Below are 72,089 nucleotides of genomic sequence, written 5' to 3'. Positions count from 1 at the left end.
ATAAGCTAGAAGAAGATGTAAAATGGTGTTCTATTAACATTGAATTTCACTGTATTTTAGAGTGTGATACTAATCCCCAACAACCAGGGTAGAAAGGAATTAGTGATTCTTTTTATAGTGAACAAACTTCATAAAAAAACAAAAACAAAACAAAAAAAAAAACCTCTGGGGCACCTGGGTTGCTCAGCCATTAAGTGTCTTCCTTCGGCTCAGGTCATGATCCCTGGGTCCTGAGATCGAGCCCTGCATTGGGCTCCCTCCTCTGCGGAAGCCTGCTTCTCCCTCTCCCACTCCCCCTGCTTGTGTTTCCTCTCTCACTGCGTCTCTCTCTGTCAAATAAAATCTTTAAAAAAAAAAAAACCCTATGTGAATATTCTCTGGAGACCCCAAAGACAGAGAGAAATCAAATAAAAATAAATCAGCCTGGAAATCCATTAAGGTTTGCGCAAAATATCAGGAAATCAGCACTTGGGAAACAAACGCATTCAATTATTATTACTACTTTGTAGCAAGATAGTTATTTAATTGTGTCACCAATGAGAAGAAAGTGGTATATTTTTCAGTTTGGTATTTTCAGAACTGTTGGTGATTAGCTAAATAAATAAATATTAAGAAAATTATTTTTATCTCTTCCTGGTATAGCTAAAGTAGCTGGTCAATTATCTTCAATAGATTCTATTTACAAAAGCCACACGTAAGAGACGAAGGTCAACAGATGAAAAGGACCCAGTCTCCTGGCTTGGATTTCAAGAGCTTGGTGGCAATATTCCAAACATCCTCAAGCCTGATGACCAGGATATTTAATAGTGCAGTACCACCGTGAGGCTGAGAACTCTTAGTTCTGAATCACAATTGCATTGCACATTGTCCGCGGAAAGAATACAAAAGCTCAACTCTTTTGTCCGGCATATGGCTAGCAAGATTCCAAAACTATATCACTGGTTTGCATTCCAATAAAAAAATAAAATAATTTTTGGTGAAATACAACATAGCTAGAAAGGTAAGGTAAGGTTGAAGAGATAGAACAGTGTGCCTGTATTTGGAATTAGCCTTGGATTCTGCTGATCAATGGACTGAGAAGCAGATAATCAAGAAGAAGTAACTATACAAAGGGCTTTAGCAGATACACTGATGTTGTGCTAAAGGCAAGGTAGGAATCTGGGGTTACCACAGCTGTAGCTGAGTAGTGTTGGCCATGCTGTGAGTCATCCAGTTGACCTCTGCCTTTTGTCATGCAATACCACAGCTTGAACTAAACTACTGTCTCATCTTTTGGAGTGGTTCTCATGAAACATGCTTGTTGGTAAATGGGCATAGCTTGGCCTGCTCCTATTGTATCGCCGTCTCTAAGAAATCAAGATGAAAGCCATCAGATTCTGATTTGCATAGCCATGAAGTATCTTCCCATGTTGGTCCATATTGTTTCCCTATATTGACCAGTGTCCTCGTGGTGACCAACTGGTAGCTGTGCTGTTTGCCGTATTGAATGTTCCAGCCTTCCAGCTGCTAGAGTACTCCAGTGATATCTGCCTAATTTCTTTGAAGCCTACCTCAAACACATCAAGAAAATTAACAGTGGGCCCAAGACCTGACTCAACCTCTAGAAGAAGTTGGATCTGGGTTCCGATTCTGCCTCCCCACCTAGCAACACTGTATTCTTGCTCATGTTACCTCCTCATTCAGCTGGAAGAGGGCAACATATTAGCTTATGTTTACTGAGTGCCTGCAACGTGACAAGTTCTGTTCCTGTCAAATGCAGTGTCATCTAATTGTCATAATAACAACCCTACAAGGCAGGTGCCGCTGCCACGCCATTCTACAGATAAGGAAATCTGTTCCATGTCAATCGAGTCTAATTCAGAGGCTGGACATGGAACAGATTCCAGGGCCCAGGTGTACCCAGGCAGAGCAGGTGTTGGTGTTCTCACACGTGTCTTATACCGCCTAATTTCCAGACCACTGTGCTTCTCACCAGAGAACTCGTCTGGCTCATTCAGCATCTGCATCACAGTATTGCTCTGAGGAGGAAATGAGTCAGTACACAGGGCACACAGCAAAGGAATCCACACATGTACTCATTCATCAGTTCAAGCAATGTTGACTGAAGGCTCCTTATGTGTCAGGCACTGATCTAGGTCCTGAGTGTACAAGATGATAAGAGTTCCTTCCTTCCTAGAGCTTATAGCCTAGAAAGGAAAGAAACCTCAGCCAAATCAATGTATCTAATCTATCTTCAATAATACATCACTAGTGCCTTAGAGAGAGATAAAGCAGGAGATTGAGAGTGACAGCTTTACTAGGTGATGGAAGGGCATGGGTGGAGGGTGGTGGGGAGGATGCTTCAGATAGAGGGAAGAGCTCTGTGAGGAAGCCACCTTTGAGCCAAGCCCTGACTCACAGGTAGCAGAAGCCCTGAAGATCTGGAGAACATTAATATTGCTTTTTAAGTAACATTATGTGCTAATTTCTTAGCTTAACCAAAGAGAGTTCTCGTCACCAATGCCAAACAAAGCATAATTTCTTACCCTTTTCTCAATCTTCTCACAACCAAAGAATAAAACTGAAAATGCAGATGGAAAAGCAAAAGCTATTCTGAAGACCAGAGAGAGCCCGGTTCACACAAACTCTGAAGGTATCATGAATGGAGAGAGCATTCCTATCTCCCTGCCTGTTGATAATTCACAAAGTCTCCCAAAGACAAAACCACAGTTGGCCACAGTTTCGTTGGTTTCACTTAATTCTCTGACCCTGACTCCTGTGTGGCTAAAAGCATATCATAATCACAGTAAATTCTACCTCTCTTCATTCCATTAAAGGAAACCCAGGCCATTTCAAACACCATCTTCCCATCCGACCTTGATTTTACAATGCTTTTCACTGAAGATTAGAGTTAATGCTTTTCTGAGAGGTTTGTCACAAAGAGGAGCTTAATTGGGGCTCATTTTCTCCATCCACACATTTGTTCAAAAGCTTTACTTTTAGAAAGTGTGTTTGTCATGAATGATTCATGCTCTATGGGTATAGATTATGAATTTGGAGAACCAGGTCACTCAGAGAAGAAAAAGCTACCTTGGCTTTCTGGGGATATAACCATATCATTCAGTGGAGTGGGTTGAATAGTGTCCCCCAAAAAGACGTGTTCATGTTCTAACTCTACCCATGAATGTGACCTTATTTGGAAATATGGCCTTTGCAGATGTCATTAAGGATCTCAAGAGCAGATCATTCTGGATTAGGATGAGCCCTAAATCCAATAACAAGTGTCCTTTCAAGACAGAAAAGAGGGATATTTGAGAGACAGGGACATGGAGGGAAAGGCCACATGAAGACAGAGACAGAGACTGAGACTTTCAGTCTCAAGCCAAGGAACACCAAGAGTGCCAGCCACCAAGAGAAGGCCAAAAAGAGGCATGGAACAGATTCCTCCTTGGAGCCAACTTGCTGACATCTTGACTTCTGACCTCCAAAACTGTGAGACAGTACAATTCTGTTGTTTTCAGCCAACAAGTTTGTAGTGTTTGTTAAGGCAGCGCGAGGAATCTCACATACTTGGTGTCAATCTTTGACATTGGACAAAGACTAATTGTTGAGTCATTGAGTTCCTTGGAACAATGGAAGACGTGCTCCAGTGTTCAGGTCAGAATGTAGGTTTTATATAGATTTTACTAGGAGTGCAAAATACTGTGGTGACTACTGTTTGTGTCTACCTGATATCCATCTGCATCATACCCACCCCCTATCCCACGGGAGAGACCGTGGCCACAGTCACAGAGGGAGGCAAACCCAAACTGAGCCAATCATAGCGTCCAACCCTGCAGCCGTACTGACTGGCAAAAGGGACGGAGGGAGAAGGGATAATTGACTTCGTTTGGAGTTCTTCCTTGGAACTTTTTTACTGGAGTAAAAGGGGGAGTTCTTTTCCAGCCTCTGAATTAGACTTGATGTCTGAATCTAGAGCTCACCACCATATTCTTCCTGCAGGCAGATACACAATGGGAAGCTGAGATCAGAACCAAAACTACATGTGCTCAGTGGGGGCACTATTAGCCCCTTGGATCTACAATTCCTTGTGATGCGGACACATCTTGTGTATTGCAGGGCCATTAGCACCCCTGGTCCTGCTGCTAAAACACCGGTAAATGCTGCCCTCTCTTCCCCATCATTGTCACAAATCAAAACACACCCACATATTCCCAGTTGTTCCCTAGAGAGAGCTGAATTGCCCCCTGGCTGAGAGCACTGACAGATGAACCTCAAAGTTCTTATCTCTAGGCTAGGATGGACTGATTCATTCATGAACCCAATAGAAATACTCTTGCTGATGTCAAAACTGGAACATTTGAAAGTCCATTGGCTATGAGTCAGTTTACCTCTAGAAACCTCTTTTTATCTATATGTTTTAATTAAAAATGGCCACCTTACTTCTTAGCATATTGCTACATTGAGTCATTTCACAAGTGAAACTCACTAGCTAGTGACCCAGTCCATTGTTTTAGGGTGACTTGGAAGATTCCTGGCTTCATCCTTGATTTTTGTTTTATAGCCTAACTCCCAGAGCGTGGCCTTACTTCTAATTCCTCAAGGATACTTAATTCTTCTAGGACGAGAGAGGAGGTGAGAGTAAAACATAGCCAACACTCACAGAACACTTCTAGGGGCTGTCCCTTACATGGGTGACCATGGGGACCCAGAGAAAGATGCTCCTCGGAGATGACACGACCAGGTTTATGTGGCCACGAGGAGATGGGGTTGACGTTGATAAAACCTGCCAGGGAGTGAGAGGTAGTTGGGGGGACCTTTGAGAACTGACTGAGGACAGGACCAAGGCAGTGGCAGCAAGAACCAAGAGAAGAAACAAGATTCAAAGGATCATAAAAAGTTAGCACTGAAGACATGAAGTCCAGCTGGGTGTAGAGAACAAAAGAGGGATGGAATGAAGGACACCTCACTAAACTGAATTTTCAAGATCACTTAAGTTGGAATAGAGCCAAATTCCTTTGATGTTTTGAGAGGTTTCTTCTATACATTTTGGGTGTGTTTAAAGAACACAACTATGAGATAATATCCCAGGCCATGATGGGGATTAAGCAACTCAGGAATTTGCAGGTTCCAACAATCAAATACTTTAGGATACTAGCTAAGAAGGAGTGCATTCTGGAAGTTTCCTGTTCTATCATACCCCTTCCCTCCAGGAGCAAACTTTTTAAAGAAATTATGTAAACAAATCTCAGCATTCTTTTCTAAGGCAGTTGTTAAAAAAAACTCTACATAAGAAGTGTGAAGACTTCAGGCAGCTGAGAAGCTTCACCAACTACATTACAAGCGTGCCTCCTGGAAGATCAAAATGAGCAAAACCACAGAAGGCACAATGCTCATTGCTGCAGTTGTGGATAATTCACAGAGAGAAGGGATGGTGGGAAGGAAGATGAGCACAAAAACAGCCTGCTAGTGAAATGACTGCACGGGGGGCCTCATTTTACTGTGCACACACTGAAATGTGTAAAATGCAGAAAGGACAGTGAGGGGAACAGGGAAGTGTCTGCTTCCTCCCTACAAAGAGTTTAGGAGGAAAGAGCAGTACGGAACCCACAGATCTTGCCTTCTGCATAAATGCTTCTGGAGTCTTAGAACATAAAAGTTAGAACAAATCTCAGTGCTTTCAAAGTTTTAAACGTTTCTGTATTTACAAGGCAGGTGGTTGCTGATTCGGGGGAAAAGCTCTTGAAAGTAATATAAAGTGGTTTTTGGTTATGCAAAGATAAAGAAAAGGCCCTGGTAAGATACAGATATTTGAAGATTTAGTTCCAAGAAGCTGAAAAATAGGTCTTCAGGGAGATAACTTGGGGGTGCAGGGGGAAACTCAGGGGATGCAGCAGGGTCTGGGTCCTCAGCTGGTACAGCGTTCCTACTCTGGACCACTGAGCTAGATTCAGCTGCTGAGGTGTTTTGTTTTACCCTCCAGTATTAAAACATATTAGATAATTTTTCAACACTTAAGAATATAGATATTTCACACAGAGCTAGAGAGTTTAGGCTCCTTTTGACAAATCTGAAGGTCTGGCAACACCCGACCCTCATTCCCACCAGTCAACAATCACAGGTGTGGAGGAGGAAAGGTAACCTCTCCAGCTGGCCTCTGCCCCACCTCTCTGCCACCTTCAGGCCTGGTCTGGTTCATATTTGGCTTTGGGACCCGTGTGTTAAGAGAAAAGTGGAGCCCCTAAGGGACAGTCTCTGCGTGAGAGCAGACTGGGGGTCACCTCCGTGTCCACATGTAGAATGCTCTTGGGGAGGAGACTGTTTTTCCTACGCAGAATGGACTCCAGTGTGGAATCCAGCATGGATCAGGTGCTCTGAGCATTATAGATTTGGAAGCTTCTGGAAGCAGTACTTTAGAAATAAGGACTGCCAACTCATAATGGGTGCATGAAATGGAGGCAGAGTAAGCCTCTCAAAGTGGTGTCGTGGGGATGATGCCGCCACATGGTAGCCAGATGGAGAGAAGAGCAGGGCAGAGGGTTCACGTGGGGAGAACAGAAAATGCTCCACATATATTGGGAATAGTGGGAATCTGACAACTACCATGTAGGCAGAATCTAAAGTTATTGACATAGATATTAAAGAGAATGCCTGAACATACCAGATGACTATTTTTTTTAATTTTATTATGTTATGTTAATCACCGTACGTTACATCATTAGTTTTTTTTTTTTTGATGTAGTGTTCCATGATTCATTGTTTGCGTATAACACCCAGTGCTCCATGCAGTACGTGCCCTCTTTAATACCCATCACCAGGCTAACCCATCCCCCATCCCCCTCCCCTCTAGAGCCCTCAGTTTGTTTCTCAGAGTCCATAGTCTCTCATGGTTCATCTCCCCCTTCGATTTCTCCCCCTTCATTTTTCCCTTCCTGCTATCTTCTTTTTTTTTTTTTTAACATATAATGTATTATTTGTTTCAGAGGTACAGGTCTGTGATTCAACAGTCTTGCACAATTCACAGCGCTCACCATAGCACATACCCTCCCCAATGTCTATCTCCCAGCCACCCTTATCCCTCCCACCCCCCTCCACTCCAGCAACCCTCAGTTTGTTTCCTGAGATTAAGAATTCCTCATATCAGTGAGGTCATATGATACATGTCTTTCTCCATACCAGATGACTATTAAAAGCATTCTAAACTGTCTATATCTTCCAACTAGTTCTATTTTTTGCATTTTTAGCCTAAAACAATCCATAAATGTGTACAAAGATTTCATTAAAATGATTGTTATTTAATATAACTTATAGTGACAAAGAACTGGTAACAATTTTAAAAACCTGCAACAGTGCAACATGGGAAAATAAATTGTAATGGACAATAAATTCCAAGTAGCCATTAAAATTTTCTACAAGAAGTTATGTAGGATATTTAAATGCATGTTACAAAAATAATATGCATGGTATAATGGTATAATACCATTTTTATTAAAAATATAAACAGACAATGGGAATATGTTCAAGTTTATACATGATATTAGTTTCCTATGGCTGCTGTAACCAATTACTACAAGCAGGGTGGCTTAAAAAAACAGAAATTTATTCTCTCACAGTTCCAGAGGCCAGAAGTCCAACTCGGTGGCTAAATCAAGGGCAAAAATCAAGGTGTGGGCAGAGCTGGGCTCTGTCCAGAGGCTCCCGAAGAGATCCTTCTTTGCCTCTTCCAGCTTCTGGTAGCTGCTGGCTTCCTTGGCTGTGGCCACATGGCTCCAACCTCTGCCATGCATCACATCTTCATTTCTGTGTGTCTGATCTCCTTCAGCCTCTCTCTCATTAGGACCCTTGGGATTGGATTTAGGCCCCCCCCTCCAGATAAGCTAAAATAATCTCTCTCTGTCAAAATCATTAAGCTCATCTGTAAAGTCCCTTTTTCCTTGTAAGGTAACATTTTCACATTACAGGGAGTAGGACCTGATATCAGTGTGGGGAGAGACATTGTTTCATCTGCTGTCCTCCCAAATATTAAAAGGTATTTTCTTTCCTCATGACTTTTCTGCTTTTTCTTAGAGTCAGTATCTGATCATGTCAACAAGGGCAACTTATTTCAATTAGATTCAAATAAACAAAATATTTATGAATTCTGACTTCATATATAACCTTGTATTTTTGCCTAGGAGCCAAAAGAAAAAAAGAAGCAAACAAACAAAAAAATACTAACATAAAATCCATCTTTGTCCTTTAGGGTATTAAAAACTTTATTCAATATTTAGGACTTAAGATATATGTAAAAATAGAGACATACTAATTTTTGATTTCTCAAATATGAGATTAGATGGTATAGAAAGTATATACAGTGTAGATATTATAGAAAAATAATGAAATTTGGAAAAATTCAAGAGGGGGGATGGACTTAAGTAATTAGGATGAGCTCCTTGGGAAATGTGATTCAACACAGGCATTAAATATTAATAGAGATTAGGATTTATCATAATGGCAGAAACAAAGGCAGGGCTGTCATGACTAAGAAGAATGTCCGGCAGGTGCTACTAACTTCAAAAAAGGAGTTGAAAAAATATATATCTATATAAAGAGAGAGAGAGAAAAAATAACTATCTGATGGGTGGAGTGTGGGCCCAAATTCTGAAAGACCTCTACTACTAGGGAAAAGATTTGGCCCCCACACTAACACATACTATTACAAACAGGAATGACAGTATTATGCTCAGTTCTGAAAGGTGAGCGGTGAAGTGGCCAATTCAGATTCCTTTCAGATGAGGAATCTGGTTACATTTCCAAGAAGAGAAGGCGGAAAAACAGAGAAAGGTAACAGAGAGAGCCCCCACCTGTGGCCATATTTTTGTATCAGTTTCTGAGTTAAACCTAGGAGGAGATACACACGCATTTTAAATAGGCTTCTGGTCCTCAGTAAGAGTAATGAATAAACAGTATTGATGAAAATCATTGTGTAACCAATGTTAGGAGAGACAAATCAATGCCTCCAGAAATAGAGGTGGGAGAACCTGACCTTGAGGGACAGAGCATACAAGGTTCAGGAGGCTGTGTGGAGAAGATGGAATGTGAGTGACAGGTGTTTGAAAATTTGGAAGCAATGGAGATAGAAAAATGATAATGGTGATAGCTAACATTTATGTCATCCAATGCCAAACACAGGGCCAATATTTTTTTTTTTAATTAATTGTTGGGGAGAAAAATCTTTTTGTCTACGCTCTTAGGTTCAGTACCTAGGGGTATGTGAATTAAACTAACAAAAGATGGATGAACAAGAGAAAGGGCACACAATTTTTACTAATACTTATGTGTATGGGAGTTCAACAACAACAACAAAAAGGAGTGAAACTCAAGTAAATGGTTAGACTTGGGGGCTTATATACCCTTTCAACAAAAGAAAGAGGGCTTGGGTTTGAAGGGTTGATAAATTGTGGGGAAGTGGCTAGGAAATATATGGGTGAACCAATGGAAGATAAGGGCTATTTTCATAAGGTCTGTTTATGCAAACTCATCTTAGTGTTGACTCCTTGTTCAATGATAAGAGTTGCCTTTTCTTCCTAGAAGAGGTGGGGGGGCACCTTTCTCAAAGGGAAATTTATGTCCTGCTTTTAGGCAGATAAAGGCAGGGCAGAGAACTCTTTCTACATCAGTTGATTCTCAATTGCCTTTGTTTCCAAATAATCCTTAGGCCAAAGTGGCAAAAATTTGGTTGGCATATTCTGATCTTCTTCATAATAAATATGTGTAATCTTGATACCACTATGATGTAGGCACAATTTTTGCCTCTTTACGGGGGGGGAAACTGAGGAACAGAGAGATTATGTTCTAACAAGCATGTCTGAGAGAAAAGTAGGGATTCATTTTGACTGGAGGGTAAAGCAAGTGGTATAGATATCACTTGGGCAATTCCTTCCTTCCTTCCTTCCTTCCTTCCTTCCTTCCTTCCTTCCTACTTTTCTTCCTTCCTAAGTCCTCCCCCTGCCTGGGCAATTTCAATAAGACAGAAAAGCTTCTGAATGCACTGCCCTCATTTACTTCATTTTTCTGAAGAACTAGATGGCTCTGCCATTCTTTAACTGGTTCCTTTCCCTCCCAAGTTGAAATCCATTCAAGGAACATTTTAATAAATCAATAAAGCAAATAGAACAGGTGAGGAACAGCAAGAAACAAAACTCAAGAGGATTATAATGATAAGAGGAAATTAGAGAAAGTCCATTCTTGTGCTTTCATGTACTGTACTCAGAAAAAGAGAAAAACATAAAGTTGTATAAAAATAAAACAGCAGTATAATAATAGCCCAAACTATAGTTTCTTCTTCTGTTTAAATTTTGAAAAACACAATCCAATAGCCTAAGAAGAAAGAGAAGAAAATGTGTTTGCCTAAAGAAAACACACACACACACACACACTCACTCACCCCCCCATTTGCTGAACTCCATAGAACTGAAAAGTCATTAGCAAGAAAGTGTAGACCAGCAGAAATCTTATCAGATTAGAAATCTGATTGACGTTCTGTCACTGACACCAGCTGACCAGGACAGATCACAAAGAGTCCAAGTTCAAGGACCTGGTTCCCCAAGTCATCCAGCTGGTTTTGCAGTCTATGATCAAAGGTGATTCTTGAAAACACTGGCCTTGTTACCAGCACCTCCTATCAGTCCTGATTGAGTCCTGGTGATATAATGTGCTTCCAGAGAAGTTTATATCCATCCTGCTTTAGGAAAACCATGGGACGCCTTCACCTGTCTCATTCAAGACAAATTTATTATTTCACTACCTAGAAGCCACTATGTTGACTCTGGGAAGATATGACTTTGGATGTCATAGCTCTTGCCTTTAGGAACTTTGTACTAGTTTTCTATTGCTCTATAACAACCTTCTACAAACTTAGCAGCTTTAACCCGTACTCAGTTATTAGCTTATAGTTTTATAGGGTGGTCTATGCCTGGGTCCTCTGCTCTGGGTCTTAAGACTGAAATTAAAAGGTTGGCCGGCTATGTTCTCATTTGGAAACTCTAGAGGAAATTTCTGCTTCCACACGTATTCAGTTTTTTTGTCAGAATTCACTCTTCTGAAGTTGTAAGACCAAGCTCCCTATTTCCTTTCTGGCCGTTAGCTGGGGGCCCACACTTAGCACCTAGAGGCCACTCCCATTCCTATTATGTGAGCCGTTCCACTTTCAAAGCCAGTGATGAGGAATCTCCCTCACATGGAATCCCTCTCCCTCTTATATCTCTCACCAGGAAGAGACCAGTCTCGCTTCAAGGTTCTCCTGATTAGGTCATGCCCACCAAGGATAATTTCCCTTTCTTAAAGCCAACTGATTTTTGGACCTTAATTGCATCTGCAAAATCCCTTCACAGCTCACCTAGATTAGTGCTTGACTATACACCAGCAGGTAGAAATCTCCGGGGTCATCTTAGATTCTGCTCACCACAAGTATCTGAAAAATATTTATTGAATGTTGAATGAATGAGAAAACAAATGAAAAAAAAAATCTGGTACTTCAATGGAATTATCCATCAGTGAAAGGCAGTATAGCTTTTTCATAATCTCATCCCATAGCTGCTTAGTGTTTCACTGTTTACAAAGAGCCTACACTCACATTAATTATTTGTTTGCTGCTAATAGCAACTCTGTAACACAAGCCCACATGGCAAGGCATATTATTCCTCTTCCCCAGAGCTGTGTTCTCCTAACTCCCGGTCCAGTGCTTCTCTCACCAGAAGAAATGACAGGTTCTTTAGGACTGATCGCAGACAAACTCTTTGCTGTTGTTGTCACAATATGGAGGAGAGAGACAGGAGAACATGGAACCCAGGAGAAGACCCATGAGCAGGTTGGGGCTGGGGGACACTGGCTTGCTGGGATTCTTCACAAAGCAGGGCCAGCAGAGCTTGGAGGTGGGTCATCTGTAGCTTTACAAGAAAAACAAAGCAGAAACTAAGAGAGGAGTCCTAGCAAAATTGACCAGGGCCCTTTAGATGGATCTCCCTGCCCCAGAAAAACTGTCTTCATGCTTTTTGGGCATTCTGTTGCCCCTGGAAGAAGAGCCCGTTCTATCTCAATTGTAATAGGATAGAGAAAAGAGAAATAGATCAGATGGAGAAAAGAACACCAGCCAGCAGCCCATTTATCCAGGTTCCTGTCTGGGTGTCTCTTCTACTAACCAGCTATGTGCTCTTGGCTCAGGCACTTAATATGATGTGCCTGATTTTCCTCATCGTGTCATGCTGGTGGTTGAGTTCTGTGATTTACATAATCCCTCTGGCTACAAATTCTGCATCTTATGAAGACTTGATTGGTTATCTGGACCATATTAAAGCACTTATCTCTGGGATTAATAACAATACATGGCAGCCTTTTCACATTCCTTCCCTTTTATACAGTTACTGCCCAATCAGCACTATAAAGCAACCAAATCTTAAAAAATAATTTGCTGAATGTGTCTTTTTTTAGCACCAGTTGGAACAAATGTCTATACGTCAGTGGTTAATTGCCTGCATGTGGAGCAACAGCTATGTGCACATGGAAGTCAGCTACAGCATGTTATTTTAATAGGATGCTATTCACCCAAACACACTTGATTTGAAATCTGGCACCAAACTTGCAATCTGGCTCATTCAAAAATCTTCCACAATCACCTTGCGCAATTTGACCCATATAAATGAAAACCTCCCAGAAAAGTTCATGAAATAATCAACACGGGAAGACCGAAAGTTAGGGTTATAAACTGTATTCTGTTTGAGGTGTCCAACAGATCACAGTTAATTGTGAATTCCTTAGGAAACAAGTATTTGCCCTATCATTTGAGAAGAGCGTTACGGCTTATTCACAGAGCCACAGTTTGCTGTGATCTGAGCTTAATGAGTGGCATTTTTTTTTTTTTTCAGTTTAATCAGGCCAAAAATCTTGGAGTTATCCTAGACTATTTTCTTCAGCTCACTGCAGTCTTCTTGGATCTCCCAGCAGAAGATATCCAAAATCCAACCACCTCTCACCATCTTCTAGTATTTCCGTATTCTGAGCCAACAGTGTCTCTCCTTCATGACCCTTTCAGCCCTCCTACAGACCTCCCACCTTCCAGCTTTGCTCCCCATGGCCTCTTCCCAACACTTCAGCTAGAACAGTTATCTCCCCGGGCAGCTCATGTTCCTATCCTACCCAGACCCTTCGGTGGTTCCCCATTTCATGAAAGAAGTATAGCCAAAGTTTGTAGATGGTCCCTCACTGCCTCTACGATCTCCTCTCTTGCTGCTCTCCTCCTTCACCCATCAGCACCAACCACAATTAGTCCTACGTTAATCCCGCGCCCACCAGCCACCTCCCCAAGGTAGGGGTGTTTCCTCTACTGGAATGTTCTTCTCTCAGACATCTTCTTAGCCAACTACCTCTTCCCCTTCAGATTTTGTTAAGATTTCCTCAGTGAGGCTTAACCTGGCCTATGTAACCCTGCGACTTGTCCCCAAACCCCAACTATCCTCACCCTCCTTACCTTGACCTGCTTTTTCTTCATGGCATTTAGCACCTTTAATATAAAGCATTTATTTAATAAATATCGTTTAATCCCCATCTTCTTCTGCTAGAATGTAAGTTCCATGAGGGCAGGAGTCTTTGTTCTGTTTTATGATGTATCCCAAACTCTAGAACAGTGTCGGGTAAATAAGAGCATTCAAACAAAATTTAATCTCTCATCTAAGTGGAAAATCAAATTGAACAATAAATTATAATCAAATGTGCTAACCTGAAACATGTTCATTTAGATATTGTTTTCTATGATCTTTCTTCTGAACTGTCTAGCAATTATCTGGGAAATGCACTCAACAAAACAAGTTTTAGCCTATTTCTAAAATGTATTTGCACTGGTTATATCAAAGAACCTCACTTGCTAACTTCTACATTTTTTTAATAGAGTAGTCTCCCTACCACCAAGTGAACACTCACTTTATAGAACACAATGATCCCTTACCTCCTCCCTTTAAACTTTATATATAAAACTATTTTGGAAAAAAACAATACACTAGTATAATTTAAGGCTACCTCATTGTATTTGTCCAATTCCTGAAGAAAGAGAAAGCACACTCAAATTAAGATGAGCTGAGGATACAGGGGAGCCTAGGTGGCTCAGTCAGTTAAATATCCAACTCTGGATTTCAGCTCAGGTCATGATCTCAGGGTCATGACATCGAGACCTGAGTTGGGCTCCACGCTGAGTGTGGAGCCTGCTTAAGATTCTCTCTCTCTCTCCCCCTGCCCTCTCACCTCCCACTTGCGTGCATACTCACATGTGCATTCACACTCTCTCTCTCTCAAAAAAAAAAAAAGAGCTGAGAATACAGTAGGATGGGCAGGATGTGTTTCTCCATTGAGACCCCACAGAATGGGAGCTGAAAGCTTGATGTCACCTCTCTACTCTTCCTCCATGCTCTGCTGGGCTCCCTATTAGCTGAACCCCACTCGGACCAGAGAGCAAAAGGGTCCACCGAGGCAACCCTCATTCTCTAAGAGCATAAGGCCTTGTGAAGGATTGAGAGGCAAAGGAAAGTAACCAGCACATGGAAAAAGAGCCTTGATCCCCAGTAACGAGATTAGAGTATCAACTCTGCCAGTGGACTTCAGAATTCAGAAAACATTTTACATCATAATGTAGTGGCCATATGCCTAGATACATAGTGCTTTTAATAGCACCCATTTCTTAAAACTAGTACTTACCCTCACCACCTGAAAAAACAAACAAAAACTCATTTTACTCTGTTCTGTTCTGTTCTATTCTTTATGTTTCAATGCTGCTTACAACCCATTAAATTGATTTCACAACCCACAGTTTGAAAGTCGCTGGTCAAGGCCGATCCCTCCATTTAAAAAGTCACATCTCTAGGCCCTTGTGAGGTGAAGGGGCTGTCCAAATTTATAATATATGTGCTTGGGATGATGTGGGTGTGTACGTGTGTACACTTACTGAAAAGAAAAACACTCAGCTTATTTCATCTACCCGAATGTTCTCTTCCAAACCACTGCATATCAGCATGTTTTGAAAGGTTTTTAGCAGTGCATGTATCAGGTGACACCTCAATTTAACGATCAGTAAAATAAACAGAGTCTTCGTTGTCCTGTGGAGGGGGGAACTTCAGGGAGGCGGAGAGTGGAGGCCGTGACCCCTCATACAGGGGGCGCTACTTGGGATCTCACACTGACTCCTTTAGGAGGGAAAGCCATGAGTGTGGGTACATCCTCCACCCCCAGGTAAAGCAGGGTGTCTGTGCTGCCTCATGAAGGACACTTGCTGGACACCGGGAGGGTGGCCAATGGGAGCTTCCCCACGTGCCTGAGTGCAGGGCTGTGAGGCCAGCAAAAGCCCCAGCCTGGCATGTGTGTTTCACGTCACTGACTCCTCTGGAGGCTGCTCTGCTTGGAACCAGTTCATCCTGGAGAAGCTCCCTTTGAAGACGTTGAAAGCAGCAGGACCCGTTTCCCCCTTTGGCAGGAGTCTGTGCATTTCACTCATTTCAAGTCAGGAGTAATAGCCCTAATGATTTTGAAGGGCCATAAATGATTCCTTTATGCCTGGCCAGGGTTGGCCAAAGTTCCACTTGCAACCCACAACATGCACACATGTTCTGCAGAGAAAGTAAATACCAGCGTGACAGTGTTGGTGTCATGCCACGGAAAATGGCCATTTTCTTAAGTACTCGCTGAAAAAGCAAGTTTGTTATTCCAGCATCTGTCTTTGAAAGCTGGCTTTCTGTATCTCTGCTGCTGTGTTTCCATTGCTGGGGTGGTGGGGAAGGGAGTGGACGAAAACAAAACATTAACTCTTTCAACGGTTTGAGAGCTGACCCATGCTTAAGAAAAGAATTAAGTCAGGAGAAAATGCATCATGCCCTACTCTCTTGGTTCTGTATCAGAGTTTCCACAAAACATCCTGCCCAAATAGCTATCAAAAGAAGAAATCTGTCCTCCGCAGAAGACTCAAGGCCCTTTGCCTGTGATGTCTGCCTGACTTCATCTATCCTGCCGTGGTGTTTCTTCCCCATGCTCCCAGGGTTGTTGAGGGTCTAGGTGCTAGGGGCTGTGTGTGCATAGGAAGCACGTATCCACGTGCATCTGTGTGTGAGTACATACGCATGCAGACGTGTGTGTGTGCGCTATGGGAGATGGGGAAAGGGCAAGAGAAATAAAACTCAGCCAGTCCTTTCAAGATTGTATATTTCCAATGCTGAAACGAGACCGAACACATGAAAAGTGAATGCACAATCCAAGGAAGTTATGATTGAATGGATTTCAAGAGGATGGTCACGGTGCAAGGCAATCCCACATGTCCCCATCCCAAACATCAGACCCTTCCAACCTTCTGTTGACTCTTATTCATCAATGTCAGGTCAACGTGATAAAGGTTTACATCTTTGCTTCCTGATCACCAAAGAAATGGCCACAGTTATTAACAACAGCTGCTGTGTGTGCAGAGCCTGGCGTCTCAGTGTGTCAACCATGTCCAAGGTACACACACCACTCCTTGCCCTGAAGTGTGCTCTACACCACCCACAGTCACCCAATTGTACTTGGAAAGCAATCCAAGATTTTTCCTGTTAAGTCCTTCTGCGAAAAATGTTGTATTTACTTTCTCAAAAATAAATATATCTATATATATGTATTATACTTTGAGATAGTTTTAGATTTACAACTAAACTGGAATGAGAGTTTCTGTATACCCCACACCCAGTTTCCCCATTGTTAACACCTTACATTACTATGTACACTTGTCATAGCTAATGACCCAACACTGATACATTATTATCAGTTGAAATCCTTACTTTATTCAGACTTTTCTAGTGTTTGTCTAATGACCTTTTTATGTTTCAGGATCTCATCCAGGATACCGCAATACATGTGGTCATCATGTCTTCTTAGCTTCCTCTTGGCCATGATGGTTTTTCAGACTCTCCTCCCTTTCAATGACCTTGACCTTGACCCTTTGGGGAAGTATTGCTCAGGTATTTTATAGGATATCCCTCAATTTGGTTTTGTCTGATCTTTTTTTCTCATTACTAGACTGGGTGTTGAATTCACCTTTGGGGATGTAAGTATAAATGCTGCATTGAAAGATACATATGTCCTATGAAGTTTGCATATTGGGAACCAATAGATACTCTACAGGGAACGTGTTCCTTGCAGGGGACATGCCCATGCCAAGAGTGACTCACTCACGGTAAACTACACTGGATGTCGTTCCTTAGACCCATATGAAAAATAGATGTCAGTTACCTTAGGTGCATCTGAAATTTCCCTTATTATAGCATAACAAATACATAACGATAATGCCAGCCATGTGTATCGTTCAGTGTAGGCTATCTGCTCTAACAAACAACTCAAAATTTTCAGTGACTTAACGAAAACAAATTCTATTTATCACTCATGCCAGAGGTAAGCTCGAGACTTCGGGGTGGGGTTGTGCTTCTTCCAGCGGTGACTTGCCAGAGGTAAGCTCGAGACTTCGGGGTAGGGCTGTGCTTCTTCCAGCGGTGACTTACCACTCTGGCCTTCCCTTTTCCTGAATCTACCATCGTCTAGGGCTGTGTAGCTCTTATCCACATTAGTTAGTGGACAAGAGAAGAGAGAACACAAGGAGAATTTAGTGGGAGGTTGGGGCCAGGTATTACTTCTGCCCACATTTCATTGGTCAGAACTCAGTCACATAACCCCACCCAACTGCAAAGGAGGCTGGGAAATGTGGTCGCCTATCATAGAAGCAGGAGAAGAACGAATGGGGAATTTGTGAACTCACAACAGCCTCTGCTATCCTATGACTTTATGTCATATAAAACTGTATCTTCTGCATAAGGGCTTCCATTATAACATGGATATTTCCTTAAATGCTGAAATCTGTCCCTTAAAGCAATATAAGAAGAGCAAAGAGGTAGCAACTGGAGTACATTATCACATCAAAGAAATGTGCCTTGCCCTAAGTGTATATAAAATGATTAAACCATATGATTGAAAGAAATAAGGACTAAGCAGAGACGCATAAAAAAACCGACCGTAAATGCATGTCTCAATCCAAAGTTAAATTCCAATACATACCTTTCTAGAAAAGAACGAACTGAATCTTTCTTTCCCAAATAGGCCTATTCTCTCTTTCATGTTTTAATGACCTTCCTCAATCTGAGCTATAGTATGTCTGGATGCTAATTGTCTAGTAGTCTAGACAGTGATGATATTATGACCAAGTTATGCACAGATAATCACTGTGTCACTGTTTTCAATGCTGCCTACACATATTGCTTCACTGAACACACTTGGCATGTGCGATTATTCTCTTGATATTTATTTTCACCATTTAAGTAGAGAATGCTTACATAATCAAACTGTCCAGTGAACTGAGCATTTTTTAAAAAAATAATTCAAATGAAATATGAGAGTCTCAAAGCAGAAAGGAAAAATAATGTTAATGGACTTCATACCTTTATGTATGCCGGGGCCTTCCACCCATGATATTTTTCTTGCTTTGTTCACCAGGGATAGATATTGCACAGGTCTCTCAAATACTTTTACTACAAATCGTCCTCATCCAGATAGGTTGGCTTATTCAAAGCCATTCCAACAAGGCAGACCCAGGAATTTCTGGAGATGTCTTTTATTTACCCAGAATTAGGCTTTGTGATGTAGTTTCATGTGCCCACATGGCCTGCCTCGTCCACACTCCACAGGTTACAGTAAAACAGGCAATTACTTGGCTCTTAAATGTTTTTAAAATGAAACATTTGTGTTTAAAAACCACCATCTTAATGAAGAATACGGGCTGTGATGTTTTGACATCACTTAAACCCACCTGAAGGGGGAAGACTTTGAAATCAATGCAGAAATGAAAAACAATATGGTTTAGAAAGTGGGAGGATGTTCCAGACACAGTGGATAACAAGGTTTATATTTGGCATGGAAAGAGAAAATGATCAAAGGGTCCTGGAAGAAGTTTGTTTGGCCAAGGAAAAGGCATAGACTGGGAGTAACAGGCAGACACGCAGGCTTGGCAGAGGGGTGGGTGTTGATACAGCATGACTTTGAGGACAGTGTAAAGGCTCTGCTGGACTGTTTTACATCCTATTTCCATCATTAGAATCATCTCTGAAGTCAATATATTACTTAAAGAAGTCCCCACTGCATGAAAATCTATGGCTGCATGGGGTAAAATAAAACCTTTCCCCACTCCCATGACATCAGCCTGCTTGCTCTCTCACGTGAAATGGAAACAAGACACCCAACAGATGAATTTAAAATTCATCTGTGCTGGTTCTGAGCTCGGCATCTGTCAGGACAGGTCGGGTAGGCCCATAGGGGAGGGCAGGGAAGGAAGTTCAGGGGAGAAGTGGAAGGCAAGAAGTTTCCATAGCCCATTGGAAAGGTAGGCAGAGCTCACCGATGACAAGTTGACTTTGCTTCATAATTCTGAGTCAAGCCAGCTCTTCCAAATGAATGGAGTCAAACTGTGCGCCCCCAACCACCCACCACCAAAAAAAGATATGTTCTCATTGAACCCGTGAATGTAACCTTGGAAAGGGGAACTTTGCAGATTTAATTAAGTGAAGGATCTCAAGATAAGATCATCTTGTATTTAGGGTCAAACAAATCTAATGACAGATATCCTTGTAAGAGAAAGGCAGAGGGAGATTCGGGACCCTGAGACACTGGGCTGGAGTGGTGCCCTTCCAGGCCAAAGAGCAGCAAGGACGGCCTGCAGCCACCAGCAGCCAGAAAGAGGCAAGGAACAGATTCTGCTTCAGGGCCTCCCCAGAGAACCAACCTTCCTGGCACCTTGACTTCAAACTTCTGGCTTCCAGAACTGTGAGCAAATACATCTGTTGTTTAAAGTCACCACATTTGTAGGGATTTGTTACAGCAACCCCAGCAAACTCAAACACCAAAGAAGAAACCCTGGCTCCTGCTTGTGTCCCTGTTCTGATACTGTCCCATCCTCAAAGTATTCTTTTTATTTACATTTGGGACAACACATAAAACATAAGATTTCCATCTTTATCATTTTTAACTGTACAATTAAGTAGCATTAAGTATATGGCCAGCATTGTGCGACCATCACCACCATCTGTCTTCCAGAACTTTTTCATCTTCCCAAACAGAAACTCTACCCATTAACATCTACCATTAAACACTAACTCCCCATTCCTCTCTCCCCCAGTTCCTGGCAAGCACCATTCGACTTTCTGTCTCTGAATCGGACTACTCTAGAGACCACATACAAATGGAATCCTACAGTATTTGTCCTTTTGCATCTGGCTTCTTTCATTCAGTGTAGTATCTTCAAGGTTCATTCATGGCATAGCATGTATGGGTACTTCATTCCTATTTAAAGTGAAATTATATATCTTATATATATATATATATATATAATTTTGTTTATATGCACTGTTTTTCCACTCATCCATTGATGAACACGTGGGTTGCTTCCACTTTTTGGCTTTTGCAAACAATGTTCTTATGAACATGGTGCACAAATATTTCCTTGTCCTCAAAATGGTATACTTCTTCTTTATTACATCTCCTGAACTTCTTCATCTCTTTCCTCCTTCTAACTGGAGTGGTCCTGGCACCAGGCTCCCTCTTCATCAGTAGTGCCCTTTTCAGGATAGTTCTTGGCAGTGAGGACCACAGGGTTTCCATAGAGAGACTGAAGTGGAACTTGGGGGCAGAAGTCACTGGGTGGTGGAGGTGGGGGGAGGGGAGGGAAGCAGAGGCTGGGGGCTTTGTCGGTCCCGAGTTCGCTAGCTTCCTCCATGTTTTCACTTAGAACACAAGTTACAGATCCATAAAAAGAGCCACTATTCACATTTTATACGAGACCAAGAAAGCATCAATGGCCCGTATTGAGGAATGTTATTACTCCCTTTTTTTTAAGTGACTTGGGGATCTCATGAAAGCTTAAGCTGGGTCCTCCACTCCATCCTTCGTGTTTCTCCTAAGTTAAAGGTAATCAAGTTTATCATCCAATAAATTGGGACACTTTTGGGAGTAAAAGAGGAGTTACTGGGGATCATTTAGGCAAAGAGATGTGTGGTCACCCAAGACTCACTGCCACACCATCCCCTCAAGCCCTCCCCCTCTGCCCTCAGGACCTGCAGCATCTTGGTTATGCCCATCCTGGGAGTCACAGGATATAATGCCTCTAAACATGTATTTTGTGATATAAAATCCCAAGCTACCCAATAACATGGGATATACATCGTGCCCAAGCTCAGGATGTACAATGTGAAACGTACTCTGCTTACCTTATACTTCCTGCTTACCATTTTCTTCCTGAAAATGACAGAGATACTGGTGTGAGCCAATGTACCTAAAGCTAAAAATATATTTTTCACCATATCACTCGTGAAAAGTCAAACATTGTTTTATTAGCCTATTGTATGTTTTCCTTCTTGCAACATTTTTATTTCGGGGAAACTAGTTTTTGTGGGCCTGAAAAACAACCTCACACAAACAGCACAAGAATTCTGTGCTAGGAATAGCAAAAGCTTACCTCTGAAGGGGGAAAATTCTAGCTTCTATTTATTTATACTACTTTTTTCCCTCAACAATTGCTGTTCTCTATAATTTAAATGTCTGCAAAAATAGCAGTTATGTAAACATTAATGCATAAAAAACTATCATTTCAATGTAGCCTGCAAATCCTGGAAGCTAAACATTAAGGAATCATGAGATTTTTTTCCTCTAAGCAAAGGGAGGGAGTTCACAATCTTTTTATCCCTAAAACGTACCCTTCAAAGCTTTTCAAGTTCAAATTGTTAAGCAGGCCTGAATTGCCATTAGTATTGAATTTTGGTAAAAGTTCGTATTCTTTCTGCCTCCAATCACATGCTCCTTTCTTTACCCATGATAAACTTATGTCTTTTATTTCTGTATTTGCTGATTTTCCAGTATTAAGTATGGAGTCTTCTTTTCCCTTTGAACATGAAAGTTCCCTCTCTAATCATAATAAATATATGCAACCACACAAGGCTAGCTTTGAAAAAAGTACTATTAAATAATTCCAATGATCCCATTGCCTTTCATAAAATCATAGATATGTGCCCATAGTGGGGGGAAAGACCTTAAGTTCTGAGTAGGAATTCTTTCCCAAGAAAGTTCATGAAATTCTGTTAAGAATGATATACTTCTAGAAGGCATTAGACCAAGAGAAGAAAAAGTCAAATGGAGAGGTGTGTGTGTGTGTGTGTGTGTGTGTGTGTTGGTGGGGAGATGGTAGAGAAATTTACAGAACCCAAAGCACAGGTAAGCTGTGTATTACTTGTGGGTATCAGGACCCCAGCCTCAAACAGATCTCTCACCATGTCTTCAAGAATCCAGAATCCGGAATGGCCCATAGGCTGGCCTTACATCAGAGCATGCTTTCTTCCCTGAAATCTGTGGGCTTATCCAGAGTTACAAATTCTTAGGATGGGGTCCTCTGAAAACCCACAAGCCCTCAGCTCCCATCACCTCTCCCATGAGAGTCATAATACATTTAAGGAAATTTTACCTTCTGTATGATGGGCTCTTAAACTCAGTGACTGAGTCCATGGTCCTTGGTAACAATAACAATTGTATAACCACTTATTCCATCTGCCTTCATTAGCTCCTACCATGTGTAAGACACTGTGTGAGACAAAATCTTTTACCCCAAAGAGTGTATATTCTAATGGGAAGAAGACATGTTAGGAGGGATTGAGAAACAACATGCACAGGAAGGCAGGGAGGGCCAGTTTTACCCAGGGAAGTGGAAAGAGCATCCTAGAAAAGGTGGTGGAGTAGAGAAATGAAGAACATTCCATACATACTGATGGGAAATCCAGAGAGCTAATGCTTAGACTCCTTGGAGAAGAGTAAATAAGCTTCTGTGAGGAGAGCTAAGCATGTAGTGAGTAGTGGAAAGACAACAGATTCCAAGAAAAGCAGATAGGAGCCAGACTGTAGCTTGATAATCATTTCTTAAATAAATGAATGGATGAATGAATACTTTTCTTAAAAAAAAGATTTTATCCCTTTGAGGTATTTAGAAAACAACGTTCAATGGTATAAGAGACAGCATTTATTTATTTATTTATTTACTTACTTATTTTGGTGGATGTTAGGGACTGAATGTTTGTGTCTCTCCCCTCCTCAAATTCATATGTTAAAGCCCTACCCCTCAATGTCATTGATGGTATTTGGAGGTGGGGCTGGCTTGGGGAGATAACTAGGGCTAGATGAAGTCATGGGGGTGGAGTCTTGGGATAGGATTGGTGCCCCTATAAAGAGAGACACGAGAGCGTTGCTCTCTCTCCCTCCCCTCCTCCCCACCATCATGTGAGGACCCAGCAAGAACATCTACAAGTCAGAAAAAGAACCGTCACCAGGAACTGAACTGGCTGGCACCTTCATCTTTGACTCCCAGCTTCCAGGACTGTGGGAAATACATGTCTGGATTTTTAGTCACCCAGTCTATGGTATTTTGTTCTGGCAGCCTAAGAAAGCTAAGACAGTGGGGTTATTTTTTTTTAAATAATATTTTGAGATTGATAATACAAAATGTTATATTGAGGATTTGGGAAGCAAAGTTGCTAAAGAGCTAAAATATTGCAACAGCTGAATCTATGACTTTACTGAAGACCACAAAATAAAATATCATATTGTTTAATAGCATGGAAACCATTTATAGGAAGAATGAACTTGCTAAATTTTTGTTTAATTATAAAATAGACACAAGAAATGTGACCAAATAAACTGAAATATGTAAGGTAGTAGTGACCCACATTCCTTGGACCACAGGTCATTTTCCGGTAAATAGGAAGTTATGAGACTTCAGTTAAGTACTGGGTTGAACCAGATAAAAGTGCCATTTTGGTAGACAAGATTATGGGTTCTCCACATATCAAGCTGGGACACCAGCTAGGTGTCCTACAGTTCAACTCCACTGTGACACTACATACACAGAGAGAGCATCAGATCCCACAGGCCTACCAGACTGTGCCTCCCCCCCACTTCAGATACCAGTGACAAGTCCAGATTGTCACCTGTGCTTCTGATCCAGTGGCTACAAATCAGAGGTTCCCATGACCCCTCCTCGGGTTCAATTAATTTGCTAGAGTGGGTCACAGAACTCAGTTTACTTACTAGATCACAGGTTTATGACAAAAGATATTGAAGGATACAAATCAACAACCAGATTAAGAAATACATAGGGAGAGGTCCCCAAAGGAGACCAAAGATAAGAACTTCTGTCCCCTGGAGTTTGGGATATGTCACCCTCCCAGTCTGTAGATGTATTCCAATTCATCAACCTGGAAGCTCTCTTAATTCTGTGGTTCAGGGATTTTTATGAGGCTTCATCCCATCAGCATGATTAAGTCCTTGGCCAATGGTGATTGGCCAAACTCCAGCCCCTCTCCACTCCCTGGAGGTGGGGGTGGGGGGGCTGAAAGTTCCAACCTCCTAATCACATGTTTGTTTCCCTAGCAACTAGTTTCCATCATTAGGTTACCGGAGGGTTTTCCAAAGGTCACCTCATTAACATAAACGCCGGTGTGGTTGAAGGGGCCTTGTTATGAACAACTAAATTACTCAGCCATAAAGAAAAAATGAAATCTTACCATTTGCAAAGACATGGATGGAGCTAGAGAGTGTTATGTTGAGTGAAATAAGTCAGTCAGAAAAAAGACCAATGCCATGTGAGTTCACTGATATGTGAAATTTAAGAAACAAACCAAAGGAGCGAAGGGGGAAAAAAGAGAGAGAGAGGTAATCCAAGAAACAGACTCTTAGCTATAGAGACCAAACTGATAGTCACCAGAGGGGAGGTGGGTGGGGAAGATGGGGGAAATAGGTGATGGGAATTCAGGAGTGCACTTGTCCTGATGAGCACAGGGTGAGGTATGGAAGTGTTGAATCACTATATTGTACACCTGAAACTAACATTACACTGTATGTTAACTAACTGGAATTTGAATAAAAGCTTTTTTAAAAAAAGATGCTCCTTTCACTTGTATCTCTCTCTTTATTTAGGTAATTCTAAAAGTTTTAGGAGCCTGTACCAGGAAAGAGGATGAAGACCAAATAAATATATTTCTTGTTATTAATCACAATATCACACATATGGTTTAACCTAATTCTAAATGGTGATGTTGCTGTAATTAGAGTCTTAACGTATGAGTTTTATGTAATTTATCACATTTTATAGTATTAGAAACATAAGCTATTAATTGAACACAAATTAGTCCTTTGAGTAGCTTTTTAGAATTTAATTGTTTCTAAGAGTGTGATAAACCAGATGACTAGTAATAAAACTGATAATTATGAAATTAACAGAATTTGATCTTTGGCTATAATTCAGGGAAGAATTCCTCATAAAAGAAAATTAAATGTTAGTTGAGATAAAGTGTTTAATTTTAAAGATTATTGCCTTGTAAGTGATTTCTCTTTTAAGTGGAAAGTAAACTGATTTATATTAAAAGCAAACAATTGCATTTTTATATCAGTGGAAAAAATATTTGTTGTTTTAAATGACCACAGAATCATTAAGTTACATCCTTTGTGGAGAATGGGTCCCAAGCCAGGGTTTTAAGCTCTATTTACTGTCTTCCTCTTAATACAGGATATTTTGAGAATGTATTTTAATTTTCCCCACAAAAATATTATTCCATTCCTTAAATGAAATTTACTTTCTTTAATATACTGGGATAATAAAGCCCTGAGCCAATCAGATCTAATTCTGTCCATAAGAAAAATTGTAAATATGCACACGCCTACACTCACCCGTCCCTGCGTGCAAACACACACACACATACACACACACACAGGCGCGTACGCGCACGCACGCACTACTAATAAGAAGTAAAAGGTCTCAATAGTTACTTGTTCAGACAGTAAAGGACCCCTCCCCAAGACCTTCCAAGGTTTTGATCAACAGTAACAATAATCTGTAGAGTTTTCTTTAAGAACCCATTTTACCCATTTTATTTTTAATTTGTATTATTTTAAAATTATTTAGCTTTTAAATAGGTAATATATGCATGCGGAAAAAATATACAAGACACAAGAGGAGGACACACTCTTCCTCCAAACCTCTTCAGGTCTCCTGGTCTCCTTCTCCAGAATTAACTATTGTTAACAGTTCTTTTTTTTTTTTTTTTTTTTTTTAAGATTTTATTTATTTATTTGAGAGAGAGAGAATGAGAGAGAGAGCACGAGAGCGGGGAGGGTCAGAGGGAGAAGCAGACTCCTCGCTGAGCAGGGAGCCAAATGTGGGACTCAGTCCCGGGACTCCAGGATCATTACCTGAGCCAAAGGCAGTTGCTTAACCAACTGAGCCACCTAGGCGTCCCACTACTGTTACCAGTTCTTAAGAACCACTAAGACATAGACTGTAAGAGCTTAACAGCTCTCACAGTACTGACCCGTAGGAGGATAATGCAACCCACATATAGGACTAAAAATTTCCTAGCAGCTACATTAGTGAAATGAATATTAGTATTTTGTATTTATTTAGCCCGATATAGGCAAAATGTTATTTCAAACTGTACACAATATAAAAATATTAATGAGATATTTACACTCTTTTTTTCCTACTGAGACTTTGAAATTCAGTGCGTAGGTACGCTCATAGCACATCTCAGTTTGGACCAGACACATTTCATATGGAAAGTAGTCACCATATTGAACAGCACAGTTCTATAAAGTTCCATAAAATATAAGCATCTTTTTTTAAAAAAGGAAGAGGTTTTTTTTTTTTTAAAGCTTGCATACAATATGCATGGTTCTTCCTTTTCTTACTACTTTGAACGTGGCTACAGAGTACATATATATATTAGTAACACATTATGGAAAAATTACAAAATACAGAGAAGAAAACTTTTAAATCATTTATAATTCTATTTTTGTTTTCGTACAGGTACAAGTAACAGTTCTGAACCTCCAGGAATAAGTTTAACATAAATTTTAATCACAAATTCATAGGTCTGAGAAAGCTGCCCAAGATGTCATTCAGTTAAATTCTTATTGTGAGGTAAAAGGACTTCACTAAGCAATAGTAAATGGATAATTTTTTGTTTGAAATTTGAAATCTCTCTCTCTTCATCACTCTCCCTCTTCTTTCCTTCTCCCCCACGCCACTCTCTTTCCTTCCTTTGCTGCTCTCCGTCTTTCCCTCGGTCACCATTCAAATGGAGAGCCAATGAGAAACATTGTTAACAACTGTCCTTTTTGTTTGTTTTTTAGTTCTTTAGTTTTTTGTTTTTGTTTCTTTTTTAGTTGGGGTGGGGGCCGTGCAGTACATTTCATTGAACAAATAACATACGTTGCCTTTGAAAACAAGGGTAGGCAGCCTCATTTGCCTGGAGCCAATTTATGCCTTCATACAGCTGTGTTTGGATATGTAGATATGGTACAGAAATTTGGAAAATTACCACGTGAAATTATTGTTTATCTTTTCTTCTCAGGGGAACAAAGTTTTGAATAAGCTTTTCATTGACGAATAAAAATCTCAGTGTCTACTTAACTATGAAGTGTGCATTATAAAATCATGGGATTCCGTGCCGTGGAAAGAACACCAGGCCAGGAATCAGGAACGTTCCATGTCAGCCTTCCTTCTCTCCAGAGAGAACTCGTAGCTCACTTAGCCGGCTGGCCCTCAGCTCCCTGCTCCACAGATTACAAGGTGGGACTCGAAATTTTTATACCTGTAAAAATCCTACAATTTTTCTTGCCATACATCAGGGCAATGTTTTTAAATCCTTCCTTTCAAAATAACTATTTTTAATCTTAGTTACAAGAAAATGTGTGATTCACAAAAGTACAACTGGATACAATTTTTCTAACATTTCCTTATGGTTTATAGCCCGGGTTGGCAAACTAAGAATTCCAAGGCCAGCTGTTTTTATAGAGCCCCTGAGCTAAGAATAGTTTTTATGTCTAAATGATTGGGGAAAAAATCAGAAGGATCTTTCATAACATATGAAAATTATATGAAAGTCAGTTTTCAGTGTTCATAAATAAAGTTTTATTGGAACACTTAATTTGCTTCCTGAAGACTGTGGTTGCTTTCATGCTACCATGGTTGAGCTGAATAGTTGAGACCTAGACCCCAGGGCCTGCAGAGCCTAAAATATTTACCACCTAACCCTCCCCACTGAGGAGGAAGCCCAACTGGGGACTCGATCCCAGGACCCCAGGATCATGACCTGAGCTGAAGGCAGGCACTGAATCCACTGAGCCACCCAGGCGCCCAGGCTGATTTTTTAATACAACCATAGAAGCATGGCAGGAGCAGGAGTTGATTCCAGATCTCTCTGATACAGAGTCTGTGCCTTTAACCTCAGTTCCAGAGCACAAACCTTCCTCTGCATGTCACTTAAATGACCTGGGTGTTTCTGGCAATGTATGCAGAAAGAGACAATCTGCATTAGGAATTGCTGATAAAAGGATCAGTGCCTTCGGGACTCTTAAAAAGAACTCAAAATGGCATATTCAGCATGAATCCACCCATCTACAGAATGCATAACAATGCAAAACTGAAAAGTGAAAGTTATAGTTTCAAAATAGCAAACAATGAACTGCCTTGTTGCAAAGGCAGAGTGGTCTACTTGATGTTTCCAAAGTGCCCTCTGATGGGCCACCATCCGTTCCTGACAGAATTGGCACCAGTGTAGACTAAAGGAGAAAATAATAAAGACAATGCCCCGAATTTTTCACGGTATGAAGTTATTCAGCTTAAACATAGCCCTTTATTGTGAGATCACATCCTCTCAGATTTTGGGTATAAAATATATTCTCTGTTTTGCATGATCATGCTAGGCTTTTCTTCTCTAATGGACTTACTTGACAGAAGAAAAAGCAGACAACCTATTTTGGTCCTTTATTTACTTTTTTAATTTCTTGGTCAATGGAATCCTAAAGTCTGCGAACCAGGAGTTTACATGCCCTTTGACCTAGTAATCCAAACTTTAAGAAATGATCCTCCTGAAATAATGTGTTTGGTAGAAAACAATTTATAAACAAAAAATATATGCCTCGGCATTATTTGTAAAAAGCAAAATTTCAAAATAAAATCATAGAATAGTTAAGTTATTGTATAATGATTATGATAAAATAACCTATGGCAATTCAAAATCTCTTGTGTGATTTATCTATTGACATGAAAATACTCCCAGTATTCTGTTAAAGGTGAAAAAAAAAAACCAAGCTATGCATGAAAAATAGGATTACAGTTTAATAAAAATTAAATGTATAATCATAATATGTGAAAAAACATGCCTAAATGTGTTTACAGTTATGTTTTTGTTTTGTTTTGTTTTTCAGATCAAGACTGTTTTCTTCAACTGTCTTCTTTTCCACCTAGTCGGGCCTTTTTTTATACATGTCCATGACTGCTTGGGAAATCTCTGTTTTTTGGCCCTTCTGTTCTTTTCACACATAGGTCCTTTACTTCTGTGTTCTGGGAGATCTCGAGATGCTGTTTTCTGCCCTGTCAATTCTGCAATTCATAGGTATGAAGCCTTTGATCCCACTTCCTATTGGCTTTCTTTGCAGTCCTTCCTGTTCCACTCAGGCATCTCTTCATGTCACAGTCCTCTCTTCACAGCTGTTTGAGGGAGACCATATATATTTTCATCTTAATTGCCATATTACTTTCTCCTGGTTATGCTGGTAAGCCAAGCTAAGAAGACTTCCTCTGAATACATTCCTTAGGATAACGTTTCTCTCTTCTGGACCTAGAGTAATTATTAATAGGTCATGTTTTATCCATTTTATTCCTTACTGAAGAGAGGTCTCAGGGGCCCTTGTGTTGGCTGCCCAGAGGAGATGGCCCTCACTCCTTGCTCCTCTCACCATCCACATGGGGATGGTCAGCCCCTCTCAGGCCCTTCCCCAGTGCTCGGCTGTTTACCCTCTTTCTGTATCTGGTATACTGAAGTGGGGTCTTCCCCTACATGGTTGGGTCTCTCCCACCGTGAATCGAGAAGGAAAACAGTCTCCCTGTACTGCAAGACCACCAGGACTCAGTCTCCCCATTTAACCTCCTTTACCCCATCCACTGTAAGAGGTTAAATTGCATCCACTGGGAATTTATATGGTGAAGTCCTAACCCCTGGTACCTTAGAATGTGACCTTATTTACAAATAAGGTCATTGCAGATGTAATTAGTTAAAATAAGATGAGAACATTAGGATGGCTATTATCAAAAAGACAAGAGACAACAAGTGTTGGTGCGAGTGTGGAGAAAAGGGAACCCTTGTGCGCTATTGGTGGGGATAGAAATTCGCAAAGCCACTGTGGAAAACAGAATAGAGGTTTCTCAAAAAAATTTAAAAGGAATCACTATAGGATCTAGCAATTTGACTTTTGGGTATTTATCCAAAGAAAATGAAAACACTAACTTGAAAAATATCTGTCCCCCCATGTTCATCGAAATGTTACACACAATAGCCAGGACATGGAAACAACCTAAGTGTCCATCAGTTGGTGAATGGATAAAGAAAATGTGATACATACATACAATGAGATATGATTCAGCCATAAAAATGAATGAAATCTTGCCATTTGTGACAACATGGATGGACCTTGTGAAATAAGGTGAAGGGAAATAAGTCAAAGAGAAAGAAAACTACCGTAAGATCGCACTTATATGTAGAACCTAAAAAAAAAAGGAAAGTAATTTCATAGATACAGAGAACAGATGGTGGTTGGGGGGGTGGGAAGAGTATGAAATGGGTGAAAAGGGTCAAAAGGTCCAAACTTAAGAGTTATAAAGTAAGTAAGTCATGGGGCTATAATGGACATCATGGTGACTATAGTTAGTGATACTGTATTGCATATTTGAAAGTTCCTAAAAGAATAAATCTTTTTTTTTTTTTTTAAGAGGTAGAGAGGGGCAGAAGGAGAGAGAAAATCTTAAGCAGGTTCCACACCCAGTTCAGAGCCTGTCATGGGGCTCAATCTCACGACCCTGAGACCATGACCAGAACTGAAATCAAGAGTCCCATGCTTAACCAACTGAGCAATCCAGGCACCCCTAAAAGAGTAAACCTGAAAAGTTCTCATCATAAGAGTAAAAAAATTTCTAACTTTTTCTAACTTTACCATACTATGTATTAGAAAAGATGTTAACTAGACTTACTGTGGTTTTCATATCGCAATATATACAAATATTGAATCATTGTGTTGTAGACCTGAACTTAATATAATGCAATATGTCAATTATACCTCAACTTTAAAAAATAGGAAGAGGTGTCACCTTTCTGTTCATGTCTTTGCTTAATTTGCTGCCTGCTCCTGTTACAACATATTGTTGTGCAACAAACCACCTTGAACATGAATGACTTAAAATGTATTGTTATTTCTCAAAAAGGAAAAAAAAAAAAAGGAAGCTAGGTCATTATGTTGGGCCCGAATCCATTAGGACTGATATAAAAGGGAAATCTGAACACAGACTTGCACACATACAGACACGCACACAGGGAGGACACGTGAAAATGTAGGTGGAGACCAGGATGATGCATCTACAAGCCAAGAAATGCCCTCCGAGGCAGCCAGCTCTGCCCTCCCCTCAGTGTGGGACTTGTGGCCCCCAGAGCTATGAGACAAGAATTTTCTGTTGTGTAAGCCCCCCAGCCCGGTGCTCCGTTACAGCAGCCCTAGCTGACCGCCACTCTCACGGACGCCCCTCGCAGTCCTCTGGGATCAGGCCCTGGCCACCTCTCTTCCCAGCTCCATCCCAATACTGCATTCTTAATGCTCTGGGGATGTTAGAGCTGCTACGTGGCCCCTCCCACACTGTGCTGTTTCTCTTCTGGGGCAGCCTCCTCTGCCTGAAATCTGCTCCTCCCCCTCGCTCTGGCCCTCCTCCTGCAACCTACCCACCATGCTCGTCCCTTCCTGGCTTGGAGACTCAGCCCAGAAGTCCATGGCCATCTCCTCCAGAGAGCTTAGCAGACTTAGATGCCTTTTTTAAGGTGACCAACCATCCCCGTTTGTCTGGGACTGAAGAGGTTCCTCTACTTTTGGTGCTAAAAACAAGAAAGCCTGGGCAAATTGAGGCAAGTTAGCCACTTGCCTCTCTCAGTGTTCCCGTAATTCCCTGAACCTCTTTCTATAATTCTTCTTCCTAATGATCTAATTTATAGCAGGATGATCTGGTCTAATTGGACCCACACTAGACCAGGAGCTCCTTCAGGACCTTGTTTCTTCACACCTGTATCCCCAGCACTTCTTACGTAGTAGGTGCTCAGTTCATGTTCTTAAATAAATGAACAGTAAGAAAATTGTCAAGTCTCTTCAGGGTCACCCTTGCGTAAATGCAGCCCCCTGTGCATCCATTCACTTACTTAATACTCCTCCCTGGACTTCCATGTTCCCGTCAGCAGCTTTTATATCCACCACCAAGGAGCCAAAGACTCCAGAGGAACATGACCATAAAAGTATCCTAGGAAATACCGACTTTATTTAACAAATACATCAAAAATAACTATGACTGCTGAGCATACCAACAAAGTAGTTTTCTAAGAGTCAAAATTTGAAATTCATCAAGTCCTTGGAAAATGGAACTTCATCTGAACATTGTTTGACTGTTGTTGTTGTTTTAAATTAAGTATAGCCTTAGGGGTGCTTGGATGGCTCATTCGGTTAAGCCTCTGACTCTTGATTTTGGCTCAGGTCATGATCTCAGGGTCCTGGAATCAAGCCTCACATCCGGCTCTGTGCTCAGCGCAGAGTCTCCTTGAGATTTCCTCTCTCCCTCTCCCTCTGCCCCTGCTCACACATTCTCTCTCTCTCTCAAAATAAATAAACAAATCTTAAAAAAAAAGTATAGCCTTCATACCAGAAGTTGCTATAAATCCCCCATTTTAATCAATAGGGTCTGAGTAGAAAAAAATAATTTAAAGAATGCTTTCCTGAGAAATGATTATATAGCACTATGGAATATCTCTGTATTAAGTCAATAGTGAACATCTTTGTAATATATCACTGTAGTCCTCCACAAGAATTATTAATATTTATTAGTATTTTACTATATGAGCAGATAACTTTTTATTATTATAGACAGTTCTGCAAGGAATATGATTTCAGCCAACTATTTTTATATATACTTATGTATCTCTTTAGACTAAATCCTTAAAAGTGGAATTTTCAGGTCAAATTACACTTTGAAATTATTTTGATTTAAATATTCCGTATATTTTTCTAGCCCTTAAAGACAAGAAAACTATTTGCTGACATAATGGTCCTCTTGTATGGACTTGTATGGATCCATCTGACTCTTTTCTACTTTTCACAGTTCATTGTGAAAGATGATTGCATTGCCCATCAAAAGTCTTCTTGTTGACAAAATGTTTATCTTTACCTAAAAGAGGATTGTGATGACGATGTTGCATCTTAAGTACAAAAATTCTCTCTCTATTTACATGGTTTAGCAGAAAAATAGTTTGAAAGTGCAGGGTGGAGACAAGTTGAATGAGTTCGAAGTCCCAACAGTGTTTTAGCTGTCTCACTAAAAAGACATTCCAAAATCTTGCAGCACAAGAAATACTTTGAACGTCGGCCTTAAACTTAATCCCATAGGAGGGAGGCTTGGCAAGCAAGTCAACATCTTTCTTGTAACCCTAAGAAGTTCACAGATTCCAGTAAGCTTCCATGCATTTTGCAATCCAGATTCTACCCCATGAATCTTGCTTCCTTTCAAGTTTGTGAAATTCTCTAATTTTCCTAAAACATCATACAAATCCTCTCTCTGTTGTATATCTCTCAATCATGAAAGTGTCATTTGGATTTATAGTCTCCAAAATCAATAAAACCTCCCCCTCCCCAACTAAAGGGGAGAAGGATCTGGAATCACTTTATGAAATGTACCTAATAATAATATGACAACAACATGCCACGTTATCATAGTTCAAACTACGCCTGAGACAGCCTGGTCAGTACTTGGCTATCTTTGAAACAAAATCACATTCTTCAGGAAGTGGTGTTGGTAACTCAATAAGCGGCAGCTGTTCCTGGGTCTTTGAAAAAAATGTTTCATCATTTGACCAGTGTTCAGTAACCAGAGTTATGCCCCATTATAACTGAAGGCCAAAGTGGAAAAGTCTACTTTTTATAATGATTGGAAAACCTCTGGGCAAAGAAATACATGAAAAAAATTTTTTTTGCTCTTAATCTGAGTATCCTATCTCAATTTAGATGTACTCTGTTCACATCAATTTCTCTGTAATGTTAATTTGCACTTATTACCCAGAAATTCCATACACATAAAATGATTGCTCCATTCCTTCCAATCTTAATAATAAGTACTCCATCCCCATGCCATTTTAAAAGCTTTCTAAAGACCCTTTTAAAATGAAAGGTGATATCACTGAATGTAATGTTTATTTACAAGATATTATGATCCCAGGCTTCCAGAATGCTCGGTATAAATAACAACCCAGCAGCATGCACTGCATTTAATAGAAATTTGATCCCATCAATTTTACATGATCCTACCAAGGAGAGCGTAGAATGCTAATGATGCTAATGAGAATTTGATGTTGACAGAAGATTCATTTATAAATAAAAATGGCCAGAAAGATTATTAAATCAGATGATGGTTTGTCAATACCCATCTCACATTAGGTCTCACTATCAAGATGACCAACTGCACTTTCAATAACAATAAATAAATAACAATTATGATTCCTATGTTGTACTTATGTTGCACTTTTCATCAGTGGACCTAAAAAGATATGTATTAGATTATCTTCAGGCTCCTTGACAGCCTGGGCTCGAAGTATCTACTTCCAGGAGGACTCTAAATCAACATCATGTTCATTATTGTACTGAAATGGCTTTGGTCACGCTTGTCCAGCCATTTGCAGATGTCATACTTCATACACCCAAATGACCTGGACAAGAGGTCCTCTGAAGAGGAGGGAGGGTGGCACGATCTAGATCATGCTTCCCATCTGACTCTTTCTTATGCCTTAGTTCTCCTGAAGTGTCTATGGAACTGAGAGTTTCAGGGCTTGTACAATCCAAACATGTTTGCTGAAATCTATACAGTTTATTCCTTAATTAAAATCACTAGAGCTTTTTATTTGTCTTTAAGGAAACAGGCATAACAGCAAACTCTTTTTTTTTTTTTTTAATCTAGCTTTGGCAGTAGAAATACAAATAGAATGACAATTTATAAATTATTGTATGTTCTCATCGATTTTGACAGATGATGACTATCTCAGACCCTGCTATAATATTGTAGAAATTTTTATTTTTTGTATGCCTACTCCACTGGCATCTAATACAGTGACTACCAGTGTCCCCTGCCCAAGGATTGAAGTGTTTAGTAATAGGTGAGGAAACTCACCTAGAGAGCTGCCCAGGTCTGATTTTCTTTATTCTCCTTTAAGAGACACAGACAACCTTGAACAGGCTGATAAATCTATTTCTACTGAATCATTCTACTACTAGCCATTCCACTAGGAATGAAAATGAAGAAATGTATGGGAAATGACTGGGGAAAAAAAGGACAAAAGGAAAAGAGAGCTCCCGGAAGCCATGACAACTGTTTTCACTGTGTAGAGGGCCACCTACAGAAAATGATACCATCCTGAAGAGGAAGAGCCTCCAGGATGAGGACACCACTTTGGGGATGTTTCAATTCCCAGTGACAGAGCAAAAGTCATGATACCTATTGGAGTTGCCTGGTTGGGAACAAGAAAGGAGAGAAGACGTGGATGTCATGACTACATATTCATTAATTCTGTAAATGTTTACTAGGCACTCACTCTACATTGAGCGGTACACAAGATGCTGCAGACACAATGTGGAGAAACGATAGGCAAGGCATCTGCCATCTTGGATCTGCGAGTCTGGTGGGGGTGGCAGACAGAATTCTGATCAGTGTACTCATGAATGGAGGACCACAACTCCAGTAAGTCCTTTGGAGAGACCGTGTGTGGATTGTGAGATTGACCTAGTCTGGAGTCCAGAGAAACTTCCCTGGGTAAGAAACACTTGAGACGAGATCAAAGTAGGATGAGAAGTAAGCCAAATGAAGGGTCGAGGACAGAAAAGATTCCAGCGAATGACCGGTCAGAGCGAAGGAATGGAAGAATCAGGAAACAGAAAAAGGCAGGATAGGAAGGCCTACTGGATCATGTTCAGGAATTTTGGCTTTATCTTAGGAACAATGGGAAATCATCAAAAGTGGTTTGGTTTGGTTTTGAGGTGGAGAGGTGGTGATGTGGTCACATCTGTACTTAGAAAAAGTCATTTGGGCTCTCAAATGGAGAGTGGATTTGATGGGACCAGAGTGTATCCAAGAACAGAAGGGGGCTGCCCTAACAGGACGTCAGGTATCAGACTCCTGTCGGACCTAGAATTTTAATGCTTTAAGACGTCTGTATTTGGAGATTGTGAACTTTGCTTCATTCACTTACTTAATTTAGTCAATAATCAATATGCTAAATGACATTTTGGAAGTAGAAATTAGATTTTATGCTGTTTTTATCACTCCCCCAACCTTCAGTCACTGCTGTCACGGCCAACAAGATTTCCTTTTGACTTTTAGGAACATTATTCTGTATTCTAAGCTATGTGAGGGTAATATAACTGAACACTGCAACAAATTACCCTATCGATTATCAAAATAATCATCAGGAAAGACAGTATTTATTTATTTATACCAATGATTATCTTTAAAGGGCTGGATGCCAGATTTCACAAAATACAAAAAAAAAAAAAAAAGCTAATCTAAAAATAAGCCATTTGGAAAGCCTATAAAACTTCTGATGAACTTAAAATTTCTCACTTCCACAAGTGCATCATTTCTCATGATGCCGTGTACCTAATACACGGATGAAGCTAGACTGCGGTAGCTTTCCCATAGTCAGATTAAAAATGAATGTATTTATAAAGGATTTATGGACAGAGTTTAGAGAAGTAAAGAAGTTTTCATAATTCAAAGATGTTCTTTCTAAGTGTCCAGAAAACAATGTCAATAATTTCCTGGGTCTGGTTGTTAAACTAGTGTGAGCTAATTTTATTATTTATTGGTAGTGACATTTTTTTTCCTGCAGAAGATATGTACGTAAAGCTGTTAGTATATATATATATATTTTTTTTTTTTTTTACAGTGGTTTATTTTGAGGTTTAACTCTGTCATTTACAACAAGCTAAACAGTCTAAAGAGGGCTCTTTGTTTTCTATATGCACATGTGTTCATATGGACATTAAGCCTTTGTTGGGGCAGAGGGTTGGGAGAGAGAGTCAGAAACCTTAAAGGAAGAGGATGAATCTCACAATCGGGAGAAAGTGATGTGAACTTTTAAAGAAAGGCGTTGTAAAACCAAGCCATAAAATTCTATCCTTCTGTTTTTACAGGAGCTTCACCACGGTTTGAGTCTAGTTTGACATTTGACATCCTGACAGTCAAAAACAAAAACAAAAACAAAAAGCCAACAACAACAAAAACACATGCACACACTACTGGGATTATTCTGTGGGGGGGTTAGAGCTGTTAGTTGTGCAATACGGATCGAGTACTTAAGACCAGCAGACACATAGTGCTTGGGCAAGGTTCCCACCTTCTATCCACACTGTGGGAACATAGACATCAACAAAAGCTGGGAGACGCTCCAGGGGCAGGGAGAATCTGTGAAGTGAGGACACCCTCTTCCTTAGAGATCGGCTAATTATGCACTTACATTCATTCACTCATTCATTCATCATTCAGTTGACATATATCTGTGCCAGGCCTGGCCTCAGAGATTCTGCCATATTTCTGTGGGGAGAATGAAGCATGTCACAGCTATGGAGGGGACAGTGAGAGACTGAGGGACCTGTCCCTTGAAGAAGCAACAAAGTCAGAATGAAAGGCAGGTTCCCAGATTTCTTCACCACATTTTGTTGTATTTGTTTCAGAGCAGTGGTTCTCAATCAGGGATGATTTGGGCCCCCGGGTATCAGTGGGCAATGTGTGGAGACAAGCTTGATTGCCATGACTAGGAGAAGCAAGGGCTACTGCATCCAGTGGGTGGGGGCCATCGTACAGTGCGCAGGACAGCCCCACGGCAAGAATGATCAGGACCAAAATGCCAGGAATGCTGCAGTTTAGTACTCCCTGGTTCACAGGGAGCTTCTCTGGGTAATAGGAAAAATTAATAAAAACTAAGGTAGTTTCTTCTCAACTGACATTGATTCTCTCATAAATGAGTCTAAATCCAACTTTTTTTTTTTTTAAAAGAAGTGCTTACTTTGCAGACAGGCTTATCTCTCTATTTATTTATTTATTTATTTATCTATTTATTTATTAATTCCACAGTGTGGTTGCCCACTGTCACCACAAGCCGTAGCACTTCTATCTGTCCGTGATGGCGCCTGGGTTTACAATTACAGAATGTACAGAACAGAAAGCTTTTCTCACTGTCCCATGTGTACACTCAATCCACCTGTGGTTTTCCCAGTGAGGCTGTCTCCCTCCTGCCGTTGAAGTCAAGGCTTCAGTGAAGTGCATACACCGTGTATTATTAAGAATCTGGTAGCTCAAGAATACTGCATTTCGAGTAAAATCAACACCCTCCTATTCAAGTAACCTCTTCTCCTTACTCATTGAGATGTTTGTATGAAGAGCCAGGTGGAAATCATAGCCACTGCCATGAAGATGTTAAAAGGTATGGGGAAAATTTACGGTGTTTACACTGTATCTTTAATTTCCAAGTGCTAGTATCCTAATACCCATGGGAGTTAAGCTGGGGCAAGACTTAACATCACTATTTAGTGCACAGGGCAAGGCAAGTGGCTAACTTCTACAGATTTCTGGTCTGGGACAACATTGACTTTGTTATTTACTTCACTGTCAAAAGCACATTTACATCATTAGGTCATGACTGTAAGCAGTTCCCCAGGATGAATACTTAGAGGTGCTATTGTTACATAACCTTAAAACTAAGTCAGACATGCTTTTACTCCTCAAATCTCTATCATCGTTTAAGTAAATGCCCCATCGAGGCATTTATAAGCCTATTAAAAAAATTCTATCCAAAAACAATTGTCTTATCAACCATCATCACATCAAAATAAAAAAAGTAAACAAGAAAAACTTAATTTCTTTCAAAACATTCAAATTAGCTTTCTCTAAATAACAGAATGGAAAAGCTTAGTCTTCAAGAATCTCATGAACTTCCCTCAGGCTTTGCACCAACACACTGGATTCTATTCTCCCTAATGTCTCATTGGGTCTGACAAATGTATTTATTTGGGGCAAAGAATGAGTGTGTTTGAATTTCTAAACTTGGTTCTCCCACAGGGGCGTGGACATATATATCTTTCCTTCCCAAAGCTAGACAGTTACATGCAATGTGCACAAATATTTCCAAGCGCTCCAAGCACAGTGATATTATTTTATGAGACTAACAGTGGTGTGTAGGGACTAGCAAGACTTTCTAAAAAAGCAGGTGCTACAAAAACAACAGAGATACAAAGTATAGGAGGAGCCACTTTGTTTACACTAAAACAGTTCATATTTCAGTACAGTCAGTTACCCCATCACGTCTAGGTGGAATGGAGCCTGGAGCACATCCGGAGCCTGGAGCGTGCAAGGAGATGTGTAGCCCGGGGATCCTGGATGCAGGGAGCCCTAGCGTCTATTGGAAAGCCGAGGAAGGGTCTGCCTCTATGCCCTTTATAACTAAAGAATTGCTTTAGAGCCTAGAAAGAAGGTAATGTGATGGGAGTATGGAAGTAATCTTAATATGAAACACAATCCCTTCAGCATTCGTTGAGTACCTACAAGCGTTTGTTGAGCACCCAATGTATACTAGCCCAACCTAATCTTAGCAGATGGCACCATCCCATATACTAAGGATGCAGAAGTGAAAATGCACTGCCCTCTCCCAGGGGCTCACAGTTCACCAGGGGGACTGAGGTGTAAATAAATAAATCCACCACCATTGGAGTCCCTGCAGAGGTCTGCGCGGAAAGGGAGCTGCACAGATGAGCACCTATGAACTCTACGTAGAAAAAGCGATGTGCAACGTTCTTGAGAATGATCGAGAGCGCAGTATTGGGACAGGGAGGATGCTCAGAGAGAGCAGAAAGAACACGGTAAAAAGGCACCTGCGCCAATTTCACAACAATTTATGCAGGACTCTCCAGGAAGAACTCTGTGGGAAGTTTGGAACAAATGAAAGATGGTGCTGTCTTCAGGGAACTTTCCATGTTTTACTTCAAAAGGCATATATTTTTTAGCTCCTCGAGATTAACAGCATGTGAAATGTACACGAACTGCCCTTACTTCCAATTTATTGCCTTTAATCTTTTAGTACTCTAGTAGATCGGTTACAAATCCTGCAAAATATGGAAGCAATCTCCCAAAAATGATAAACAATGATCCATGTGGATACATGGTCAAATGATAGGCAGAAGAGCAAGATGAAATTCAGTTGATGAGCACAGACATTGGAAAAAAGCTCAATCTCACTAGTAATTTGGAATGTACACTTAAAATGTAGTAACTTTCTATTTATACTTTACTTTTTTTACTTTTTTACTTTTTTAAATTATTTTTTTTAATTTCATTTTATTATGTTATGTTAGTCACCATACAATACATCATTAGTTTTTGATGTAGTGATCCACAATTCATTGTTTTCATATAACACCCAGTGCTATTTACACTTTATGTCTTAACCTGGGGAGACTCTGGTGAGCTTATATGCTCACACATGGCGATGGGACCATATGTCTCTAGAACCTTGACCCCCAAAGAAAGGGGGGCAGCAGACCTCTATGCATAAAGATGTTCACTTCAACATGATTTATAATAATAAAAATATGGCAGCAAACTGAATTTCCCAAATTAATGGGAGAGTTAAATCATGTTTCATTCTTTATCTAGGTTACATGTAACATTTGTAATTAGTATTAAAATTTATAATTATGGAACCTCTTGCCACAAGGAAACATTTTCAATATAATCAATACTAAAAAGGGTTAGAAAATGACATGTATGCTATGATTTTAACCACAGAAAATATTTATATATATAAAGAAGAATCTGGTGGCACCTGGGTGGCTCAGTTGGTTGAGTGTCTGCCTTCAGCTTGCATTGGGCTCCCTGCTCATTGGGAAGTCTGCTTCTCCCTCTCCCTCTGCCCTCCCCCTCTCATGCCCCCTCTGTCTCAGATGAATAAATAAAATCTTTTTTTTTTTTTTAAAAAGAAGAATCAGAAGGGAATGCATGAAAATAACAGCTGATATAATGGAAACGGTTTTTAGTTATCTTGAATCCTCAGATTTTTTGTTAATAAATTTTAACAATGCTTGTACACTGGTAGAATTTGGATCTTTCCATAAACCTCATGGTAATGAGATGATATATACACCACTTAAAAAAAAGGTCGTGGGTATTTGTAGACCCACATATTAAGTTGAAAAATATACAACCATATGAAAATTTAAAAATTCTCATTTTAGAGGGGGAGAGGGCAGATTCATCGCAAATTCTGCCTTAAATAGATTTGTGAGTTGTTGTTACAATGCTTTATATCACTTACTAGTTTGGGCACAATGGCAGAACATAGTCATCTAAATTATCCGTTTATCTCATAATCGGAATTAAAAGCTCTTTGCTAGGGGCTCAAAATGTCAAGAGGCAGAGTCGTGCTGTGGATTGATTCTGTAGATTAGAATATTTCCACCAAAGCATTTGGCCTGTGAGATGTCTAAGTAGATTAATTGAAATAGAAATGCATTATTTATTATCTCACACTTAGTGAGAGCAATCAGTGAGCTAGGTTTAATAATGATTTCTTTTAGATACTCACCGATAAAGAAGAATTAGGTAAACATAACCAAATCATTATTTGGGAGGTTTATCAAGTTTCAAAATCAGAACTCATTTTGAAGAGGCAGTTAGCATCACGATAGTCACTTTGAACATGGGAAAATGTTGTGTTCCATATGGAAATTCTAAGAATCAGGACTGTTTATACGAGGAAAGTGAGAAGGTTCTACAAAGTCAATGGAGGCTTTTTCTAGTCAATTGAGGCTTCTGATTCTAGACAAATCTAGGAGACAGATGACAGGAACACATTAACTCATATCAGAACTCCTAATGGTGGTGATTGCTAATTATTTTAGAACTGGGGGAAGGCTTCGCTTCCTGTTACAGATGCCCAGATTGCTGGGAAAGCTAAATTCTACAAAATCACATCCACATCCATGTAAGGGAAAACTGATCTGTCTGGACAATTTTGTCACTTTCTGGGTGCCTCCTAGTCCCTAGGCCTTTGCCCATCCCCACAGCCCCTGCGTGAGTTGTGTCCTATTTCTGACATCACTCCATCTAGTACGGACCGGACCTAAGAGCTTTCTCTTTTCAGTGGTGGCAGCCTTTGAGTGGGGAAACCACTAATCTGTGGCTTCCAGCTTTGAGAGATTGAGTAGAAGATGCACACAATGAACTTAATCTGTGGGGAGGACCTTATCATGGGCTCCCATCACGATGAAGTCCGACACTTCCCAGTTTCGTGATTTGGAGCAAAATACTCAGCCTTTCTGGGGTTCAGCTTCTTTATTGTAGATGGCATCTATAACAGAGAGGTGTTATTGGCATCTCCAGGGGCTTGCTTATACCTAATAGGTGCCCAATATATGGTAAACCCTCCATACCTCTTAAAAAATTTTATTGTGGTAAGATAACTTAATATAAGATCTACCCTCTTAACGAAGTTTCAGTGCACAATCCAGTACTGTTAACTCGGGACCTTGCTGTACAGCGATCTCCAGAGCTTATTCACCTTGCATAAATGAAACTTTATACCCCTTGAACAACTCCCCATTCTCCCTCCCCCTCCAACCCCCACTCCTGGCAACCACTGTTCTACTCTCTGCTTCTATGAGTTCGGGTGTTCTAGATGCCTTATATATATGGAATCACATATATATATGTGTCCTTCTGTGACTGGCTTATTTTACTTAGCGTAATATCCCTAAGGTTCATCCATGTTGTTGCATATGACAGGATTTCCTTCATGTTTAAGGCTGAATAATAGTCCACTGCATGTATACCACGTTTTTCTCTCTTTTTTTTAAATTAACATATAGTGTATTATTGGTTTCAGAGGTACAGGTCTGTGATTCATCAGTCTTATATAATACCTAGTGTTCATTACATTACATGCCCTCCTTAATGTCCATCACTCAGTTACCCCTTCCCCTCCAGCAACCCTCAGTTTCTTTCCTATGATTAGGAGTCTCTTATGGTTTGTCTCCCTCTCCGGTTTCATCTTGTTTTATTTTTGCCTCTCTTCCTGTATGACCTCTGTTTTTTTCTTAAATTCCATATATCAGTGAGATCATATGATAATTGTCTTTCTCTGATTGACTTACTTCACTTAACATAATACCCTCTAGTTCCATCCACGTCATTGCAAATGGCAAGATTTCATTTTTTATGGCTATGACACATCTTCTTTATCCATTCATCTGTCGATGGACTTCTGGGCTCTTTCCATAGTTTGGCTATTGTGGACATTGCTGCTATAAACATCGGGGTGCACGTACCCCTTCGGATCCCTACATTTGTATCTTTGGGGTAAATACCCAGTAGTGCAATTGCTGGGTCGTAATGTAGCTTTATTTTCAACTTTTTGAGGAAACTCCATACTGTTTTCCAGCATGGTTGCACCAGCTTGCATTCCCACCAAGAGTGGAGGAGGATTCCCCTTTCTCTGCATCCTTGTCAATCCTTGTCGTTTCCTGACTTGTTAATTTTAGCCATTCTGACTGGTATGAGGTGGTATTTCATTGTAGCACCTTTTTCTTATCTATTCATCCACTAGTGGATATTTAGGTTTTTTCTACATCGTGGCTATGGGAATAGTGCTAAGTTAAACATAGGGGTACAGCTGTCGCTTCAAGGTTCTGATTTCAATTCTTTTGGATAAATACCCAGAAGTGGGATTATTGAGTCATATAGTAGTTCTATTTTTAATTTTTCTCTGTATCCCGCCATGGACTTCTCCAACACTTGCTTCTAACTTCAAATTTCTTTACACGTGCTGTAGATTTCAGCCCCCATCAGCCCATTCCAAAGCCACTCAATTTATGTATTTTTTTGACAATTTCTGTTTTGTGAATAAATATATTTTTTCTTTGTGGATGGATGGAGTTGGAATTATTATGAAACTGCTAGCAGTGACTTCAGTGTGAAGGATGCCAGCTGAACCCTGAAAGGTTAATACCGAACTTCAGAGTGGTCACAAAAGGAAAGTTATTTGGGTTCCTGGGTGGCTCAGTTGGTTGAGCGACTGCCTTCAGCTCGGGTCATGATCCCAGGGTCCTGGGATCGAGACCCACATCGGGCTCCTGGCTCAGTGGGGAGCCTGCTTCTCCCTCTGACCCTCTCCCCTCTCATGCTGTTTCTCTCCTGCGCACTCTCTAGTAAATAAATAAATAAATAATCTAAAAAAAAAAAAAAAAGGAAAGTTATTTAAGAGACCACATTTTATAAACAATGGATTTCCTAACAGATTTCCAGAACAACAAGGAAGTCAAGTTTGGGATTCCCATACTTTTAGTGTTTATTTATTTTATTGTTTTGGTTTTACCATTATTAAATAATAAATAGTAGTGAATAGTAGTGAACTATATCCATTTTACAGATATGGATATGAATATTTAATTTTATCAGAAGTAAGATTCATTCTTTAATAAAACAAGATTTAGCACAGTGCAATAAATTTATCTAAGTAAACACTTTGAAGGTCAGAAGGAATTTTTACTTATGATTACAATCAGTGCCTTAAACTATAGTTGAGTTCCATAGATATTAAATTTTTTTATTATTATATTCAATTAGCCACATATAGTACATCATTAGTTTTTGATGTAGTATTCAACAATTCATTAGTTGTGTATAACACCCAGTGCTCATCACAACACATGCCCTCCTTAATACCCATCACCTAGTTACTCCATCCCCCCACCTCCCCTTCCCTTCTGTGACCCTCAATTTGTTTCCTGGAGTCCAGAGTCTCTCATGGTTTGTCTCTCTCTCTGATTTTTTTCCCATTCAGTTTTCCCTCACTTCCCCTACGGTCTTCTACCCTATTCCTTATGTTCCACATATGAGTGAAACCATATGATAATTGTCTTTCTCTCCTTGACTTATTTCACTTGGCATAATCCCCTCCAGTTCCATCCATGTCGATGCAAATGGTGGGTATTCATCCTTTCTGATGGCTGAGTAATACTCCATTGTATATATGAACTACATCTTCTTTATCCATTCATCTGTTGAAGGGCATCTCGGCTCCTTCCACAGTTTAATTATTGTGGACATTGCTGCTATGAACATTGTGGTGCATGTGCCCCTTCTTTTCACGGCATCTGTATCTTTGGAGTAAATACCCAGGAGTGCAATTGCTGGGTCATAGGGTAGCTCTATTTTTAACATCTTGAGGAATCTCCACATTGTTTTCCAGAGTGGCTGTACCAGCTTGCATTCCCACCAACAGTAAGAGGGTTCCCCTTTCCCCTCCTACACTGTTGGTGGGAATGCAAGCTGGTGCAGCCACTCTGGAAAACAGTATGGAGGTTCCTCAAAAAGTTGAAAATAGAGCTACAATATGATCCAGCAATTGCACTACTGGGTATTTACCCCAAAGATACAAATGTAGGGATCCGAAGGGGTATGTGCACCCCAGTGTTTATAGCAGCAATGTCCACAATAGCCAAACTGTGGAAAGAGCCTAGATGTCCATCGACAGATGAATGGATAAAGAAGATGTGGTATATATATATATATATATATATATATATATATATATATATATATACACAATGGAATATTATGCAGCCATCAAAAGGAACAAAATCTTGCCATTTGCAATGACGTGGATGGAACTGGAGGGTATTATGCTGAGCAAAATAAGTTAATCAGAGAAAGACATGTATCATATGACCTCACTGATATGAGGAATTCTTAATCTCAGGAAACAAACTGAGGGTTGCTGGAGTGGTGGTGGGTGGGAGGGATGGGGTGCCTGGGTGATAGACATTGGGGAGGGTATGTGCTATGGTGAGCACTGTGAATTGTGTGAGACTGTTGAATCACAGACCTGTACCTCTGAAACAAATAATACATTATATGTTAAAAAAAAAAAAGAAGAAGAAGAAGAAGAAGAAGAAGATAGCAGGAAGGGAAGATGAAGGGGGGGAAATCAGAGCGGGAGGCGAACCATGAGAGACTATGGACTCAGAAACAAACTGAGGGTTCTAGAGGGGAGGGGGTTGGGGGGATGGGTTAGCCTGGTGATGGGTATTAAAGAGGGCACGTTCTACATGGAGCACTGGGTGTTATATGCAAACAATGAATCATGGAACACTACATCAAAAACTAATGATGTAATGTATGGTGATTAACATAACATAATAATAAAAAAACAAACTAAAAAAAAAAAAAAGAGGGTTCCTCTTTCCCTGCATCCTCACCAACATCAGTTGTTTCCTGCCTTGTTAATTTTTGCCACTCTAACTTGTGTAAGGTGGTATCTCATTGTGGTTTTGATTTGTATTTCCTTGATGGCTAGTGATGTTGAACATTTTTTCATGTGTCTGTTAGCCATTTGTATGTCTTCTTTGAAGAAGTATCTGTTCATGTCTTCTGCCCATTTCTTGACTGGATTATTTGTATTAGGGTGTTGAGTTTGATAAGTTCTTTATTGATCTTGGATACCAGCTCTTTATCTGTAATGTCATTTGCAAATATCTTCCCCCATTCTGTGGGTTGCCTCTTAGTTTTGTTGACTGTTTCCTTTACTGTGCAGAAACTTTTTATCTTGATGAAGTCCCAAAAGTTCATATTGCTTTTGTTTCCCTTGCATTTCGAGACGTGTCTTGAAAGAAGTTGCTGTGGCCAATGTCAAAGAGGCTCCAAAGATATTAAATTTAAAATATAATTCTATCATGTGGGATAGTTTGATTCATGTGCAATTCACTCATTAATTCCTTAAAGGCCTTCTTGTGATTCTGTTTAATAGATATGTCCTTAAAAGGGTCTCCCTCTCTGCAACACACATCTGTAATTCTTACTTCTTGATATTTTTAAAATGGATTAAATATTGATCTTGGCATTACTTACAAATGCAACAAAGCTCATTCAGACGTAAAGCTCTGGAAACAGGAAACACGCATCCATTTCTGCAGAGCAAAGTTGGGAGAGCATGAACCTGAACAAGCAGAATCCCAGCTCTGGCCCCTAGTCGCCTGCCCTCTCCAGCCTGCTGTGTCTCCTTAGCTGACATTCCAATCTTCTGTTCCTCCTTTGAGATGTGATGAGCAGCCTGAATGATCTCTGAGCTTCCTCTATGTCTTTCTTATGGCCCTGGTGTCTTCTGTGATGTGGATGCTTGCAATTATTACTACTCTGACCGCTGATGCCAATAAAGACACATCTACAACTTTTAACAATGAATTTCTCATTTTTATCCCATAGAAAACCACTGAGTGAGGTTTGGAAGTAAAGGGTTCATAAGGCATTTTGTGGTAGGCTAGTCCTGCCTCACAGGGTGAAAACATTTGGGAGGTGGTTAGTGAAGCACAGGGTCTGCCTAAGGACCCATAAAAATGAAATTGAGAAGAACATGCACACTAATCATGGAGCTTCCTCTCATTGCCCAATATCGTAAATATGAAAAGTTTATCAATTTATAGGACTCTTGGTACACATTTTCCCCATAGGCTGCTGGAACTCATGCACTTAGGACTCTAAATGCTGTGTTCTCACTCACATCCCCTGCATACAAATTTGGATGGTCTCTGCTGCCAGGCTGCCAAATATAGCTTTTAGAATCTTTCCTAGAAGGAAATGAAGGCAGGGCACTGCAAGAGCTAGAGGCAGACAAGTAAAAAGAAATAACAAAAGGCCAGAACACTTATGGATTTAAAAGTTGATAACTTTTATTATGCTTTTTTAAGTTTAAGAAAGCCCTAAAATTTCTTCCAAAAGATCACAGTCACGTAAAATCAGATTTGTCTTGTTGTTATCGAATTGTCTTTCCTCTGCCCAAAGAATAAATGAATGAAAACACAAGAAAGTCTTTGGTAATGGGAAGCAGTGCATGAGCAGTTAAATCTCCATGAAAACCTTTGAAAGTTGCAATTGATATATTGAAAGCCAGCTTAATTAAAGTGATATTATCGGAGCTGCTTGTTTAATATTGGCAACCGTATTATATGGCAGAGACTGAGTCCTAGGGACTCCTGGAATTTGCTCTCTGAAGAGTCCCTTACACTGCAGAAACTGTTTCTTTTTGGGTATGTTGCATGAGGTTGGGAGGGAAGGATGAGAGAACAAGAGAGAGCCCATGGGTGAGAAGGGATGACAGCAAGTTAATTACAGTGGGCAAGAAAAAAACTCATCATGGGGCTAGAAGACCAGGGCAATACATAGCAGACACATCTATTGTCCTTGACCTTGTTTATTTTCCTTTACCATGACCCTGAGCATAGAATGGAATCATGCAATAGACAAGGATCTAGCCTGTCTAGGGACACACATTCCCTTTCCTCTGAGGGCAGTCACCAGCCCGTTGGCACATACTGTGGTCTCTCCTTTAGGGCAGGGTTGACTGTTTGACTGGCACTGCAGCCCCTGGTCATTTTCCATGAGACTTTTAGGGCTCACAAAGAAGCGTAGAAAACCTGCTGAATCTTTTCACTTGGGCACCAGTTTTTTGATGAAAAGCCAATCCATGACCGTGTTTGCACCCAGAGTAGACCCAAGCTAAGACCACCACTTCAGGGTCGCTGTGTGATCCCATTCCTGCTTATAAAACATCTGGTTTCAGGATCAATTCTTATAGTAGACCTGGTGGTATGACAGGCTAGATTATGCCATTCTGGAAGAAACTGAGAGTGTAGAAGCTATTGATTACAAAAGAGAGATCTTTCAGTAATTTAATAAGTCATGCTTTCAGTAACAACAACAACAACAACAAAATACTTACAGCTTTGGATTGGATGTTTGTTTCCTCAAAGTTTAACATAGGTTACTGGGTTCTTTTTAACTGACCAAAATATCCTCAACAAAATATAGAAATGAAATCACAGGGGCGCCTGGGTGGCTCAGTCGTTAAGCGTCTGCCTTCGGCTCAGGTCATATCCCAGGGTCCTGGGATCGAGCCCCGCATCGGGCTCCCTGCTCGGCGGGAAGCCTGCTTCTCCCTCTCCCACTCCCCCTGCTTGTGTTCCCTCTCTGGCTGTGTCTCTCTGTCAAATAAATAAAATCTTTAAAAAAAGAAATGAAATCACAACCATTCTTAAAGGAATGAAAGGCAGAATCTCGGTATAAAGACCTGCAGAAGTGGGGAAGAAGTTTGACCGAATGCTTAATTATTTTTCATGTGCAAAAATCAAGGATGGTTTACCCCCAACAGTTGTCAAGTAATTAGAAAATTGTTTCTAATTTAGTTTAAGAGATACATCTATTGATTAAACACATATTACATGTGGTTTTTTGAAGTTTAACTGATATTCATCTTTCTTGTAGATGGTAGGCATGGCTCTGTATCTCTTATTCTCCAGATCCTCATAAAACCCTATAAAGCAGAACTTATTATTATCCCACCACTACCCAGGAGGACACTGAGGAGAAGAGGGATCACATAACATCCCAAGGCCACACAGATAGGGAGCTGAGAAATCAGCAAGAATTCAAACCCAGGCAGTCTGGCTCAGAACCCACACTCTGAACCACTAAGCAGTGCCACCTCGAATTCTATCTTTTGTAGAATTTTGGAAACAGTAAGAATTCCCTGCACTTGTGAAAAATTGTGTGATATAATCATTGTTTCTAAAACTGTTTTATAAACATAATCCCATTTGGATCTTAGGGCAACTGAATGCAGCAGAAAAGTATTGAGTGTGACGACCACCATGTTTGGAGGTGAAGAAATTATGAGTAGGAAGGTGATGTGTCACTGGCCCAACATTAATAAATTAGTAAGTACTAAACCTTCCAGGCGAAACCAGCTCTCTCTCCACTCTACCTATGCTTAAAATGGAAATTAAAGTGGAACCTTGAAAATGTGGCGAGCGGTGACTTTGCTCTAATTTAAAATCTGGATTCTGGAATGCAGGCATGTTCTGAAGTCTGGGGGTACACAGGGACAGAGGCAGGCCTCTGCTTGGTGCAGCAGGATCCGGGGAAAGGAAAACCATCCTTCTGACTCTGCTCAGCGGTTGGAAGGTGGCTTGGAGGCTCTGTCAGCATGGGAGGCTTGGGTGTCAATACAGAGGAAATCCCTAATTTGGAAACTGTGATACCAAGTACAATAATAAACAGAGAGCTAAGACCATGCTTCTGTCAATTGAAGGATCTTTCCTACCAAAACTCATCGCTGTTCTTAAGGTGCTTATCATCAGTGAAAAGGATTAGAGTTGAATGCACCAAAATTTAGAATGCTGGATACCTCATTTCCCAAAATTTAGTTTTCTAAGCACTGAGTTTTATTGCTGGGAAATTACTATGGCCTGGTATTAAGTACTGAGATGATGATGGGTTTAGAACTAAAACAAAATTTAGAGAGCTTTGAAGTAGAAAAAGACATTGGTATTTACAATGTATATTTTAGAGAATGTCAGTAATGAATGACTTTCAGAGGGAAAGTAAAATTAGGCTGTGAAAATAGCTACCTTTGTTTCACTCAAAGTGAGTCACTGTCTGCAGAACTCTCCAGAAGGGGAGTGTGGGCGGCCAGCCCTAGTCGCCGCTGTGATCTTCAGAGATGTCGGAGCAGGCAACATGCCTGCTAATGAGACCTCAGAAGTGTCTGATTATCTCCACTAATTGCTCTAAATAATTGGAGAGCTGCATGGCCTGGCCTCTCCTTCCCAAAGACGGCCAATTCAAATATGCAAATCTAAAATTATTTGAATATTGTTCTAATTGGAGTCTGGGCTACCCATTATTTGCTGAAGAACAAAACAATCTGACTTGCCAAAACAAACAAACAAAAAAAACCTGACTATCAGATCTATCATTTTAAGCTTCACTGAACTCCCCAAATTACCCACAGGCAGTCCTGACAGGGAACACTTTACAAGGAAGTTGATGACCTCTAATTAAGACACAAGGAACTTCTAGCTATGTTAATATTTGAAATTGAAATTGGTTTGACCTCTGCTATTCCATAAAATACCACCAAGCCAGGCACCTTCTAGCTGACAAAATGCCCAATAACCCGGTAAACATATTGCAAAGACACAAGTGCGAACTCCCTCCCCCCTGAGCCGTCACATTCTAGAATGGCAGGTCTGAAATATCATACCTGATGACACTGTTTTTGGTAGAAACTTGATCCAACGAAGGCCATGGGGCAGGCATCACTAGCTCCGACCCACCAGGAGTTGAGGTCCCCACTGCACACTTTCTCTCAGCTTCTTGAACCTGGAGCAGCCTCCACCGAGCTCTCCCCATGAACCCTCTCAACCTTCTCTTCTCTTTTGAAATGAGCTTCATCTTCTCTCCTCTCCTGCCCTTGTGTCCATCCTTCGCCATGTCCCGAAACACCTGTTCCTGAACTCCCTGGTAACAACTTGGGCTTTTGCTTTGGTTTCATTTGTTTGTTTTTTTATATTTTTAGCTTATCATCACCTTACCTTAGTAACACTCATTTTACCACAACTGTCCAGATAAGGTGTTTACAGAACCCCACCTTCTCTTTTAATGTCAGCCAACTCCATCTCTTCGACCTACATCCTGTCTTGCCCATCTTTAGAAACTAAAACTCTAAACTTCTCTCAACCATACTCTGGTCCTCCTTCTCCTTCTCATCCCTGCCAAATTTCTTGAAAAAGTAGTTGCTACCCCTGCTATTACTTCCTCATCACCCAAAGTGTCCTTGACTTTCACAATCTGTTCTTCAGCCCTACACTAGAGATAAGTTTTCTGTACGCATAAATTGTTAAGGACCTCCTGCTACCAAGACTTGGAAACTCAATTCTTTCAAAGGCTAATGCAATTGAGTCTTTTTAACTCAACTATACAATGTCTTCTTCCTGAAGATCTTGAAAACAAGTTATAACAAAGGCAATGTCTCGTACAGATACTGTATTGATTAAGGGAAGCAAGTGCTTAACACTGTCGTGGTCCAATCCTGGTGATCAGTAGTTCTGGATGTCAGGGGTTGTTGTTGTTATCACGCTGAGTGGCCCAATCTAAGAAACTTTTTCAATTTTTACCTCCTTTAACTTCTCTGCACCATCTGTTTCAAAATTGTTTAAACCACTCAAATGTTCCCCTTGCTTCTATTCTATGATGAAACACTCATCTAATTCTGCTTTTACCTGTGATAGTTTCTCTTCTGTATTTAGTGGATCCAGTTCCAGTTCCTCCCTCACCCAGATAGAGGTAGTCTCCAGGAGTCTGCTATCCGGAGATCTCTATGCCTCCTACACTATTTTCCCTGTGATTTCCCCATAAACAGGACTCCCCTTGTCCCCATCTTGTCCGTGGGTCATTCCCAAATGTGGAGAGCCAGGTCAGCCTGCACCATAAACTTTCTGCTGAACAGATCATGATACACAAGCATATCCCACCAGCACATAAAATCTAACATATTAAAAGTGAAACACATCTTTTTACTTTCTTTTTATAAAGCCTATTCTACTCTCCTTTCTTTCTGCAAAAGCCATTACCAATTCCCGGGCCCAGGCTATGAAACTGAGCACCATCTCCAACTCCTTCTTATTTACTCCCAAAGTTAATTTCATCTCTCAAAAAGATACAGATCATGGTTACTCTGCATCTAAGCAGATGGTTGGAATAAGAAGAAAGGAAATCCTGGAAGAAAATGTTATTTTAGGGGATGTGATGGCCACAAAAGAATTAAGGAAAACAAAAGTTTCATTTGACACCTACAGTGTTCCAAAGATTGTAGTGGGTGTTTTTTTTTTCAAATATAACAAAAGAAAAGGTATTATTTCAAGAAGGAAGGGAATCTTGCAAAAATGAAGTTCTGATGACAAACTGGAATATCCTTTAAGAGGAAAATCAAGTAACAATGTCTACGGGGATGAGAAGGACTGCCCAGGGGTATTCCAGCAAGCTGGGGCAACTCTGACACCTGGACAGCAGAAGGAAAGGTGGACTCATGACCGGTAGCACCAGCTTATAATGAAATTATTGGAAATCCTGAAGTCCCAAAACCTACGGAGTCTTTTAAAAATTCCCAAGGACAAAAAGCAAGTGGATTTTAGTATCATGTTGCCCTGAGAAAGAGGTCAGTGTGTGTTAAGACAATGGAAAGAAATTAGAACTACCTCAGTTCCTACCAGGCATCCATCTTTTTTGTTGAAAAGCTGGTTTGCCTATACAGACTTCGTGCGAAGATGAAGCTGATGCCTGAGCTAGTGATGGGAGAGTTGGCCTTCCTGGAGTACCCCCCCCGCCCCCGTGTGCCATATGCATTCTCATCGACTCCTTACAGCCACTCTCCGAATTAGGATGTTAGGTTTACAGCGGAGGGAACGGACACTCTTCAGGATGCTCGTAGCACTCAGCTACAAAATGTCTGAGACAACCTTTGTACATTGCGAGCTCTGAAAGCCAAGGAGTTAACCACTACTTTGGGCCATTTCCCAAGTCTGTTATTCCTGCGAACCCAACTCTTGGATGGGACGTTTGGCAGGTGTGGTCACTGAGTCATCAATCTCTAAGGAGCTATAGGGAATGCGGGGGGCGGGGGGGATCTGAGACCGATGAAGAATACATGTCTCAATTACAAAGGGGAACAAGATCAATCCTGGCAAAATGACCATTTCTAACATGATTCAAGAGTCAACTGTTCAGCAGATAGTTTGTGAGAACTTGAACAGTGGATAGCACTAGAAGCAACACAGGTTCTTCCAAACAGACTAAGTCAGACTCATTCTCTTCTCATTTCCTCTACCATACTTTGGCAAAGTAGGCAATCAGATTGTGGCAGAGGCACAGCCATTTCAGATTGGTGAGGAACTTCAGGACACTTAAATTCACATGGAACATCCTCACCAAGGTATCACTTTGCCTTTACTGCTCATCCCTAGTGTAAGACACTCGGTGACTGGTAATAACGCATCTCATTTATGAAGAGTTGAAACTATTTTGGAAAGCTTGGATGAGTCAGCAAGTATTTTATTATTGAAAAGTATTTTTTTTTTTTATTAAGCTAAAATCTACTGTCATGAAGGCTTCCACCTCTTGGGTCTGCTTCAAACGCTGGAAGGAATTCAGCACAAATCTGACCCTCCTTCCCACATGAGAGTGATTCATATTTGTGCACAATTGGATTCCTCACTTATACTCCCTAGCTCTGTTTCTTCAATCAGTCTTCCACAGAGAAGAGTTTTCCTTTACATCAACGTTCCCCAACTCGCAACGTTACATAAGAACCACTTAGGGACCTTGTTAATATTTTTAAAGACCTTTTTAAAGTGTGAAATTACTCCATCATTTGGACAAGACTATAAAACATCCTATCTTCCACTCAACTTTATCAATTCAAATCATGCTCTCATATCTGCTTTAAATCTCTTTCTAAAAATCATCACAGACACCTCAGACCCTTCATTCATTGTTCCCAGGTGTAATTTACTTCTCCCCCTCTCTGTTATGGGTTGAATTATGTCTCCCCAAAATTCATATGTTGAAGTCCTAATCCCCAGTACCTCAGAATGTGACCTTATTTGGAAATAGGGCCATTGCCGATGTAATTAGTTAGGATGAGATCATACCAGAATAGGGATTTCTAGCCTCCAGAATTAGGAGACAATAAATTTCTGTTGTGTAAGCTGCTCAGTGCATGGTACTATGTACACTCCCTAAAGATGATCCCTATCATGGAGTAAGTATCTATCACTCATAACATGAAGGTTTCTGGGGAGTTTCATGTGATCTCATGAACAATCAAGACTACACTTTCCTCCTTCCTTCCTTGTTACTTGCTGGCATTGTGGCCTTTCTGTGGCTGTCCAAAATCCTCTACCATCTGCAATGCTGTGGCCCTAGCCACTCTTCCATTCTGCTTCAAAACCCCCATATGAGCTGCAAAATCTACCCTCATCTCCATATCTATCTTTTTTCAAAGATTTTATTTATTTATTTGAGAGACAGAGAGAGAGAGCGTGCCTAAGCAAGAGTCAGGGGCAGGGGCAGGGGCAGAGGGAGAGGGAAAAGAAGACTCCCCACTGGGCAGGGAGCTCGATGTGGGGCTCCACAAGGGTCTCGATCTCAGGACCCTGAGATCATGACCTGAGTCAAAGGCAGACGCTTAACCGACTGAGCCACCCAGGTGCCCCAACATCTTCATCTCTATTATTCTCGGTAATGGGCAAGTAAAAGGTGCTTGTTTTCGTTATCTATTGATGCATAACAGATTTCCCCCAAACCCAATAGCTTAAAATTGTTTTTATCACACATCAACTGAGTCAAGACTTGAGCAGGGAAAGATGAACTTCCAAGTTCACTCACATGACTATTGGCAAGATTTGGTTTCTCCTGGGCTCTTGGACTGAAGATTTTAGCTTCTTTCAGGGTACTGGAGGAAGGCTACCTGCAGCCCTTTTCCACACTGACCCCTCCAATGGCCAGCTCACCATGCAGTGGGTTGCCTCTTCAGAGTGAACAAGCGAGAAGAACCAGACAGAGAACAAGCGAGACAAGTCACTCTGTTACAACTTAATCTCAGAAGTGACATCCCATTACTTTCACCACATTCTATTTATTAGAAGCAAATCACTAGGTCCAGTGTACACTTATAGGGAGGTGATTCCACAAGGATATGAATACCAGGGAGTAAGGATCACTGGAAGCCAATTTAAAAGCTGCCCACCACAGCGTCCTTGGGCTCAGTGCCTTTCAGTCTCTCTACACGTAATGCTGTATGACTTGTTTCTTTTTCCCCAATTTCTCTTGATATTGCTGCTTTGGCCCCGATCCAAGAATATCTGCTAAAGAAAGTAAGTCCTGATGCTGTACTTCATGTGGAACCCAGACAAACTGGAGGTCATCCAAGGGAAAACAACCATGATGGTGAAGAAACGTGACATGACAAAGGGCTGGACTAGAAGCTAGTGAAGGTTTTACCATGAAGGGACAGAACAGCTATCTTCAAATAATTAAAGAACAATCATGTGGATAGATTTAGCCCTATCCCAGAGGGCAAAACCAGGACCCACGGATTGGAATGATGCAGAAGATTTCTGGCTTACTCTAAGGAAAAAGATTCATATTGTCCAAAGGTGGTGACAGATGCATTGGGGGGTGTGAGATTGCCATTAGGGCATCAGTTCTTGGTTCACTACCAGCCACCTGTATTCCAGGGAGATTCAGGGGCAGGGCATGGCTGGGCAATCTGATCCACAAGGTCATTTTTAATGTAGTTCTGTGATCCAATCAATTGGAAGCCAATTCCAAATCAATACCACTCTCATTATAACTCCAGTTTTTACCCTTCTTTCTACTACCAACAAGCTCAAACCAATATTCCTAGCTATCTGAAATATTACAAAGGTCTCCCTCCAATCTTCCACATGTGAATCAATCATATTAAGTTTCCAGGGGCATGATCTACTTGTGACATTTCTTCTTAGCCAAAATTTCTTGATGTTCCCCATTATCTGTGGAATAAAACTCAAACCTCAGAGCCATACACAATCAAGCCCCAACCTCCATCCCCTAGCCTCTCCTTACTCTTCTCCATATGCATATCATGGTGTCTCAGTTCAGGTTTCTATAACAAATTACCATATACTAGGTGGCTTAGACAACAAGCACATATTTCTCATAGTTCTGGAAGCTGGGAAGTCCAAGATCAAGGTGCCAGCAGATTCGGTGTCTGGTGAAAGCCCGCTCTCTGGTTTGCAGAGAGCCATCTTCTCATTCTATCCTCCCATGGCAGAGAGCAAGGAAGATGAATTCTCTGATGTCTCTTCCTGTAAAGACACTAATCCTGTTTGTGATGGCTCCACCCTCATGACCTAACTACCTCCCAGAGACCACACCTTCCTAAAACCATCACATTGCGGGCTAGGATTTCAAGATATAAATTTAGGGAGGACACAAGCATTCAGTCCACAACATGTGAGATTAGACTAGACAACTCATCACCACTAAGTTTCTCCTTTGGGCAAAAAATGCAAAGATGAGTGAGTCCCTGGCTTTGCCACCAAGGGTCTTACCATTTATGGAGCGCAGCATGAGGAGAGGGTGGAGATAAGATACAAACACAGAGAGCTAAAACAAAGTTTTAATGTCCTGAATGTTGAAAAGATCACAGTGACTCCTATCTCAGGAAATCAAGAAAAATTTTCTTGAAGAATTTGTGAAATTTGAACAGGAGGAGATAGAGCCAGGATTCTATCACACTTTTTGGCTAGAAAAAAACAAATATTTCCTCCAATAATTCTAAAGGAAAGAAGGAAAACATGGGTTCTTTGAGTCATAAATATTAACAGGGCCTCTCAGCGTTGATGGACCTCAGCCATTTCTATTCTTGAGTATTCCAAAAAATGAGACATTAAAACATGGTTTCCATATTGTGGTATATTTTTAAATTTTATGTTAAACAAATTAATGTTTTTAATATGTACATACAAATATAATATCTCATCAATTAAAGATATTGCCAAAGTTCTAAGGTTGAGCCGCTTTATGATGTGAGGTCCAGGAAAACTATTCCTCCTCCTCCCCACTATAGACCAGGAATATGAATGACTGAGAGGTCCTGAGAACAAATATTGGAGGACATTGCTTCTCAGAAGAATCCCAGATTTCCTGGAATACTGTGATATATTTTAGTAATCTGAGCTCATACAACTAAGGCACCATCAGAAAAGATGGTGCCTGAGCACTGGACATGGAGTTCCAGCAGGAGATTACTGGTGATATGACTCTAGCCAAACAACAGACAACTTGGAGTTTCAGATCCATTTTTTTGTGTTGAGGGGATTGGCCAAGATGTCCTTTCAGATTTCTTAAATTTTAACATTCAGAATTGTGTCAACTTTTTTTTAAAGATTTTTATTATTTATCTGACAGAGAGAGAGACAGCGAGAAAGGGAACACAAGCAGGGGGAGTGGGAGAGGGAAATGCAGGCTTCCCACTGAACAGGGAGCCCAATGTGGGGCTCGATCCCAGGACCCTGGGATCATGACCTGAGCCAAAGGCAGATGCTTAATGACTGAGGCACCCAGGCGCCCCTGTGTCAACTTTTTAACTATATAAGTATAATGACCCCATTCAGCATAACAATAAAAATATAGCAACTCAAAGTTTTTTTTAAAAATCTTTTAAACCACTATTTTCTTGCCAAACGTCAGAATAACAAATAGTGTACACACACACACACATGCACTTTATCAGTTTACAAATTATCTTAAAATCACTCACCAGTGAAAGCACTTACTTAACAATCAAATAGACAAATTTGCACAGAGACAATTTATTTGGCGTGGTGGAGTCTATGAAACACGACCATCCAGTATGTTCACATCATTCTGTAACCTCAAATCAAATTGCATTGAAATCCATTGAAAAATCTCATTTGGCACATTTTATTTGGCCTAAAGAAGGTAGATCAAAGTTAAAGTATAGATTTAATTATTCAGTAATGTGTGATTTTTGTCAAAATTTCTCAACACTTTCTAAAGATATTGTGAATAGACAGAAAAAGGCAAAATGTCATGCCTGATGCAGGAGAGTTTTGCTTTGATCAGTCAGTCAATGCTTATTACCTTTGGAGCTTTAAATTATGTGCTCAAAACCTCCTATTCCTTCCACACCATATTCAGATTTCTTCCCTCCTTCCTTTCTAGCTAGAATAGCCTTTGTAATATGGACAGGTTCACTTTTGAAATTTTAAACTATCAAAGTATATTAGTCAAAGGGTGCCAAGTTTCAGGCATGCAAGAGGAATAAGTCCTCACGATCTATCTACAGCACAGAGCCTATACGTAATACTATTGTATACCTAAAGATTTGCTAAGTGGGTATGTGGTACCCACATAGCATATGGTAAGTGTTCTTATTAGAAAAATAGTAATAATAATAATGAGGATAATATGAACCTTTGGAGGTAATAGATATGTTTATGCAGAGAGTGTGATGATGATCTCACAGTTGTGTAATTATCACCAAACTCATCAAATTGTAGACATTATCACACCCCAAAAAGTGGTTTTAAAAAAGAAAGAATCTTGGGGCACCTGGGTGGTAAGTTAAGGGTCTGACTCTTGATTTCAGCTCAGGTCCTGATCTCAGGGTTGTGAGATCCAGCCCCAAGTTGGGCTCCATGCTGGGCGTGAAGCCTGCTTGGGATTCTCTCTCTCCCTCTCCCTTTGCCCCTTCCCCCATGCTCTCTCTCTCTAAAAAGAAATTTAAAAATTTTTAAAAAGAAGGAATCTTAATAGCATTTTCCAACTGACATGATTTTATAATAAACATAAGATCCAAAGTATATAAGCAAATGTAAGATGATCGTATCATCTACTACAGGAACACTACGCATAACATAAATACTTAACAAATGCAAAGAAAATTGGTCTTGTGCTCTTCTTTTCATTCCCAAAATCCCAGTTGCTGGAAAAGACACAAGCTCAATAAGGAAAATCGCAGCTTAGTTTCCCTCATATTTTGCATGCTGTACAGAAATTGACCATCACAATAAGAAAATATTTACTAGATTCAATTCACTTAAGATCAAAGATCTATGGTTTGTTAAGTACCCTACCAAATTATTTTCAGGATATAGACTGTGAACCTACACTGGAAAAACATCCAAGTATTTAAGCATACAGTAATTTATGTCGATTTCTATTACCAGCTATTACTGCTCAATGCTCAACATTACATCCTGTGTTGAGGTGGGCAAGGTAACGAAGCATTAAGTCTGGCCTGGGCTGAGAACAGCCCCGTCTCGGCTCCATGCCCATGAATGAACATACGTCAGGGTAGAGCCAAGCCAGCAGAGTGTCTGGCATTTCTTCCTGGCTGACCTTTTTTTCTTTTCTTTTCTTTTCTCTCTCTCTCTCTTTTTTTTAATACTATAAATGTGTGCATGTTCCAAGAACTGGGCTTAAGACCTGCCTTATAGAAGCAAGACAGGTCTTTGGCTTGTCTGCGACTGAACTTTCCCCTCAAACTTTCTGGCATGCTTTAGAATGAATACTTAGACGTAATTTGAGGCACATCTCTCATCAGAGCCTAACTGAACTATCAGTTGGTTGGATATAATGAACTTCCCTCTCGACGGAGCTCATTGGAGTTTCAGCTCTTACTAGCACATTTACTGGCCTGATGGGACATGTTTTAAATTACAGAAGACAAGGGACCCCCATCTATAAGAGTTTTTCTGAGGTTCTTGATGCGATTCCTAAGTACCATAAAACTTACTAAACTCACAGCTTCCCAGAGAGGTTTCGATACACGGATTTACTTTTCTCATGGTTATTTCACAAACTTATTTATGCTTAGATTGGGACTTTCTCTTATTAGGTAGGTACGTGTAAGATTTTCTCAATTTGAGTATGAGATCAAGTTGAAGGATAAAATCTTCAGCTTCCAGCATATTCCTTAATGTCTAGGCATTCACATTCCTTCGTAAAGAAAATCTCCATATTGAAAAGGAAAGACATAGCAGCCTGATAGGTGAAGGAATAGAATGAATCTCTTGGGAACCAAGTGAACAAGAAGGTTTCATATCTTCTTTTCTCTTCCAGACATAGCTACAGGCAAAATTATAGAGTAAGTCAAATTAATCTCCAGTGGCTCTTCCCTCCTTCTTCTGTGCCTTTCCTCATGCTTTGGTTCACTTTCCCTACTACCTCTTCCCTCTTCCCTGCAAGCAACCTCTGTATTGCCTTGCTCTCTTTTCTTTTATCAAAACCTAGCCTAAAAACAAAACAAAACAACAAAACACCTAACCTTGGATGAGGATGTTATATCAGTCACTCACATCTTAGCATAAACTGAAGTAAGTATCTTACCTTGATCATTGTGCTGTACATCACCTTCCTTCACTAAAGGGAATTTCTGGTACCAAGGTAGAATGAATTATTTAAAACAGAGGAGGCATTTCCCAGCATACCTGAACTTGTAAACTTACTCTGCTAGCGACATAAGGCCATCTCTGGACTACCCCAATCATCCGCTTCTATATTCAATCTCTTGGCCAAGAGTAATGATATAATCAATTCTAGGATAATATACTTGTGCATGCTGGAGACAGTAAGTGCTACAGGGATTCAGAGAAGGAAGACTTTCTTCTTGGTTGAAAAAATTCTTGAAGATTTCATGGAGGTACTAAAATTAGGCTGAGCCTTGAAATGGACATCCTAGGATCTCCCTGCAGCTATGAAATATTTATGGTGAAATATCACTCTAACAATGTGCATGGAGAAATCTGGCCAAAATGCTCCACTTGTAGACCACCAGAGTTTGGAATTTGCGGATAAGATGGAATCATAAGTAAGTCCTGGCCTTACTTTATGTCATCTCAGAGACCACCTCTAAAATAGCCACCTGAGTGCAGACCTTCCCTCCTATGGTCAGAATGTCTACCAGTCAAGCTTTCCTTTGGAAACTACCTCTGGGGATCTAGTCCTTTCTCGTTGGTACATATCCCTAGACTAGATCCCATGGCTGATAGACAGTGGCCTGAGAGGTGCTAAGAGATAAAAAAGGTAGATCATAACGGGGCAGATCATGGCAATCTGGTAGAATCTGGGGGAGACAAGGTTCACTCTTGGCTTACTTATCATATTTGTATTAAGTACCACTTCTAAGCTATGTGCTAGGGCTATAACATCTGTTATGGGTTCAATTGTGTCCTGCCAAAATTCATTTATTAATACCCTCAGGATGTCATAATGTGATTTTATTTGGAAATTGAGCCTTTGCAGGTGTAATTAGTTAAGGCAAGGTCTTAGGGTGGGCCCCAATACAATATGACTGGTGTCCTTATAAAAAGGGGAAATTTGGACACAGACATGCATATAGGAAGAATATTAAGTGAAGATGAAGGCAGAGATGGGGCAAGGAATGCCAAAAATCACCAGCAAACCACCAGAAACTCTGGGAGAATCATGGAGCGGATTCTCCCTCACAGCTCAGAAAGAACCAACACTGCTGACACATTAATCTTGGGTTTCTAGCCTCCAGGCAATACATTTCTGAGGTTTAAAGCTACTCAGTTTGTGGTACTTCACTATGGTCACTCTAGAAAATGAATCCAGCATCAACTAAGGTGTGGTCCCTTGGGCACTTCCAGGCTAGAGAGAGGCACCTGCTGGGCACTCTGGGAGTGTGTGAGAGTAGAAGGAGGCCTTGAGGACGTGGCTGGAGGTATAGTGGGAAGAGCACTCCATGAGGAGTCAAGAGGGCTGGGGCTGGGTGACCTTGAGAACTCAACGTACTTGCTAGAACTACAGTTTTGTGTACTAACACCTGAAACGTTTGGAGGAGGCGGGCTCGAAGTCACTCTCCCTCTCCGGTTCCCTGGCTCTGTGCCCATCCGAGGCACATTGCTAAAGCTGATGAGGCCCCAGTGAGAGTGGGAGGTGGCTCAAAAATACTCCACATCCTTTTGAAAGTTTGCAGAGAGCTGGCCGTCACCATGTCTAAGATCAGCACATTTCATCATTAAGCCGTTGCTGTGCGGGAGACTGGAACCCTTCGCTCCTTGTGGGCGGGGCCACGGACACACAATCCTTTTCAACAGCACACTGCACATCATTCCGTGTAGCTGCATGCTTGATAAAGGCCTCTCTCTGTTAATGATTATTTTCAAGAGATAACTTCAGAATATCACCTGGCTGGTATTCCTAGGACGTTTTGTATTACTAAAGACCACCCTTGAAAATTACATGCCTCCTCCCACCTTGTCACCCCGCGTTCCCATGTAGCCTTACCCAGAACAGTCTTTATCCAGGATGTTCACCATACTCTGTCATGTTCTAGATTTTATATATGTATGATGCTCACTTTCTGTTTCCTTTATGACAATGGCAGCTCCAAGAAGGCAGGAATTTTAGCTGATCTGATAGTTGATGTATCCTCAGCACCTGCAACAATGTCTGGTATGCACTAGGCATTAAATGAATACATACACATGCACACACACACAAATGACTAAGGGAATCTCCTGAAGAGATATGAAGAAGTGGCAGTACTCACAGCCCTCCCAGGGACTGGCACATGGAAGATGCTTAGTGAATGTTTGTTGAGTGAATGTGTGATTATCCATCATATTAGAGATCCACAGCCCTTACTGAGGAACCCTGAATGCAGGCAAAGATTAAATAACCCAGAAAGTGAAAGTATCTGATCAAGTTCACATGAATTAGAGCTGGGCACTTCCGTTCCAGGTCCCGGCGGTTTCCAACTCACACAGCCTTAAAAAGCAGAACACCAGAAATAGTTTGGTAGAAATTAAGCACAGAAAGAACTATTATAGAGCATTTGGACTCCTGGCTCTATTCAGATGTGGTGGCAGAATTGTATCTTGTTCCCCAAGATACCCTCCTTTGGTGTGCACATCCCCTGTATAACCTGTGAATACAACCTCGCCTGATGATGTCAGGCTCACCCTCGATAACCCCCCTCCCTTGTGCAATATAAGAGGACACAATCCCGGGACTGAGGGATTATGTCCTTTTATATGGCACAAGGGAGGGGGGTTATCGAGGGTGAGCCTGACATCATCAGGCGAGGTCTTTAAAAGAGAAAGTTTCTCTGGTTGATCCTGAGGAAGAAGTCAGGGAGAGGTTCCTGTTGGCCTGGAGGAAGCAGCAGCTTCCATGCTACAAATCACTTCAAGGGCCTGATGTCAGGGGACAGTCTGCAGCTCCTAGCAGCCGAAGCCAACATGTATTAAGGAAATGAGGGCCTTAGTCATGCACCACAAAGAAATGAGTTCCACTAGCAGCGAGCTTAGAGGAGATCCCTGAGCCACACGTGAGAACACCCAGCATCTTCACTGCAGCCTGAGACACCCCGAGCAGAGAGCCCCAGCACACCACACCTGGATTCTTATCTGCAAAAACTGTGAGATAATAAATTTACTGTGTTTAAGTCACTCTGTTTGTGATCATCTGTTATGTGGCAATAAAAATGAATGCAGGGCATTAGGGAGGGCACTTGATGGAATGAGCGCTGGGCGTTGTACACAGCTGATGAATCACTGAATTCTACCCTGGTAACTAGTAACACAGTATATGTTAACTAAATTGAATTTAAATAAAGAAAAAAAATAAAACAAATGCAGGGGCGCCTGGGTGGCTCAATAGGTTAAGCGTCCAACTCTTGATTTTGGCTCAGGTCATGATCTCAAGGTCATGAGATCGAGCACCACGTCAGGCTCTGTGCTCAACAGAGTCTGCTTGTCCCTCTCCCTCTCCTCCTCCCCCAGCTCACTATCTCTCTCAAATAAGTAAATAAATAAACTCTTAAAAAAAAAGAAATGAATACATAGGGTTAGCTAGCTCAGTTGGGTTCTTAATGGTTAAAAACAATGAATAAATAGATGTTAGCAGGGACTGGGGGAGGGATGTGGGAGAAGGGAGAGCAGAATTTGTGTTGGGTATGATGAAAAATTGGGGGCATAGTCGGTAGTGATGGCATTGTGAATGTATTTTGTGCCACTGAGTTACACACTTACAAACGGCTAAAATGACAAATAGTATGTCATGCATATTTTATCGCAATTTTTAAAAAGTGAAAAAAAGATGACCAAAAAATAAATAAATAAAAAGAATATTGGATCACTCTACTTCTTTGGTTATGGCCAAGGACATTCTTTTCAGATCCTTAACCTCAGCTCTATTCGAAATTAGTTCTAATTAATTGGAAAGAATTCAAAATATCCTTCTATTCAGAAGTAATCTTTTTCATTTCAAAATATTTTAAAAATTCAAAAATAACTTCTCCATCAAATAAGTATCAAGTCTTGCTGACTCATGGATCAGGGCACTAGCAATGTCAATGCAAGTTAGGAAGGGTGAAAAGCAACCTAAATTCTATGAATCATCTTGAGATTTAAAAGATAGGAAGGGAAGAGAGTTTTATACCCTGAAAAGAGGAGAGTGGGTCAGGTCAGAGGAGCAGCCTTCATGAGACAGGCCAGAGAATCTTTCAGGATTTTACCCAAGCCCTATGGCTCTTGGAGCAGACTCAAATAGAACAAACAGAATGGCATGGTCAGTGGAGGGCAGGACCGAGATAGGAGACCGAGAACACCAGCCAAACCAAGCACAGGAGGGGGAAGGCCAAGGAAAGGGGAAAAAGATTTTGGGCGGGGCGGGGGGGCAGTCACCTGGGTCTGACCCAGCTGTCAGAGGCCCTAGTGAAGCCAGCAGAGGGGAGGCCCTGGGAACAGAGCTAACTCGGGGCCGGGGAGGGCTGAGATGCTTGGGACTGCATCATAAGGATCCTCCCAACTGTGCCTTTTTAAACTTTACAACGTGGCTCCCCTGGGCTTTGCAGAGCATGATGAAACATGGCATCTTTTATCATCCCCCGCCTGCCAATTGGGTTATCTCGTCAGGCCATGGTCTGATAAGAATAAGAATTGAATTTGCTCTTGGAAGGTCCATTTCATTCCCTTGGGCTGCAGCCCAGGTGGAGTCCTGACCAGCTCAACCAGTTGGTTCTTGCTTAGCTTCCTAATCTCTTGTGCCCATAACCCTCCTCCCCCAAACCCCTTGGCTTCTTGCTTGCTTCTCCAGTCCCTTGCATCGTCTTGCTCCTACACAGGACCCTGCAATTTATCGATACTAATAGCAGTAACAATGACAATAATAGCGCCAACAGAACCCAATATCCTTTACGGGACACCCCAGTGTGTTGACACCAAGCTTAGCATTCACACACGTGATCTCACTTCTCAGAGGAGCTTTATGAGACAGAAAAGTGAAGAGCCCAGAGTGGGTGATAACTTATCAGTAGTCACACAGCCAGTGGGCTATGGGGTTTGAATTCAGGCTTGTCTGGCCCCAAGGTTTATGTTTTCAATTTAGGACACCCCAAGCCTTTTTTAGTTATAATCCTATGAAAAAGAATGACACGGTGGGTGAGCCATATTTCCTTTACATGGCCTTTCTTTCTGGAAGTCTGGAAACCTCAACTTATGTCAAGGGTAGAGGGAAGGCAGGTGTCTGTGTGTCAGATGGAGTAATCAGAGGCGAGCACTTGAAAACCCATAGAAATTTGAAAAAAAAAAAAACAACAAAACAAAAGCATACTCATTCACACGCATATTCAGATAGAGCAAAAGACAAAAAGCCTGATGGTCAAATTCAAAATCATAGTGCCCGACTCATTTGGTTAATGTGAGGTCTTGCCCTCTTTGATAACACCCAATAAACATTTGGGAACAAAAACAACACACTAGATAATTGTCCACAGAAAATATTCTTAGAAGAGCAAAGAATTCGCTTCTCAGAGAATAAGTGAGCGTTCGTTTTCGCCAGGTGCCCCCTTAAAATTGTAAATCCTCCTTCACTACAGTATCTCTTACTTAAAAAATAAAACAAAATAATGAAAGCTGTCTCTAGCTTACCCAACATCCAAATATTTTGAGTACTCACAGTACCGAAATATATATAAAATACATAAACACATTTGTAACCCTAGTTCTGCAAAGGTCCTTTATCTCTCAGATATTTTGCAATGGTTTCCATAACCTGGGATACTGCTTGTAAAATTTATCTTGACAAGCTAACAGATTTTCCCAAAGACTTGCCAAGAATAATTTTAAAGAAAATATGGCTTAACCCAGTTTTCTTGTGTATTCAGGAAAAGACAGGATATACATTTACATCCTTAAAAGTAAGTCATCCAAATTTTTTTTCCAACATGAGTTTAAACATGTTTGGAAGAAGAAAAACAACTCAAATAAATTATTCAATATTCAATTTTGTTTTGTTCTCATTCTCCAGAATTGCTTAATGATGGGGAAAATAAAATTTTAAAAAATGCAAGCTATAAAATAATCATAAAAGTAAAAACATTCTGTTATTTCTTTCAAAAATAGCAAACTAATTGGGAATTGACATAGTAAGAATGACATTTTCTGTCTGGAATTTTCAGAGAAAGAATTATTACAGAGAAAAATAACATTTGAATACCTAAAACCTGATTCTCAGCAGAAAGCCTCCTTTTCTTCAGAGCGTTTCAATGTAAAATTAAAATTTTTAAGGAAGAGCGTCTGATTCTAATCTCTTTTTGTTCTTCGAAGTGCTCTCACTTAAATCTTTCTGAAATCTGACTGGTTTCGGAAATACCCATCCTAAATACCATTGATGGCTCTGTGGTCCCATAAACAAATTCGCAGAGATGCCACCGCCCCAAGCGCGTCTTAAATCACCCGTTCACAGAATGTTCCCAGAGGTTTGTGCTTTTTCTAACTGATGTTTCTTTGTCTCCTTATCCTCTCACGTCTATCTGAGGACGCTGGACCTCAAACTTGTACTTTTCCGATCTGTATTCACGCCTGGCTTTTCCTTCCTCGCTGTTTATAAGCAAAAGCACGATTGTGCAGGCGAGGGTACCTTTCCCCGCGAGGGCGTCTGTCCTCCTGCGGCGCGTGAGTTCCGTGAGCTCCCTGAGCTCCGTGGCAGCACGTGGTCAGATGGCCTGGAGATGTGGCTCATGCCTGCCCCACTCCCTGAGTTTTAGCTCTTCTGGGGTTGAGATTGCCACACTTTTGATGGGCCTGTAGAGAGGAAGAGGGAGTAGAAGAGAATGAATGAGCTCGCTTTGCTCTTTAAAAGACACTTATTTCCAATCCTAGAGAAATGTTTCTTGCGCTAGCTTCAAAGCAAATTCCATAGCGAAGTGTTGAGATGGTTCATGGCTAGCTAGCTAGCTAACTAGCGCAGGCCACATAACTGCTTTCCAGGGGGCGATAGAGCAGAGAGTAACCCCATTGGATAGCTTTATTAGAATAAGAAGATTTTGCTTTTGTGCATATCAGGAGTGAAACATAGAACAAAACCTTCCGGCGGAAAGGGTGCCCCTTGGGGCAAAAGGTGTCACTAGCAAGCCAGGCTGTCCCCTGTATTGGCAGTCATTCAAAGGAATTCATATGGGGATTTGGGTTCAATTTGACTGTTACTTAGATACTCAGATGGGTTGACATTAAAAGTTCCAGTTTGTAGCAATTTCTTCAATTAGAAGTCTGATCGAAGCAACGGAGTGGTTTGGGCTCTGAAGACCCACTGGAAAGGAGACACTTTCCGGAATAGCCGAGCATCTTACCGAAACACAGCTGGGTTACCCAACATGCAGGCTAAGGGTGTGGATGGACCACAGGCAAATCAGGGAGACGATTTTTTAAAAAGGAACAAAGGAAATTATTTAAGAATGCAATACGGATTTTTTTTAAATTGAAGTGATCTTGGGAAACATCAGCAATTTGCTGGACATCCTTACTCATACTTTACAGTTTCGTGTTGTTTTCCTTTCGGATTATGGCCACAACCCTGTTCCTGAGGAGGGGCTGCTAGACGTTTTATAAACACCACGATGACCAGCAACCTCAGGATTAGGCTGAGCAGAGTGAGACACTAGCCCAGGATACAAAATTCAAGGGGGCACCCAAAAAAACGCAGGAATCAAGGTAAGTAAGCTTTGACTGCGATATTCTAAAAAGTCAAAATCAGTGCCAAAAATCATGATGAACAAAATAACCAACTGTTTCAATAAAGACAGGATTCAGTATCCCTGATGTTTCCTTTTGCCTCAGGCTGGAACAGGGCTCAGGATAGCACTGTGACTGATCCTGTTATTATTTAGACTTTTGATATTTTGCTCATCATGGGTTTTTCTGCATTAATTTTGATTTTTTAAAATATTGCATTAAATATTATTAATCTTGATGGTTGAGGTTTTCTGCGCCCCCTTACATGATGTGGCAGAAACAGTGCCTCACTGAGCTCACCCGAGTCCCTGCTCAGACGTGACTACAAGGGAATAAAACCAAAGATGAGATTCTTTTTTTTTTTTTTTAAAGATTTTATTTATTTATTTGACAGAGAGAGACACAGCGAGAGAGGGAACACAAGCAGGGGGAGTGGGAGAGGGAGAAGCAGGCCTCCCACGGAGCAGGGAGCCCGATGCGGGGCTCGACCCCAGGACCCTGAGATCATGACCTGAGCTGAAGGCAGACGCCCAACGACTGAGCCATTCAGGCGCCCCAAGCCAAAGATGAGATTCTAAGGGAAGCCCACAGGTGTGTGTCCAAGGCAGACAAAACCCCAGAGACCATTTTATAGTAAAGACAGGATAATTCCTGATATAGAACAGCTACGGAGACATCTGTGACAGTTTCTAAAATCTGCCCATTTGGGTGTTCCTGAATTAGCTCTAAATACTGACTTTTTAACCCAGGAGGGTGAAACAAACTAACAAACAAAATTTGCAAAATGCATATAGTTAGAATAGTAATGGAGAGGATTTCTAAGCCAGTATCTTAATTTCAAGAGCGAAAATTTGATTTTTCAAAAAGGCAAATCTTTCCATTTCTCAGATTCCAAGATGTTAGTATGTCTATAAATTTGTTATTAGGGGCTTGACTTTTTGAAATCACATAGACAAACCCTCACTAGAGATATTCTGCTTTCTAATCGACAAAGGATAATTGTTTTAAATGGCCTACAACGAGCCTTGTTTTCACCTTCGTTCCTGCACACCAAAAAAAAAAAAAAAGGGGGGGATATCCCATAAAATGAGAAAAAAATTTACAGCCACCAGAAGATAAGATTCAAGTAAACAAATTGTGCCTATAAATATTTTTGGCTAGTTGTTCTAGGGCTTAAAGTCTTAATGAATTGGAATCATTTTGCACAACATTTAGCATTAACATGCATAAAGTGTGTAAAAATCCTGAAATTGTCTAGTTATGAGTGATTCACATGTCTTATCACTAAAGCTTAGCAACGGAGTTCTGAGAATGGTGGTTTCCATATACATTTTCAGTCTGGCATGTAGGAAAGATTGCTCTGCCACCTATTGGCCTTCTGTGTGAAATGGATTCCGTCACACCTGGTAGCAAGGCTTTACCTGCCCCCGGACTTGGAGAAGGTATCGCCTCGGCAAACCGCAAGCCATCCTGGCTGGTTCTCTTGGGGGCCATTAACCAACGTCAGGCACCCCACCCCATCGCGCTCCCTGCGATGCCACGGTGGTGCGGCCCGTTCTGAGAGGTAACAGACCACTTCCCTCAACTTCTATAAAAGGGACAAGTGTTCAGGGGCGCCTGGGTGGCTCAGTTGGTTAAGCGACTGCCTTCGGCTCAGGTCAGGATCCTGGAGTCCCTGGATCGAGTCCCGCATCGGGCTCTGCTCGGCGGGGAGTCTGCTTCGTCCTCTGACCCTATCCCCTCTCATGTGTTCTCTCTCTCTCATTCTCTCTCTCTCAAATAAATAAATAAAATCTTTAAAAAAAATAAAAATAAATAAAATAAAATAAAAAGGGACAAGTGTTCACAATACAGGACCCCTAAACAGATGTCTCCGTGGCTGTTCTATATCGGGAATTATCCTGTCAACCCACCTTGACACCACAGAGAATGCAGGCTGAGTTCATCTCTTGCTCTCTGTCCCCGTCCTGAGCGAATCAGAAAAGAGATGCCACCCAGTTGTTTGGAGCACAAATACAGCAAAGAAATAGAGCAAAGTAAATTAGCTGGCACTTGCACCAACCCAGGGAATTCTGAGAATGGGCAAGAGTTCACCTCAACCAAGGCTCTGGACCTAGAATTTCCTGAATTCCTCAGAAGAAGACGCACATGCTTGGGATGGAAACATCGGCATTCCTCAGAATGACACCAACGTAGTTGGGATGGAAACAAATGATGATTCCAGATTTTCTTTTTTCCACTTAGTAAATAGCATCAACCACTAAATTTCATTTTCCCACAAAGGGATGGGTCAAGTGATCCATTTTTGGCACTGAAGTGACCACAAGCAATGCTACCTATAGACAGTTGACACAATCTTACTGGATCTGTCTGCCTCCTCCTTCTGTCCCCACCCACTGTGCCACCATGGCTTACGACTTCAGTGGCCTCTCGACCAAGTCTCTCTGATTCCACTCATACCCCCACCTGAGGCCACCCACCCATTCCCCACACTGCTTCCAGAGAGGTTTTTCCAAGTGGCAAATCTGATTTTATCATTCTGTTCTTTCAAATTCTTCAGCAGCCCCTACCCCCTATCAAAAGAACCTTCTACCTTTTGTTATGGAATGAATGTATAACCTCCTAAGATTGTACCTTCCTCGGCACTGTTCTTTCTTTTCCACCAATCCCTATCAGCCCAATCCACCACAGGAGTGGTGGGGTGTGCGGGGGGCGGAGATTAGAACCATTACAACAGATACAGTAGGAATGCTAAAAGAAAACGAATATTAAAATTTTCAAGGGAGGATGGGCTTCTAAAGAATCTTTGAAAGCCCATTAACATAGTAAATAAAACAAAAGAAAAGTAAATACTTGAAAAATCCATGGTGCTGCGTTGGAATGGGAGGGTCAGACTGGCATGTAATTTTAGAAATTTTCAGGATCTAAGAAAATTATCTTTATCTTTTTGGCTGTCTTTTTTTTTCAAACACAATTTTAAAACTCTAATATTACTACTCTACCTTTGTTTAACAAACTTCTAAACACGTAAAATAAAGTTTGCCTTACAGTTTTGCCATGGAGAAGTATACAGAAAGATCAAAGTATTTCCAAATGTATTACAGAGAATTATTTATGTCTTCTAAAAGATTATATCCCTGTGCAGTTTCATATGATAAGGACCTGGATTAACTTTGTTCTACAAAGAAGGAAAGCCTGATGTATTATATGCTTTTCTATTGCCTCCTTAAGTGCAGTCAAAAGAACAAAGCATTTTCCAGAAAGAATGAAGAATCTGTCCTCAGTGCTGCCTTGAGATCAAAAGAATGTTTTAGCAGTTTTATTGGCAATCTTCTGAGACCCTCAACTAATATTTTGTTTCATCAATGATGAGTGCTAGAGGCTGGAAAATCCTACTGTAAACAAGTGAGTGGTTGTCACTCATGATTTCTGAAAAATAT

Source organism: Neomonachus schauinslandi, chromosome 1 (assembly GCF_002201575.2).
Source record: "Neomonachus schauinslandi chromosome 1, ASM220157v2, whole genome shotgun sequence".
Taxonomy (NCBI): Eukaryota; Metazoa; Chordata; class Mammalia; order Carnivora; family Phocidae; genus Neomonachus; species Neomonachus schauinslandi.
The sequence above is the reverse complement of the archived record's forward strand: the minus strand, read 5'-3'. Positions refer to the sequence as shown.